At 52.7% G+C, this 72,089-nt stretch overlaps 1 protein-coding gene across 1 annotated transcript; it reads left to right on the forward strand.

Moving 5' to 3' along the window:
* Positions 1 to 35,579: 35,579 nt before the first annotated feature.
* LOC148430435 (arf-GAP with coiled-coil, ANK repeat and PH domain-containing protein 2-like) lies at positions 35,580 to 46,136 on the forward strand (the record flags this gene model as incomplete). Its single annotated transcript, XM_088466599.1, has 4 exons — positions 35,580 to 35,691; positions 39,748 to 39,923; positions 42,774 to 42,843; positions 46,038 to 46,136. Coding segments are annotated over 4 exons (457 nt in total), but the record flags the coding sequence as incomplete, so codon positions are not given.
* Between the last annotated feature and the right edge of the window lie 25,953 nt (positions 46,137 to 72,089).

The following is a 72,089-nucleotide window of genomic DNA, read 5'->3' on the forward strand; positions in this document are numbered from 1 at the left end:
TACCCCCCACACTCCCCTCTCTGCGGCAGTCAGCGTCACACAATCAGCCATAGACCAATCACAGTGCACGCTGCAGTCCATGACCATGGTCTTCCTCCTATATACCCCCCACACTCCCCTCTCTGCGGCAATCAGCGTCACACAATCAGCCATAGACCAATCACAGTGCACGCTGCAGTCCATGACCAGGGTCTTCCTCCTATATACCCCCCACACTCCCCTCTGTGCGGCAGTCAGCGTCACACAATCAGCCATAGACCAATCACAGTGCACGCTGCAGTCCATGACCAGGGTCTTCCTCCTATATACCTCCCCACACTCCCCTCTCTGCGGCAGTCAGTGTCACACAATCAGCCATAGACCAATCACAGTGCACGCTGCAGTCCATGACCAGGGTCTTCCTCCTATATATCCCCCACACTCCCCTCTCTGTGGCAGTCAGCGTCACACAATCAGCCATAGACCAATCACAGTGCACGCTGCAGTCCATGACCAGGGTCTTCCTCCTATATACCCCCCCCTCTGCGGCAGTCAGCGTCTCACAATCAGCCATAGACCAGTCACAGTGCACGCTGCAGTCCATGACCAGGGTCTTCCTCCTATATACCCCCCACACTCCCCTCTGTGCGGCAGTCAGCGTCACACAATCAGCCATAGACCAATCACAGTGCACGCTGCAGTCCATGACCAGGGTCTTCCTCCTATATACCCCCCCCCTCTGCGGCAGTCAGCGTCTCACAATCAGCCATAGACCAGTCACAGTGCACGCTGCAGTCCATGACCAGGGTCTTCCTCCTATATACCCCCCACACTCCCCTCTCTGCGGCAGTCAGCCTCACACAATCAGCCATAGGCCAGTCACAGTGCACGCTGCAGTCCATGACCAGGGTCTTCATCCTATATACCCCCCACACTCCCCTCTCTGCGGCAGTCAGCGTCACACAATCAGCCATAGACCAATCACAGTGCACGCTGCAGTCCATGACCAGGGTCTTCCTCCTATATACCCCCCACACTCCCCTCTGTGCGGCAGTCAGTGTCACACAATCAGCCATAGACCAATCACAGTGCACGCTGCAGTCCATGACCAGGGTCTTCCTCCTATATATACCCCCACACTCCCTACTCTGCGGCAGTCAGCGTCACACAATCAGCCATAGACCAATCACAGTGCACGCTGCAGTCCATGACCAGGGTCTTCCTCCTATATACCCCCCACACTCCCCTCTCTGCGGCAGTCAGCGTCACACAATCAGCCATAGACCAATCACAGTGCACGCTGCAGTCCATGACCAGGGTCTTCCTCCTATATACCCCCCACACTCCCCTCTCTGCGGCAGTCAGCGTCACACAATCAGCCATAGACCAGTCACAGTGCACGCTGCAGTCCATGACCAGGGTCTTCCTCCTATATACCCTCCACACTCCCCTCTCTGCGGCAGTCAGTGTCACACAATCAGCCATGGACCAGTCACAGTGCACGCTGCAGTCCATGACCAGGGTCTTCCTCCTATATACCCCCCACACTCCCCTCTGTGCGGCAGTCAGCGTCACACAATCAGCCATAGACCAATCACAGTGCACGCTGCAGTCCATGACCAGGGTCTTCCTCCTATATATACCCCCACACTCCCTACTCTGCGGCAGTCAGCGTCACACAATCAGCCATAGACCGATCACAGTGCACGCTGCAGTCCATGACCAGGGTCTTCCTCCTATATACCCCCCACACTCCCCTCTCTGCGGCAGTCAGCGTCACACAATCAGCCATAGACCGATCACAGTGTGCACGCTGCAGTCCATGACCAGGGTCTTCCCCCTATATACCCCCCACACCCCTCTCTGCGGCAGTCAGCGTCACACAATCAGCCATAGACCAATCACAGTGCACGCTGCAGTCCATGACCAGGGTCTTCCTCCTATATACCCCCCACACTCCCCTCTCTGCGGCAGTCAGCGTCACACAATCAGCCATAGACCAGTCAGAGTGCACGCTGCAGTCCATGACCAGGGTCTTCCTCCTATATATCCCCCACACTCCCCTCTCTGCGGCAGTCAGCGTCACACAATCAGCCATAGACCAATCACAGTGCACGCTGCAGTCCATGACCAGGGTCTTCCTCCTATATACCCCCCACACTCCCCTCTGTGCGGCAGTCAGCGTCACACAATCAGCCATAGACCAATCACAGTGCACGCTGCAGTCCATGACCAGGCTCTTCCTCCTATATACCCCCCCACACTCCCCTCTCTGCGGCAGTCAGCGTCACACAATCAGCCATAGACCAATCACAGTGCACGCTGCAGTCCATGACCAGGGTCTTCCACCTATATACCCCCCCACTCTGCGGCAGTCAGCGTCACACAATCAGCCATAGACCAGTCACAGTGCACGCTGCAGTCCATGACCAGGGTCTTCCTCCTATATACCCCCCACACTCCCCTCTGTGCGGCAGTCAGCGTCACACAATCAGCCATAGACCAATCACAGTGCACGCTGCAGTCCATGACCAGGGTCTTCCTCCTATATACCCCCCACACTCCCCTCTCTGCGGCAGTCAGCGTCACACAATCAGCCATAGACCAATCACAGTGCACGCTGCAGTCCATGACCAGGGTCTTCCTCCTATATACCCCCCACACTCCCCTCTCTGCGGCAGTCAGTGTCACACAATCAGCCATAGACCAATCACAGTGCACGCTGCAGTCCATGACCAGGGTCTTCCTCTATATAGCCCCCGCACTCCCCTCTCTGCGGCAGTCAGCCTCACACAATCAGCCATAGACCAGTCACAGTGCACGCTGCAGTCCATGACCAGGGTCTTCATCCTATATACCCCCCACACTCCCCTCTCTGCGGCAGTCAGCGTCACACAATCAGCCATAGACCAATCACAGTGCACGCTGCAGTCCATGACCAGGGTCTTCCTCCTATATACCCCCACACTCCCCTCTCTGCGGCAGTCAGCGTCACACAATCAGCCATAGGCCAATCACAGTGCACGCTGCAGTCCATGACCAGGGTCTTCCTCCTATATACCCTCCACACTCCCCTCTCTGCGGCAGTCAGCATCACACAATCAGCCATAGACCAATCACAGTGCACGCTGCAGTCCATGACCAGGGTCTTCCTCCTATATTTCCCCCACACTCCCCTCTCTGCGGCAGTCAGCGTCACACAATCAGCCATAGACCAGTCACAGTGCACGCTGCAGTCCATGACCAGGGTCTTCCTCCTATATACCCCCCACACTCCCCTCTCTGCGGCAGTCAGGGTCACACAATCAGCCATAGACCAGTCAGAGTGCACGCTGCAGTCCATGACCAGGGTCTTGCTCCTATATACCCCCACACTCCCCTCTCTGCGGCAGTCAGCATCACACAATCAGCCATAGACCAGTCACAGTGCACGCTGCAGTCCATGACCAGGGTCTATCTCCTCTATATACCCCCCACACTCCCCTCTCTGCGGCAGTCAGCGTCACACAATCAGCCATAGACCAATCACAGTGCACGCTGCAGTCCATGACCAGGGTCTTCCTCCTATATACCCCCCACACTCCCCTCTCTGCGGCAGTCAGGGTCACACAATCAGCCATAGACCAGTCAGAGTGCACGCTGCAGTCCATGACCAGGGTCTTGCTCCTATATACCCCCCACACTCCCCTCTCTGCGGCAGTCAGCGTCACACAATCAGCCATAGACCAATCACAGTGCACGCTGCAGTCCATGACCATGGTCTTCCTCCTATATACCCCCCACACTCCCCTCTCTGCGGCAATCAGCGTCACACAATCAGCCATAGACCAATCACAGTGCACGCTGCAGTCCATGACCAGGGTCTTCCTCCTATATACCCCCCACACTCCCCTCTGTGCGGCAGTCAGCGTCACACAATCAGCCATAGACCAATCACAGTGCACGCTGCAGTCCATGACCAGGGTCTTCCTCCTATATACCTCCCCACACTCCCCTCTCTGCGGCAGTCAGTGTCACACAATCAGCCATAGACCAATCACAGTGCACGCTGCAGTCCATGACCAGGGTCTTCCTCCTATATATCCCCCACACTCCCCTCTCTGTGGCAGTCAGCGTCACACAATCAGCCATAGACCAATCACAGTGCACGCTGCAGTCCATGACCAGGGTCTTCCTCCTATATACCCCCCCCTCTGCGGCAGTCAGCGTCTCACAATCAGCCATAGACCAGTCACAGTGCACGCTGCAGTCCATGACCAGGGTCTTCCTCCTATATACCCCCCACACTCCCCTCTGTGCGGCAGTCAGCGTCACACAATCAGCCATAGACCAATCACAGTGCACGCTGCAGTCCATGACCAGGGTCTTCCTCCTATATACCCCCCCCCTCTGCGGCAGTCAGCGTCTCACAATCAGCCATAGACCAGTCACAGTGCACGCTGCAGTCCATGACCAGGGTCTTCCTCCTATATACCCCCCACACTCCCCTCTCTGCGGCAGTCAGCCTCACACAATCAGCCATAGGCCAGTCACAGTGCACGCTGCAGTCCATGACCAGGGTCTTCATCCTATATACCCCCCACACTCCCCTCTCTGCGGCAGTCTGTGTCACACAATCAGCCATAGACCAATCACAGTGCACACTGCAGTCCATGACCAGGGTCTTCCTCCTATATAGCCCCCGCACTCCCCTCTCTGCGGCAGTCAGCCTCACACAATCAGCCATAGGCCAGTCACAGTGCACGCTGCAGTCCATGACCAGGGTCTTCATCCTATATACCCCCCACACTCCCCTCTCTGCGGCAGTCAGCGTCACACAATCAGCCATAGACCAATCACAGTGCACGCTGCAGTCCATGACCAGGGTCTTCCTCCTATATACCCCCCACACTCCCCTCTCTGTGGCAGTCAGCGTCACACAATCAGCCATAGACCAATCACAGTGCACGCTGCAGTCCATGACCAGGGTCTTCCTCCTATATACCCCCCACACTCCCCTCTCTGCGGCAGTCAGCGTCACACAATCAGCCATAGGCCAATCACAGTGCACGCTGCAGTCCATGACCAGGGTCTTCCTCCTATATACCCTCCACACTCCCCTCTCTGCGGCAGTCAGCATCACACAATCAGCCATAGACCAATCACAGTGCACGCTGCAGTCCATGACCAGGGTCTTCCTCCTATATACCCCCCACACTCCCCCTCTCTGCGGCAGTCAGCGTCACACAATCAGCCATAGACCAATCACAGTGCACGCTGCAGTCCATGACCAGGGTCTTCCTCCTATATTTCCCCCACACTCCCCTCTCTGCAGCAGTCAGCATCACACAATCAGCCATAGGCCAATCACAGTGCACGCTGCAGTCCATGACCAGGGTCTTCCTCCTATATACCCTCCACACTCCCCTCTCTGCGGCAGTCAGCATCACACAATCAGCCATAGACCAATCACAGTGCACGCTGCAGTCCATGACCAGGGTCTTCCTCCTATATTTCCCCCACACTCCCCTCTCTGCAGCAGTCAGCATCACACAATCAGCCATAGACCAGTCACAGTGCACGCTGCAGTCCATGACCAGGGTCTTCCTCCTCTATATACCCCCCACACTCCCCTCTCTGCGGCAGTCAGCGTCACACAATCAGCCATAGACCAATCACAGTGCACGCTGCAGTCCATGACCAGGGTCTTCCTCCTATATACCCCCACACTCCCCTCTCTGCGGCAGTCAGGGTCACACAATCAGCCATAGACCAGTCAGAGTGCACGCTGCAGTCCATGACCAGGGTCTTGCTCCTATATACCCCCCACACTCCCCTCTCTGCGGCAGTCAGCGTCACACAATCAGCCATAGACCAATCACAGTGCACGCTGCAGTCCATGACCATGGTCTTCCTCCTATATACCCCCCACACTCCCCTCTCTGCGGCAATCAGCGTCACACAATCAGCCATAGACCAATCACAGTGCACGCTGCAGTCCATGACCAGGGTCTTCCTCCTATATACCCCCACACTCCCCTCTGTGCGGCAGTCAGCGTCACACAATCAGCCATAGACCAATCACAGTGCACGCTGCAGTCCATGACCAGGGTCTTCCTCCTATATACCTCCCCACACTCCCCTCTCTGCGGCAGTCAGTGTCACACAATCAGCCATAGACCAATCACAGTGCACGCTGCAGTCCATGACCAGGGTCTTCCTCCTATATATCCCCCACACTCCCCTCTCTGTGGCAGTCAGCGTCACACAATCAGCCATAGACCAATCACAGTGCACGCTGCAGTCCATGACCAGGGTCTTCCTCCTATATACCCCCCCCCCTCTGCGGCAGTCAGCGTCTCACAATCAGCCATAGACCAGTCACAGTGCACGCTGCAGTCCATGACCAGGGTCTTCCTCCTATATACCCCCCACACTCCCCTCTGTGCGGCAGTCAGCGTCACACAATCAGCCATAGACCAATCACAGTGCACGCTGCAGTCCATGACCAGGGTCTTCCTCCTATATACCCCCCACAGTCCCCTCTCTGCGGCAGTCAGTGTCACACAATCAGCCATAGACCAATCACAGTGCACGCTGCAGTCCATGACCAGGGTCTTCCTCCTATATACCCCCCCACACTCCCCTCTCTGCGGCAGTCAGTGTCACACAATCAGCCATAGACCAGTCACAGTGCACGCTGCAGTCCATGACCAGGGTCTTCATCCTATATACCCCCCACACTCCCCTCTCTGCGGCAGTCAGCGTCACACAATCAGCCATAGACCAATCACAGTGCACGCTGCAGTCCATGACCAGGGTCTTCATCCTATATACCCCCCACACTCCCCTCTCTGCGGCAGTCAGCGTCACACAATCAGCCATGGACCAGTCACAGTGCACGCTGCAGTCCATAACCAGGGTCTTCCTCCTATATACCCCCCACAGTCCCCTCTCTGCGGCAGTCAGCGTCACACAATCAGCCATAGACCAATCACAGTGCACGCTGCAGTCCATGACCAGGGTCTTCCTCCTATATTTCCCCCCACACTCCCCTCTCTGCAGCAGTCAGCATCACACAATCAGCCATAGGCCAATCACAGTGCACGCTGCAGTCCATGACCAGGGTCTTCCTCCTATATACCCCCCACACTCCCCTCTGTGCGGCAGTCAGCGTCACACAATCAGCCATAGACCAATCACAGTGCACGCTGCAGTCCATGACCAGGGTCTTCCTCCTATATACCCCCCACACTCCCCTCTCTGCGGCAGTCAGCGTCACACAATCAGCCATAGACCAATCACAGTGCACGCTGCAGTCCATGACCAGGGTCTTCCTCCTATATACCCCCCACACTCCCCTCTCTGCGGCAGTCAGCGTCACTCAATCAGCCATAGACAAATTACAGTGCATGCTGCAGTCCATGACCAGGGTCTTCCTCCTATATACCCCCCCACACTCCCCTCTCTGCGGCAGTCAGCGTCACACAATCAGCCATAGACCAATCACAGTGCATGCTGCAGTCCATGACCAGGGTCTTCCTCCTATATACCCCCCACACTCCCCTCTGTGCGGCAGTCAGTGTCACACAATCAGCCATAGACCAATCACAGTGCACGCTGCAGTCCATGACCAGGGTCTTCCTCCTATATACCCCCCACACTCCCCTCTCTGTGGCAGTCAGCGTCACACAATCAGCCATAGACCAATCACAGTGCACGCTGCAGTCCATGACCAGGGTCTTCCTCCTATATACCCCCCACACTCCCCTCTCTGCGGAAGTCAGCGTCACACAATCAGCCATAGACCAATCACAGTGCACGCTGCAGTCCATGACCAGGGTCTTCCTCTTATATACCCCCCACACTCCCCTCTCTGCGGCAGTCAGCGTCACACAATCAGCCATAGACCAATCACAGTGCACGCTGCAGTCCATGACCAGGGTCTTCATCCTATATACCCCCCACACTCCCCTCTCTGCGGCAGTCAGCGTCACACAATCAGCCATAGACCAGTCACAGTGCACGCTGCAGTCCATGACCAGGGTCTTCCTCCTATATACCCCCCACACTCCCCTCTCTGCGGCAGTCAGCGTCACACAATCAGCCATAGACCAATTACAGTGCACGCTGCAGTCCATGACCAGGGTCTTCCTCTTATATACCCCCCACACTCCCCTCTCTGCGGCAGTCAGCGTCACACAATCAGCCATAGACCAATCACAGTGCACGCTGCAGTCCATGACCAGGGTCTTCCTCCTATATACCCCCCACACTCCCCTCTCTGCGGCAGTCAGCGTCACACAATCAGCCATAGACCAATCACAGTGCACGCTGCAGTCCATGACCAGGGTCTTCCTCCTATATACCCCCCACACTCCCCTCTGTGCAGCAGTCAGTGTCACACAATCAGCCATAGACCAGTCACAGTGCACGCTGCAGTCCATGACCAGGGTCTTCCTCCTATATACCCCCCCCCTCTGCGGCAGTCAGCGTCACACAATCAGCCATAGACCAATCACAGTGCACGCTGCAGTCCATGACCAGGGTCTTCCTCCTATATATCCCCCACACTCCCCTCTCTGTGGCAGTCAGCGTCACACAATCAGCCATAGACCAATCACAGTGCACGCTGCAGTCCATGACCAGGGTCTTCCTCCTATATACCCCCCCCCTCTGCGGCAGTCAGCGTCTCACAATCAGCCATAGACCAGTCACAGTGCACGCTGCAGTCCATGACCAGGGTCTTCCTCCTATATACCCCCCACACTCCCCTCTGTGCGGCAGTCAGCGTCACACAATCAGCCATAGACCAATCACAGTGCACGCTGCAGTCCATGACCAGGGTCTTCCTCCTATATACCCCCCCTCTCTGCGGCAGTCAGCGTCTCACAATCAGCCATAGACCAGTCACAGTGCACGCTGCAGTCCATGACCAGGGTCTTCCTCCTATATACCCCCCACACTCCCCTCTCTGCGGCAGTCTGTGTCACACAATCAGCCATAGACCAATCACAGTGCACGCTGCAGTCCATGACCAGGGTCTTCCTCCTATACACCCCCCACACTCCCCTCTCTGCGGCAGTCAGGGTCACACAATCAGCCATAGACCAGTCAGAGTGCACGCTGCAGTCCATGACCAGGGTCTTCCTCCTCTATATACCCCCCACACTCCCCTCTCTGCGGCAGTCAGCGTCACACAATCAGCCATAGACCAATTACAGTGCACGCTGCAGTCCATGACCAGGGTCTTCCTCTTATATACCCCCCACACTCCCCTCTCTGCGGCAGTCAGCGTCACACAATCAGCCATAGACCAATCACAGTGCACGCTGCAGTCCAGGACCAGGGTCTTCCTCCTATATACCCCCCACACTCCCCTCTCTGCGGCAGTCAGCGTCACACAATCAGCCATAGACCAATCACAGTGCACGCTGCAGTCCATGACCAGGGTCTTCCTCCTATATACCCCCCACACTCCCCTCTCTGCGGCAGTCAGCGTCACACAATCAGCCATAGACCAATTACAGTGCACGCTGCAGTCCATGACCAGGGTCTTCCTCTTATATACCCCCCACACTCCCCTCTCTGCGGCAGTCAGCGTCACACAATCAGCCATAGACCAATCACAGTGCACGCTGCAGTCCATGACCAGGGTCTTCCTCCTATATACCCCCCACACTCCCCTCTCTGCGGCAGTCAGCGTCACACAATCAGCCATAGACCAATCACAGTGCACGCTGCAGTCCATGACCAGGGTCTTCCTCCTATATACCCCCCACACTCCCCTCTGTGCGGCAGTCAGTGTCACACAATCAGCCATAGACCAATCACAGTGCACGCTGCAGTCCATGACCAGGGTCTTCCTCCTATATATACCCCCACACTCCCTACTCTGCGGCAGTCAGCGTCACACAATCAGCCATAGACCAATCACAGTGCACGCTGCAGTCCATGACCAGGGTCTTCCTCCTATATACCCCCCACACTCCCCTCTCTGCGGCAGTCAGCGTCACACAATCAGCCATAGACCAATCACAGTGCACGCTGCAGTCCATGACCAGGGTCTTCCTCCTATATACCCCCCACACTCCCCTCTCTGCGGCAGTCAGCGTCACACAATCAGCCATAGACCAGTCACAGTGCACGCTGCAGTCCATGACCAGGGTCTTCCTCCTATATACCCTCCACACTCCCCTCTCTGCGGCAGTCAGTGTCACACAATCAGCCATGGACCAGTCACAGTGCACGCTGCAGTCCATGACCAGGGTCTTCCTCCTATATACCCCCCACACTCCCCTCTGTGCGGCAGTCAGCGTCACACAATCAGCCATAGACCAATCACAGTGCACGCTGCAGTCCATGACCAGGGTCTTCCTCCTATATATACCCCCACACTCCCTACTCTGCGGCAGTCAGCGTCACACAATCAGCCATAGACCGATCACAGTGCACGCTGCAGTCCATGACCAGGGTCTTCCTCCTATATACCCCCCACACTCCCCTCTCTGCGGCAGTCAGCGTCACACAATCAGCCATAGACCGATCACAGTGCACGCTGCAGTCCATGACCAGGGTCTTCCCCCTATATACCCCCCACACTCCCCTCTCTGCGGCAGTCAGCGTCACACAATCAGCCATAGACCAATCACAGTGCACGCTGCAGTCCATGACCAGGGTCTTCCTCCTATATACCCCCCACACTCCCCTCTCTGCGGCAGTCAGCGTCACACAATCAGCCATAGACCAGTCAGAGTGCACGCTGCAGTCCATGACCAGGGTCTTCCTCCTATATATCCCCCACACTCCTCTCTCTGCGGCAGTCAGCGTCACACAATCAGCCATAGACCAATCACAGTGCACGCTGCAGTCCATGACCAGGGTCTTCCTCCTATATACCCCCCACACTCCCCTCTGTGCGGCAGTCAGCGTCACACAATCAGCCATAGACCAATCACAGTGCACGCTGCAGTCCATGACCAGGCTCTTCCTCCTATATACCCCCCCACACTCCCCTCTCTGCGGCAGTCAGCGTCACACAATCAGCCATAGACCAATCACAGTGCACGCTGCAGTCCATGACCAGGGTCTTCCACCTATATACCCCCCCACTCTGCGGCAGTCAGCGTCACACAATCAGCCATAGACCAGTCACAGTGCACGCTGCAGTCCATGACCAGGGTCTTCCTCCTATATACCCCCCACACTCCCCTCTGTGCGGCAGTCAGCGTCACACAATCAGCCATAGACCAATCACAGTGCACGCTGCAGTCCATGACCAGGGTCTTCCTCCTATATACCCCCCACACTCCCCTCTCTGCGGCAGTCAGCGTCACACAATCAGCCATAGACCAATCACAGTGCACGCTGCAGTCCATGACCAGGGTCTTCCTCCTATATACCCCCCACACTCCCCTCTCTGCGGCAGTCAGTGTCACACAATCAGCCATAGACCAATCACAGTGCACGCTGCAGTCCATGACCAGGGTCTTCCTCCTATATAGCCCCCGCACTCCCCTCTCTGCGGCAGTCAGCCTCACACAATCAGCCATAGACCAGTCACAGTGCACGCTGCAGTCCATGACCAGGGTCTTCATCCTATATACCCCCCACACTCCCCTCTCTGCGGCAGTCAGCGTCACACAATCAGCCATAGACCAATCACAGTGCACGCTGCAGTCCATGACCAGGGTCTTCCTCCTATATACCCCCCACACTCCCCTCTCTGCGGCAGTCAGCGTCACACAATCAGCCATAGGCCAATCACAGTGCACGCTGCAGTCCATGACCAGGGTCTTCCTCCTATATACCCTCCACACTCCCCTCTCTGCGGCAGTCAGCATCACACAATCAGCCATAGACCAATCACAGTGCACGCTGCAGTCCATGACCAGGGTCTTCCTCCTATATTTCCCCCACACTCCCCTCTCTGCGGCAGTCAGCGTCACACAATCAGCCATAGACCAGTCACAGTGCACGCTGCAGTCCATGACCAGGGTCTTCCTCCTATATACCCCCCACACTCCCCTCTCTGCGGCAGTCAGGGTCACACAATCAGCCATAGACCAGTCAGAGTGCACGCTGCAGTCCATGACCAGGGTCTTGCTCCTATATACCCCCCACACTCCCCTCTCTGCGGCAGTCAGCATCACACAATCAGCCATAGACCAGTCACAGTGCACGCTGCAGTCCATGACCAGGGTCTATCTCCTCTATATACCCCCCACACTCCCCTCTCTGCGGCAGTCAGCGTCACACAATCAGCCATAGACCAATCACAGTGCACGCTGCAGTCCATGACCAGGGTCTTCCTCCTATATACCCCCCACACTCCCCTCTCTGCGGCAGTCAGGGTCACACAATCAGCCATAGACCAGTCAGAGTGCACGCTGCAGTCCATGACCAGGGTCTTGCTCCTATATACCCCCCACACTCCCCTCTCTGCGGCAGTCAGCGTCACACAATCAGCCATAGACCAATCACAGTGCACGCTGCAGTCCATGACCATGGTCTTCCTCCTATATACCCCCCACACTCCCCTCTCTGCGGCAATCAGCGTCACACAATCAGCCATAGACCAATCACAGTGCACGCTGCAGTCCATGACCAGGGTCTTCCTCCTATATACCCCCCACACTCCCCTCTGTGCGGCAGTCAGCGTCACACAATCAGCCATAGACCAATCACAGTGCACGCTGCAGTCCATGACCAGGGTCTTCCTCCTATATACCTCCCCACACTCCCCTCTCTGCGGCAGTCAGTGTCACACAATCAGCCATAGACCAATCACAGTGCACGCTGCAGTCCATGACCAGGGTCTTCCTCCTATATATCCCCCACACTCCCCTCTCTGTGGCAGTCAGCGTCACACAATCAGCCATAGACCAATCACAGTGCACGCTGCAGTCCATGACCAGGGTCTTCCTCCTATATACCCCCCCCCTCTGCGGCAGTCAGCGTCTCACAATCAGCCATAGACCAGTCACAGTGCACGCTGCAGTCCATGACCAGGGTCTTCCTCCTATATACCCCCCACACTCCCCTCTGTGCGGCAGTCAGCGTCACACAATCAGCCATAGACCAATCACAGTGCACGCTGCAGTCCATGACCAGGGTCTTCCTCCTATATACCCCCCCCCTCTGCGGCAGTCAGCGTCTCACAATCAGCCATAGACCAGTCACAGTGCACGCTGCAGTCCATGACCAGGGTCTTCCTCCTATATACCCCCCACACTCCCCTCTCTGCGGCAGTCAGCCTCACACAATCAGCCATAGGCCAGTCACAGTGCACGCTGCAGTCCATGACCAGGGTCTTCATCCTATATACCCCCCACACTCCCCTCTCTGCGGCAGTCTGTGTCACACAATCAGCCATAGACCAATCACAGTGCACACTGCAGTCCATGACCAGGGTCTTCCTCCTATATAGCCCCCGCACTCCCCTCTCTGCGGCAGTCAGCCTCACACAATCAGCCATAGGCCAGTCACAGTGCACGCTGCAGTCCATGACCAGGGTCTTCATCCTATATACCCCCCACACTCCCCTCTCTGCGGCAGTCAGCGTCACACAATCAGCCATAGACCAATCACAGTGCACGCTGCAGTCCATGACCAGGGTCTTCCTCCTATATACCCCCCACACTCCCCTCTCTGTGGCAGTCAGCGTCACACAATCAGCCATAGACCAATCACAGTGCACGCTGCAGTCCATGACCAGGGTCTTCCTCCTATATACCCCCCACACTCCCCTCTCTGCGGCAGTCAGCGTCACACAATCAGCCATAGGCCAATCACAGTGCACGCTGCAGTCCATGACCAGGGTCTTCCTCCTATATACCCTCCACACTCCCCTCTCTGCGGCAGTCAGCATCACACAATCAGCCATAGACCAATCACAGTGCACGCTGCAGTCCATGACCAGGGTCTTCCTCCTATATACCCCCCACACTCCCCTCTCTGCGGCAGTCAGCGTCACACAATCAGCCATAGACCAATCACAGTGCACGCTGCAGTCCATGACCAGGGTCTTCCTCCTATATTTCCCCCACACTCCCCTCTCTGCAGCAGTCAGCATCACACAATCAGCCATAGGCCAATCACAGTGCACGCTGCAGTCCATGACCAGGGTCTTCCTCCTATATACCCTCCACACTCCCCTCTCTGCGGCAGTCAGCATCACACAATCAGCCATAGACCAATCACAGTGCACGCTGCAGTCCATGACCAGGGTCTTCCTCCTATATTTCCCCCACACTCCCCTCTCTGCAGCAGTCAGCATCACACAATCAGCCATAGACCAGTCACAGTGCACGCTGCAGTCCATGACCAGGGTCTTCCTCCTCTATATACCCCCCACACTCCCCTCTCTGCGGCAGTCAGCGTCACACAATCAGCCATAGACCAATCACAGTGCACGCTGCAGTCCATGACCAGGGTCTTCCTCCTATATACCCCCCACACTCCCCTCTCTGCGGCAGTCAGGGTCACACAATCAGCCATAGACCAGTCAGAGTGCACGCTGCAGTCCATGACCAGGGTCTTGCTCCTATATACCCCCCACACTCCCCTCTCTGCGGCAGTCAGCGTCACACAATCAGCCATAGACCAATCACAGTGCACGCTGCAGTCCATGACCATGGTCTTCCTCCTATATACCCCCCACACTCCCCTCTCTGCGGCAATCAGCGTCACACAATCAGCCATAGACCAATCACAGTGCACGCTGCAGTCCATGACCAGGGTCTTCCTCCTATATACCCCCCACACTCCCCTCTGTGCGGCAGTCAGCGTCACACAATCAGCCATAGACCAATCACAGTGCACGCTGCAGTCCATGACCAGGGTCTTCCTCCTATATACCTCCCCACACTCCCCTCTCTGCGGCAGTCAGTGTCACACAATCAGCCATAGACCAATCACAGTGCACGCTGCAGTCCATGACCAGGGTCTTCCTCCTATATATCCCCCACACTCCCCTCTCTGTGGCAGTCAGCGTCACACAATCAGCCATAGACCAATCACAGTGCACGCTGCAGTCCATGACCAGGGTCTTCCTCCTATATACCCCCCCCCTCTGCGGCAGTCAGCGTCTCACAATCAGCCATAGACCAGTCACAGTGCACGCTGCAGTCCATGACCAGGGTCTTCCTCCTATATACCCCCCACACTCCCCTCTGTGCGGCAGTCAGCGTCACACAATCAGCCATAGACCAATCACAGTGCACGCTGCAGTCCATGACCAGGGTCTTCCTCCTATATACCCCCCACAGTCCCCTCTCTGCGGCAGTCAGTGTCACACAATCAGCCATAGACCAATCACAGTGCACGCTGCAGTCCATGACCAGGGTCTTCCTCCTATATACCCCCCACACTCCCCTCTCTGCGGCAGTCAGTGTCACACAATCAGCCATAGACCAGTCACAGTGCACGCTGCAGTCCATGACCAGGGTCTTCATCCTATATACCCCCCACACTCCCCTCTCTGCGGCAGTCAGCGTCACACAATCAGCCATAGACCAATCACAGTGCACGCTGCAGTCCATGACCAGGGTCTTCATCCTATATACCCCCCACACTCCCCTCTCTGCGGCAGTCAGCGTCACACAATCAGCCATGGACCAGTCACAGTGCACGCTGCAGTCCATAACCAGGGTCTTCCTCCTATATACCCCCCACAGTCCCCTCTCTGCGGCAGTCAGCGTCACACAATCAGCCATAGACCAATCACAGTGCACGCTGCAGTCCATGACCAGGGTCTTCCTCCTATATTTCCCCCCACACTCCCCTCTCTACAGCAGTCAGCATCACACAATCAGCCATAGGCCAATCACAGTGCACGCTGCAGTCCATGACCAGGGTCTTCCTCCTATATACCCCCCACACTCCCCTCTGTGCGGCAGTCAGCGTCACACAATCAGCCATAGACCAATCACAGTGCACGCTGCAGTCCATGACCAGGGTCTTCCTCCTATATACCCCCCACACTCCCCTCTCTGCGGCAGTCAGCGTCACACAATCAGCCATAGACCAATCACAGTGCACGCTGCAGTCCATGACCAGGGTCTTCCTCCTATATACCCCCCACACTCCCCTCTCTGCGGCAGTCAGCGTCACTCAATCAGCCATAGACAAATTACAGTGCACGCTGCAGTCCATGACCAGGGTCTTCCTCCTATATACCCCCCCACACTCCCCTCTCTGCGGCAGTCAGCGTCACACAATCAGCCATAGACCAATCACAGTGCATGCTGCAGTCCATGACCAGGGTCTTCCTCCTATATACCCCCCACACTCCCCTCTGTGCGGCAGTCAGTGTCACACAATCAGCCATAGACCAATCACAGTGCACGCTGCAGTCCATGACCAGGGTCTTCCTCCTATATACCCCCCACACTCCCCTCTCTGTGGCAGTCAGCGTCACACAATCAGCCATAGACCAATCACAGTGCACGCTGCAGTCCATGACCAGGGTCTTCCTCCTATATACCCCCCACACTCCCCTCTCTGCGGAAGTCAGCGTCACACAATCAGCCATAGACCAATCACAGTGCACGCTGCAGTCCATGACCAGGGTCTTCCTCTTATATACCCCCCACACTCCCCTCTCTGCGGCAGTCAGCGTCACACAATCAGCCATAGACCAATCACAGTGCACGCTGCAGTCCATGACCAGGGTCTTCATCCTATATACCCCCCACACTCCCCTCTCTGCGGCAGTCAGCGTCACACAATCAGCCATAGACCAGTCACAGTGCACGCTGCAGTCCATGACCAGGGTCTTCCTCCTATATACCCCCCACACTCCCCTCTCTGCGGCAGTCAGCGTCACACAATCAGCCATAGACCAATTACAGTGCACGCTGCAGTCCATGACCAGGGTCTTCCTCTTATATACCCCCCACACTCCCCTCTCTGCGGCAGTCAGCGTCACACAATCAGCCATAGACCAATCACAGTGCACGCTGCAGTCCATGACCAGGGTCTTCCTCCTATATACCCCCCACACTCCCCTCTCTGCGGCAGTCAGCGTCACACAATCAGCCATAGACCAATCACAGTGCACGCTGCAGTCCATGACCAGGGTCTTCCTCCTATATACCCCCCACACTCCCCTCTGTGCAGCAGTCAGTGTCACACAATCAGCCATAGACCAATCACAGTGCAAGCTGCAGTCCATGACCAGGGTCTTCCTCCTATATATACCCCCACACTCCCTACTCTGCGGCAGTCAGCGTCACACAATCAGCCATAGACCAATCACAGTGCACGCTGCAGTCCATGACCAGGGTCTTCCTCCTATATACCCCCCACACTCCCCTCTCTGCGGCAGTCAGCGTCACACAATCAGCCATAGACCAATCACAGTGCACGCTGCAGTCCATGACCAGGGTCTTCCTCCTATATACCCTCCACACTCCCCTCTCTGCGGCAGTCAGCGTCACACAATCAGCCATAGACCAGTCACAGTGCACGCTGCAGTCCATGACCAGGGTCTTCCACCTATATACCCCCCCCCTCTGCGGCAGTCAGCGTCACACAATCAGCCATAGACCAATCACAGTGCACGCTGCAGTCCATGACCAGGGTCTTCCTCCTATATACCCCCCACACTCCCCTCTCTGCGGCAATCAGCGTCACACAATCAGCCATAGACCAGTCACAGTGCACGCTGCAGTCCATGACCAGGGTCTTCCTCCTATATACCCCCCACACTCCCCTCTGTGCGGCAGTCAGCGTCACACAATCAGCCATAGACCAATCACAGTGCACGCTGCAGTCCATGACCAGGGTCTTCCTCCTATATACCTCCCCACACTCCCCTCTCTGCGGCAGTCAGTGTCACACAATCAGCCATAGACCAATCACAGTGCACGCTGCAGTCCATGACCAGGGTCTTCCTCCTATATATCCCCCACACTCCCCTCTCTGTGGCAGTCAGCATCACACAATCAGCCATAGACCAATCACAGTGCACGCTGCAGTCCATGACCAGGGTCTTCCACCTATATACCCCCCCCCTCTGCGGCAGTCAGCGTCACACAATCAGCCATAGACCAATCACAGTGCACGCTGCAGTCCATGACCAGGGTCTTCCTCCTATATATCCCCCACACTCCCCTCTCTGTGGCAGTCAGCGTCACACAATCAGCCATAGACCAATCACAGTGCACGCTGCAGTCCATGACCAGGGTCTTCCTCCTATATACCCCCCCCCCTCTGCGGCAGTCAGCGTCTCACAATCAGCCATAGACCAGTCACAGTGCACGCTGCAGTCCATGACCAGGGTCTTCCTCCTATATACCCCCCACACTCCCCTCTGTGCGGCAGTCAGCGTCACACAATCAGCCATAGACCAATCACAGTGCACGCTGCAGTCCATGACCAGGGTCTTCCTCCTATATACCCCCCCCCTCTGCGGCAGTCAGCGTCTCACAATCAGCCATAGACCAGTCACAGTGCAGGCTGCAGTCCATGACCAGGGTCTTCCTCCTATATACCCCCCACACTCCCCTCTCTGCGGCAGTCTGTGTCACACAATCAGCCATAGACCAATCACAGTGCACGCTGCAGTCCATGACCAGGGTCTTCCTCCTATACACCCCCCACACTCCCCTCTCTGCGGCAGTCAGGGTCACACAATCAGCCATAGACCAGTCAGAGTGCACGCTGCAGTCCATGACCAGGGTCTTGCTCCTATATACCCCCCACACTCCCCTCTCTGCGGCAGTCAGCGTCACACAATCAGCCATAGACCAGTCACAGTGCACGCTGCAGTCCATGACCAGGGTCTTCCTCCTATATACCCCCCACACTCCCCTCTCTGCGGCAGTCAGCGTCACACAATCAGCCATAGACCAATTACAGTGCACGCTGCAGTCCATGACCAGGGTCTTCCTCTTATATACCCCCCACACTCCCCTCTCTGCGGCAGTCAGCGTCACACAATCAGCCATAGACCAATCACAGTGCACGCTGCAGTCCATGACCAGGGTCTTCCTCCTCTATATACCCCCCACACTCCCCTCTCTGCGGCAGTCAGCGTCACACAATCAGCCATAGACCAATTACAGTGCACGCTGCAGTCCATGACCAGGGTCTTCCTCTTATATACCCCCCACACTCCCCTCTCTGCGGCAGTCAGCGTCACACAATCAGCCATAGACCAATCACAGTGCACGCTGCAGTCCAGGACCAGGGTCTTCCTCCTATATACCCCCCACACTCCCCTCTCTGCGGCAGTCAGCGTCACACAATCAGCCATAGACCAATCACAGTGCACGCTGCAGTCCATGACCAGGGTCTTCCTCTTATATACCCCCCACACTCCCCTCTCTGCGGCAGTCAGCGTCACACAATCAGCCATAGACCAATCACAGTGCACGCTGCAGTCCATGACCAGGGTCTTCCTCCTATATACCCCCCACACTCCCCTCTCTGCGGCAGTCAGCGTCACACAATCAGCCATAGACCAATCACAGTGCACGCTGCAGTCCATGACCAGGGTCTTCCTCCTATATACCCCCCACACTCCCCTCTGTGTGGCAGTCAGTGTCACACAATCAGCCATAGACCAATCACAGTGCACGCTGCAGTCCATGACCAGGGTCTTCCTCCTATATATACCCCCACACTCCCTACTCTGCGGCAGTCAGCGTCACACAATCAGCCATAGACCAATCACAGTGCACGCTGCAGTCCATGACCAGGGTCTTCCTCCTATATACCCCCCACACTCCCCTCTCTGCGGCAGTCAGCGTCACACAATCAGCCATAGACCAATCACAGTGCACGCTGCAGTCCATGACCAGGGTCTTCCTCCTATATACCCCCCACACTCCCCTCTCTGCGGCAGTCAGCGTCACACAATCAGCCATAGACCAGTCACAGTGCACGCTGCAGTCCATGACCAGGGTCTTCCTCCTATATACCCTCCACACTCCCCTCTCTGCGGCAGTCAGTGTCACACAATCAGCCATGGACCAGTCACAGTGCACGCTGCAGTCCATGACCAGGGTCTTCCTCCTATATACCCCCCACACTCCCCTCTGTGCGGCAGTCAGCGTCACACAATCAGCCATAGACCAATCACAGTGCACGCTGCAGTCCATGACCAGGGTCTTCCTCCTATATATACCCCCACACTCCCTACTCTGCGGCAGTCAGCGTCACACAATCAGCCATAGACCGATCACAGTGCACGCTGCAGTCCATGACCAGGGTCTTCCTCCTATATACCCCCCACACTCCCCTCTCTGTGGCAGTCAGCGTCACACAATCAGCCATAGACCAATCACAGTGCACGCTGCAGTCCATGACCAGGGTCTTCCTCCTATATACCCCCCACACTCCCCTCTCTGCGGCAGTCAGCGTCACACAATCAGCCATAGACCGATCACAGTGCACGCTGCAGTCCATGACCAGGGTCTTCCTCCTATATACCCCCCACACTCCCGTCTCTGCGGCAGTCTGTGTCACACAATCAGCCATAGACCAATCACAGTGCACGCTGCAGTCCATGACCAGGGTCTTCCCCCTATATACCCCCCACACTCCCCTCTCTGCGGCAGTCAGCGTCACACAATCAGCCATAGACCAATCACAGTGCACGCTGCAGTCCATGACCAGGGTCTTCCTCCTATATACCCCCCACACTCCCCTCTCTGCGGCAGTCAGCGTCACACAATCAGCCATAGACCAGTCAGAGTGCACGCTGCAGTCCATGACCAGGGTCTTCCTCCTATATACCCCCCACACTCCCCTCTCTGCGGCAGTCAGCGTCACACAATCAGCCATAGACCAATCACAGTGCACGCTGCAGTCCATGACCAGGGTCTTCCTCCTATATACCCCCCACACTCCCCTCTCTGCGGCAGTCAGCGTCACACAATCAGCCATAGACCAGTCACAGTGCACACTGCAGTCCATGACCAGGGTCTTCCTCCTATATACCCCCCACACTCCCCTCTGTGCGGCAGTCAGCGTCACACAATCAGCCATAGACCAATCACAGTGCACGCTGCAGTCCATGACCAGGCTCTTCCTCCTATATACCCCCCCACACTCCCCTCTCTGCGGCAGTCAGCGTCACACAATCAGCCATAGACCAATCACAGTGCACGCTGCAGTCCATGACCAGGGTCTTCCTCCTATATATCCCCCACACTCCCCTCTCTGTGGCAGTCAGCATCACACAATCAGCCATAGACCAATCACAGTGCACGCTGCAGTCCATGACCAGGGTCTTCCACCTATATACCCCCCCCCCTCTGCGGCAGTCAGCGTCACACAATCAGCCATAGACCAGTCACAGTGCACGCTGCAGTCCATGACCAGGGTCTTCCTCCTATATACCCCCCACACTCCCCTCTGTGCGGCAGTCAGCGTCACACAATCAGCCATAGACCAATCACAGTGCACGCTGCAGTCCATGACCAGGGTCTTCCTCCTATATACCCCCCACACTCCCCTCTCTGCGGCAGTCAGCGTCACACAATCAGCCATAGACCAATCACAGTGCACGCTGCAGTCCATGACCAGGGTCTTCCTCCTATGTACCCCCCACACTCCCCTCTCTGCGGCAGTCAGTGTCACACAATCAGCCATAGACCAATCACAGTGCACGCTGCAGTCCATGACCAGGGTCTTCCTCCTATATAGCCCCCACACTCCCCTCTCTGCGGCAGTCAGCGTCACACAATCAGCCATAGGCCAATCACAGTGCACGCTGCAGTCCATGACCAGGGTCTTCCTCTTATATACCCCCCACACTCCCCTCTCTGCGGCAGTCAGTGTCACACAATCAGCCATGGACCAGTCACAGTGCACGCTGCAGTCCATGACCAGGGTCTTCCTCCTATATACCCCCCACACTCCCCTCTGTGCGGCAGTCAGCGTCACACAATCAGCCATAGACCAATCACAGTGCACGCTGCAGTCCATGACCAGGGTCTTCATCCTATATACCCCCCACACTCCCCTCTCTGCGGCAGTCAGCGTCACACAATCAGCCATAGACCAATCACAGTGCACGCTGCAGTCCATGACCAGGGTCTTCCTCCTATATACCCCCCACACTCCCCTCTCTGTGGCAGTCAGCGTCACACAATCAGCCATAGACCAATCACAGTGCACGCTGCAGTCCATGACCAGGGTCTTCCTCCTATATACCCCCCACACTCCCCTCTCTGCGGCAGTCAGCGTCACACAATCAGCCATAGGCCAATCACAGTGCACGCTGCAGTCCATGACAAGGGTCTTCCTCCTATATACCCTCCACACTCCCCTCTCTGCGGCAGTCAGCATCACACAATCAGCCATAGACCAATCACAGTGCACGCTGCAGTCCATGACCAGGGTCTTCCTCCTATATACCCCCCACACTCCCCTCTCTGCGGCAGTCAGCGTCACACAATCAGCCATAGACCAGTCACAGTGCACGCTGCAGTCCATGACCAGGGTCTTCCTCCTCTATATACCCCCCACACTCCCCTCTCTGCGGCAGTCAGCGTCACACAATCAGCCATAGACCAATCACAGTGCACGCTGCAGTCCATGACCAGGGTCTTCCTCCTATATACCCCCCACACTCCCCTCTCTGCGGCAGTCAGGGTCACACAATCAGCCATAGACCAGTCAGAGTGCACGCTGCAGTCCATGACCAGGGTCTTGCTCCTATATACCCCCCACACTCCCCTCTCTGCGGCAGTCAGCGTCACACAATCAGCCATAGACCAATCACAGTGCACGCTGCAGTCCATGACCATGGTCTTCCTCCTATATACCCCCCACACTCCCCTCTCTGCGGCAATCAGCGTCACACAATCAGCCATAGACCAATCACAGTGCACGCTGCAGTCCATGACCAGGGTCTTCCTCCTATATACCCCCCACACTCCCCTCTGTGCGGCAGTCAGCGTCACACAATCAGCCATAGACCAATCACAGTGCACGCTGCAGTCCATGACCAGGGTCTTCCTCCTATATACCTCCCCACACTCCCCTCTCTGCGGCAGTCAGTGTCACACAATCAGCCATAGACCAATCACAGTGCACGCTGCAGTCCATGACCAGGGTCTTCCTCCTATATATCCCCCACACTCCCCTCTCTGTGGCAGTCAGCGTCACACAATCAGCCATAGACCAATCACAGTGCACGCTGCAGTCCATGACCAGGGTCTTCCTCCTATATACCCCCCCCCTCTGCGGCAGTCAGCGTCTCACAATCAGCCATAGACCAGTCACAGTGCACGCTGCAGTCCATGACCAGGGTCTTCCTCCTATATACCCCCCACACTCCCCTCTGTGCGGCAGTCAGCGTCACACAATCAGCCATAGACCAATCACAGTGCACGCTGCAGTCCATGACCAGGGTCTTCCTCCTATATACCCCCCCCCCCTCTGCGGCAGTCAGCGTCTCACAATCAGCCATAGACCAGTCACAGTGCACGCTGCAGTCCATGACCAGGGTCTTCCTCCTATATACCCCCCACACTCCCCTCTCTGCGGCAGTCTGTGTCACACAATCAGCCATAGACCAATCACAGTGCACACTGCAGTCCATGACCAGGGTCTTCCTCCTATATAGCCCCCGCACTCCCCTCTCTGCGGCAGTCAGCCTCACACAATCAGCCATAGGCCAGTCACAGTGCACGCTGCAGTCCATGACCAGGGTCTTCATCCTATATACCCCCCACACTCCCCTCTCTGCGGCAGTCAGCGTCACACAATCAGCCATAGACCAATCACAGTGCACGCTGCAGTCCATGACCAGGGTCTTCCTCCTATATACCCCCCACACTCCCCTCTCTGTGGCAGTCAGCGTCACACAATCAGCCATAGACCAATCACAGTGCACGCTGCAGTCCATGACCAGGGTCTTCCTCCTATATACCCCCCACACTCCCCTCTCTGCGGCAGTCAGTGTCACACAATCAGCCATAGGCCAATCACAGTGCACGCTGCAGTCCATGACCAGGGTCTTCCTCCTATATACCCTCCACACTCCCCTCTCTGCGGCAGTCAGCATCACACAATCAGCCATAGACCAATCACAGTGCACGCTGCAGTCCATGACCAGGGTCTTCCTCCTATATACCCCCCACACTCCCCTCTCTGCGGCAGTCAGCGTCACACAATCAGCCATAGACCAATCACAGTGCACGCTGCAGTCCATGACCAGGGTCTTCCTCCTATATTTCCCCCACACTCCCCTCTCTGCAGCAGTCAGCATCACACAATCAGCCATAGGCCAATCACAGTGCACGCTGCAGTCCATGACCAGGGTCTTCCTCCTATATACCCCCCACACTCCCCTCTCTGCGGCAGTCAGCATCACACAATCAGCCATAGACCAATCACAGTGCACGCTGCAGTCCATGACCAGGGTCTTCCTCCTATATTTCCCCCACACTCCCCTCTCTGCAGCAGTCAGCATCACACAATCAGCCATAGACCAGTCACAGTGCACGCTGCAGTCCATGACCAGGGTCTTCCTCCTCTATATACCCCCCACACTCCCCTCTCTGCGGCAGTCAGCGTCACACAATCAGCCATAGACCAATCACAGTGCACGCTGCAGTCCATGACCATGGTCTTCCTCCTATATACCCCCCACACTCCCCTCTCTGCGGCAATCAGCGTCACACAATCAGCCATAGACCAATCACAGTGCACGCTGCAGTCCATGACCAGGGTCTTCCTCCTATATACCCCCCACACTCCCCTCTGTGCGGCAGTCAGCGTCACACAATCAGCCATAGACCAATCACAGTGCACGCTGCAGTCCATGACCAGGGTCTTCCTCCTATATACCTCCCCACACTCCCCTCTCTGCGGCAGTCAGTGTCACACAATCAGCCATAGACCAATCACAGTGCACGCTGCAGTCCATGACCAGGGTCTTCCTCCTATATATCCCCCACACTCCCCTCTCTGTGGCAGTCAGCGTCACACAATCAGCCATAGACCAATCACAGTGCACGCTGCAGTCCATGACCAGGGTCTTCCTCCTATATACCCCCCCCCCTCTGCGGCAGTCAGCGTCTCACAATCAGCCATAGACCAGTCACAGTGCACGCTGCAGTCCATGACCAGGGTCTTCCTCCTATATACCCCCCACACTCCCCTCTGTGCGGCAGTCAGCGTCACACAATCAGCCATAGACCAATCACAGTGCACGCTGCAGTCCATGACCAGGGTCTTCCTCCTATATACCCCCACCCTCTGCGGCAGTCAGCGTCTCACAATCAGCCATAGACCAGTCACAGTGCACGCTGCAGTCCATGACCAGGGTCTTCCTCCTATATACCCCCCACACTCCCCTCTCTGCGGCAGTCAGCGTCACACAATCAGCCATAGACCAATCACAGTGCACGCTGCAGTCCATGACCAGGGTCTTCCTCCTATATTTCCCCCACACTCCCCTCTCTGCAGCAGTCAGCATCACACAATCAGCCATAGGCCAATCACAGTGCACGCTGCAGTCCATGACCAGGGTCTTCCTCCTATATACCCTCCACACTCCCCTCTCTGCGGCAGTCAGCATCACACAATCAGCCATAGACCAATCACAGTGCACGCTGCAGTCCATGACCAGGGTCTTCCTCCTATATTTCCCCCACACTCCCCTCTCTGCAGCAGTCAGCATCACACAATCAGCCATAGACCAGTCACAGTGCACGCTGCAGTCCATGACCAGGGTCTTCCTCCTATATACCCCCCACACTCCCCTCTCTGCGGCAGTCAGTGTCACACAATCTGCCATAGACCAGTCACAGTGCACGCTGCAGTCCATGACCAGGGTCTTCATCCTATATACCCCCCACACTCCCCTCTCTGCGGCAGTCAGCGTCACACAATCAGCCATAGACCAATCACAGTGCACGCTGCAGTCCATGACCAGGGTCTTCCTCCTATATACCCCCCACACTCCCCTCTCTGCGGCAGTCAGTGTCACACAATCAGCCATAGACCAATCACAGTGCACGCTGCAGTCCATGACCAGGGTCTTCCTCCTATATACCCCCCACACTCCCCTCTCTGCGGCAGTCAGTGTCACACAATCTGCCATAGACCAGTCACAGTGCACGCTGCAGTCCATGACCAGGGTCTTCATCCTATATACCCCCCACACTCCCCTCTCTGCGGCAGTCAGCGTCACACAATCAGCCATAGACCAATCACAGTGCACGCTGCAGTCCATGACCAGGGTCTTCCTCCTATATACCCCCCACACTCCCCTCTCTGCGGCAGTCAGCGTCACACAATCAGCCATGGACCAGTCACAGTGCACGCTGCAGTCCATAACCAGGGTCTTCCTCCTATATACCCCCCACAGTCCCCTCTCTGCGGCAGTCAGCGTCACACAATCAGCCATAGACCAATCACAGTGCACGCTGCAGTCCATGACCAGGGTCTTCCTCCTATATTTCCCCCAACACTCCCCTCTCTGCAGCAGTCAGCATCACACAATCAGCCATAGGCCAATCACAGTGCACGCTGCAGTCCATGACCAGGGTCTTCCTCCTATATACCCCCCACACTCCCCTCTGTGCGGCAGTCAGCGTCACACAATCAGCCATAGACCAATCTCAGTGCACGCTGCAGTCCATGACCAGGGTCTTCCTCCTATATACCCCCACACTCCCCTTTCTGCAGCAGTCAGCGTCACACAATCAGCCATAGACCAGTCACAGTGCACGCTGCAGTCCATGACCAGGGTCTTCCTCCTATATACCCCCCACACTCCCCTCTCTGCAGCAGTCAGCATCACACAATCAGCCATAGGCCAATCACAGTGCACGCTGCAGTCCATGACCAGGGTCTTCCTCCTATATACCCCCCACACTCCCCTCTCTGCGGCAGTCAGCGTCACACAATCAGCCATAGACCAATCACAGTGCACGCTGCAGTCCATGACCAGGGTCTTCCTCCTATATACCCCCCACACTCCCCTCTCTGCGGCAGTCAGCGTCACTCAATCAGCCATAGACAAATTACAGTGCACGCTGCAGTCCATGACCAGGGTCTTCCTCCTATATACCCCCCCACACTCCCCTCTCTGCGGCAGTCAGCGTCACACAATCAGCCATAGACCAATCACAGTGCACGCTGCAGTCCATGACCAGGGTCTTCCTCCTATATACCCCCCACACTCCCCTCTGTGCGGCAGTCAGTGTCACACAATCAGCCATAGACCAATCACAGTGCACGCTGCAGTCTATGACCAGGGTCTTCCTCCTATATATACCCCCACACTCCCTACTCTGCGGCAGTCAGCGTCACACAATCAGCCATAGACCAATCACAGTGCACGCTGCAGTCCATGACCAGGGTCTTCCTCCTATATACCCCCCACACTCCCCTCTCTGCGGCAGTCAGCGTCACACAATCAGCCATAGACCAATCACAGTGCACGCTGCAGTCCATGACCAGGGTCTTCCTCCTATATACCCCCCACACTCCCCTCTCTGCGGCAGTCAGCGTCACACAATCAGCCATAGACCAGTCACAGTGCACGCTGCAGTCCATGACCAGGGTCTTCCTCCTATATACCCCCCACACTCCCCTCTCTGCGGCAGTCAGCGTCACACAATCAGCCATAGACCAATCACAGTGCACGCTGCAGTCCATGACCAGGGTCTTCCTCTTATATACCCCCCACACTCCCCTCTCTGCGGCAGTCAGCGTCACACAATCAGCCATAGACCAATCACAGTGCACGCTGCAGTCCATGACCAGGGTCTTCATCCTATATACCCCCCACACTCCCCTCTCTGCGGCAGTCAGCGTCACACAATCAGCCATAGACCAATCACAGTGCACGCTGCAGTCCATGACCAGGGTCTTCCTCTTATATACCCCCCACACTCCCCTCTCTGCGGCAGTCAGCGTCACACAATCAGCCATAGACCAGTCACAGTGCACGCTGCAGTCCATGACCAGGGTCTTCCTCCTATATACCCCCCACACTCCCCTCTATGCGGAAGTCAGCGTCACACAATCAGCCATAGACCAATCACAGTGCACGCTGCAGTCCATGACCAGGGTCTTCCTCCTATATACCCCCCACACTCCCCTCTCTGCGGCAGTCAGCGTCACACAATCAGCTATAGACCAATCACAGTGCACGCTGCAGTCCATGACCAGGGTCTTCCTCCTATATACCCCCCACACTCCCCTCTCTGCGGCAGTCAGCATCACACAATCAGCCATAGACCAATCACAGTGCACGCTGCAGTCCATGACCAGGGTCTTCCTCATATATACCCCCCACACTCCCCTCTCTGCGGCAGTCAGCGTCACACAATCAGCCATAGACCAATCACAGTGCACGCTGCAGTCCATGACCAGGGTCTTCCTCCTACATACCCCCCACACTCCCCTCTCTGCGGCAGTCAGTGTCACACAATCAGCCATAGACCAGTCACAGTGCACGCTGCAGTCCATGACCAGGGTCTTCCTCCTATATATACCCCCACAGTCCCCTCTCTGCGGCAGTCAGCGTCACACAATCAGCCATAGACCAATCTCAGTGCACGCTGCAGTCCATGACCAGGGTCTTCCTCCTATATACCCCCCACACTCCCCTCTCTGCGGCTGTCAGCGTCACACAATCAGCAATAGACCAATCACAGTGCACGCTGCAGTCCATGACCAGGGTCTTCCTCCTATATACTCCCCACACTCCCCTCTCTGCGGCAGTCAGCGTCACACAATCAGCCATAGACCAATCTCAGTGCACGCTGCAGTCCATGACCAGGGTCTTCCTCCTATATACCCCCCACACTCCCCTCTCTGCGGCAGTCAGCGTCACACAATCAGCCATAGACCAATATCAGTGCACGCTGCAGTCCATGACCAGGGTCTTCCGCCTATATACCCCCCACACTCCCCTCTCTGCGGCAGTCAGCGTCACACAATCAGCCATAGACCAATCACAGTGCACGCTGCAGTCCATGACCAGGGTCTTCCTCCTATATACCCCGCACACTCCCCTCTCTGCGGCAGTCAGCGTCACACAATCAGCCATAGACCAATCACAGTGCACGCTGCAGTCCATGACCAGGGTCTTCCTCCTATATATACCCCACACTCCCCTCTCTGCGGCAGTCAGTGTCACACAATCAGCCATAGACCAATCACAGTGCACGCTGCAGTCCATGACCAGGGTCTTCCTCCTATATACCCCCCCCTCTGCGGCAGTCAGCGTCACACAATCAGCCATAGACCAGTCACAGTGCACGCTGCAGTCCATGACCAGGGTCTTCCTCCTATATACCCCCCACACTCCCCTCTGTGCGGCAGTCAGCGTCACACAATCAGCCATAGACCAATCACAGTGCACGCTGCAGTCCATGACCAGGGTCTTCCTCCTATATACCCCCCACACTCCCCTCTCTGCGGCAGTCAGCGTCACACAGTCAGCCATAGACCAATCACAGTGCACGCTGCAGTCCATGACCAGGGTCTTCCTCCTATATACCCCCCACACTCCCCTCTCTGCGGCAGTCAGTGTCACACAATCAGCCATAGACCAATCACAGTGCACGCTGCAGTCCATGACCAGGGTCTTCCTCCTATATACCCCCCCCCTCTGCGGCAGTCAGCGTCTCACAATCAGCCATAGACCAGTCACAGTGCACGCTGCAGTCCATGACCAGGGTCTTCCTCCTATATAAACCCCCACACTCCCGTCTCTGCGGCAGTCTGTGTCACACAATCAGCCATAGACCAGTCACAGTGCACGCTGCAGTCCATGACCAGGGTCTTCATCCTATATACCCCCCACACTCCCCTCTCTGCGGCAGTCAGCGTCACACAATCAGCCATAGACCAATCACAGTGCACGCTGCAGTCCATGACCAGGGTCTTCCTCCTATATTTCCCCCACACTCCCCTCTCTGCAGCAGTCAGCATCACACAATCAGCCATAGGCCAATCACAGTGCACGCTGCAGTCCATGACCAGGGTCTTCCTCCTATATACCCCCCACACTCCCCTCTCTGCGGCAGTCAGCGTCACACAATCAGCCATAGACCAATCACAGTGCACGCTGCAGTCCATGACCAGGGTCTTCCTCCTATATACCCCCCACTCTCCCCTCTCTGCGGCAGTCAGCGTCACTCAATCAGCCATAGACAAATTACAGTGCACGCTGCAGTCCATGACCAGGGTCTTCCTCTTATATACCCCCCACACTCCCCTCTCTGCGGCAGTCAGCGTCACACAATCAGCCATAGACCAATCACAGTGCACACTGCAGTCCATGACCAGGGTCTTCCTCCTATATACCCCCCACACTCCCCTCTGTGCGGCAGTCAGTGTCACACAATCAGCCATAGACCAATCACAGTGCACGCTGCAGTCTATGACCAGGGTCTTCCTCCTATATATACCCCCACACTCCCTACTCTGCGGCAGTCAGCGTCACACAATCAGCCATAGACCAATCACAGTGCACACTGCAGTCCATGACCAGGGTCTTCCTCCTATATACCCCCCACACTCCCCTCTCTGCTGCAGTCAGCGTCACACAATCAGCCATAGACCAATCACAGTGCACGCTGCAGTCCATGACCAGGGTCTTCCTCCTATATACCCCCCACACTCCCCTCTCTGCGGCAGTCAGCGTCACACAATCAGCTATAGACCAATCACAGTGCACGCTGCAGTCCATGACCAGGGTCTTCCTCCTATATACCCCCCACACTCCCCTCTCTGCGGCAGTCAGCGTCACACAATCAGCCATAGACCGATCACAGTGCACGCTGCAGTCCATGACCAGGGTCTTCCTCCTATATACCCCCCACACTCCCCTCTCTGCGGCAGTCAGCGTCACACAATCAGCCATAGACCAATCACAGTGCACGCTGCAGTCCATGACCAGGGTCTTCCTCATATATACCCCCCACACTCCCCTCTCTGCGGCAGTCAGCGTCACACAATCAGCCATAGACCAATCACAGTGCACGCAGCAGTCCATGACCAGGGTCTTCCACCTATATACCCCCCACAGTCCCCTCTCTGCGGCAGTCAGCGTCACACAATCAGCCATAGACCAGTCACAGTGCACGCTGCAGTCCATGACCAGGGTCTTCCTCCTATATACCCCCCACACTCCCCTCTCTGCGGCAGTCAGTGTCACACAATCAGCCATAGACCAATCACAGTGCACGCTGCAGTCCATGACCAGGGTCTTCCTCCTATATATACCCCCACAGTCCCCTCTCTGCGGCAGTCAGCGTCACACAATCAGCCATAGACCAATCTCAGTGCACGCTGCAGTCCATGACCAGGGTCTTCCTCCTATATACCCCCCACACTCCCCTCTCTGCGGCTGTCAGCGTCACACAATCAGCAATAGACCAATCACAGTGCACGCTGCAGTCCATGACCAGGGTCTTCCTCCTATATACTCCCCACACTCCCCTCTCTGCGGCAGTCAGCGTCACACAATCAGCCATAGACCAATCTCAGTGCACGCTGCAGTCCATGACCAGGGTCTTCTTCCTATATACTCCCCACACTCCCCTCTCTGCGGCAGTCAGCGTCACACAATCAGCCATAGACCAATATCAGTGCACGCTGCAGTCCATGACCAGGGTCTTCCGCCTATATACCCCCCACTCTCCCCTCTCTGCGGCAGCCAGCGTCACACAATCAGCCATAGACCAATCACAGTGCACGCTGCAGTCCATGACCAGGGTCTTCCTCCTATATACCCCGCACACTCCCCTCTCTGCGGCAGTCAGCGTCACACAATCAGCCATAGACCAATCACAGTGCACGCTGCAGTCCATGACCAGGGTCTTCCTCCTATATACCCCCCCCTCTGCGGCAGTCAGCGTCACACAATCAGCCATAGACCAGTCACAGTGCACGCTGCAGTCCATGACCAGGGTCTTCCTCCTATATACCCCCCACACTCCCCTCTGTGCGGCAGTCAGCGTCACACAATCAGCCATAGACCAATCACAGTGCACGCTGCAGTCCATGACCAGGGTCTTCCTCCTATATACCCCCCACACTCCCCTCTCTGCGGCAGTCAGTGTCACACAATCAGCCATAGACCAATCACAGTGCACGCTGCAGTCCATGACCAGGGTCTTCCTCCTATATAGCCCCCACACTCCCCTCTCTGCGGCAGTCAGTGTCACACAATCAGCCATAGACCAGTCACAGTGCACGCTGCAGTCCATGACCAGGGTCTTCCTCCTATATACCCCCCACACTCCCCTCTCTGCGGCAGTCAGCGTCACACAATCAGCCATAGACCGATCACAGTGCACGCTGCAGTCCATGACCAGGGTCTTCCTCCTATATACCCTCCACACTCCCCTCTCTGCGGCAGTCAGCGTCACACAATCAGCCATGGACCAGTCACAGTGCACGCTGCAGTCCATGACCAGGGTCTTCCTCCTATATACCCCCCACACTCCCCTCTCTGCGGCAGTCAGCGTCACACAATCAGCCATAGACCAGTCACAGTGCACGCTGCAGTGCATGACCAGGGTCTTCCTCCTATATACCCCCCACACTCCCCTCTCTGCGGCAGTCAGCGTCACACAATCAGCCATAGACCAATCACAGTGCACGCTGCAGTCCATGACCAGGGTCTTCCTCCTATATACCCCCCACACTCCCCTCTCTGCGGCAGTCAGCGTCACACAATCAGCCATAGACCAATCACAGTGCACGCTGCAGTCCATGACCAGGGTCTTCCTCCTATATATACCCCCACAGTCCCCTCTCTGCGGCAGTCAGCGTCACACAATCAGCCATAGACCAATCTCAGTGCACGCTGCAGTCCATGACCAGGGTCTTCCTCCTATATACCCCCCACACTCCCCTCTCTGCGGCTGTCAGCGTCACACAATCAGCAATAGACCAATCACAGTGCACGCTGCAGTCCATGACCAGGGTCTTCCTCCTATATACTCCCCACACTCCCCTCTCTGCGGCAGTCAGCGTCACACAATCAGCCATAGACCAATCTCAGTGCACGCTGCAGTCCATGACCAGGGTCTTCTTCCTATATACTCCCCACACTCCCCTCTCTGCGGCAGTCAGCGTCACTCAATCAGCCATAGACCAATATCAGTGCACGCTGCAGTCCATGACCAGGGTCTTCCGCCTATATACCCCCCACTCTCCCCTCTCTGCGGCAGCCAGCGTCACACAATCAGCCATAGACCAATCACAGTGCACGCTGCAGTCCATGACCAGGGTCTTCCTCCTATATACCCCGCACACTCCCCTCTCTGCGGCAGTCAGTGTCACACAATCAGCCATAGACCAATCACAGTGCACGCTGCAGTCCATGACCAGGGTCTTCCTCCTATATACCCCCCACACTCCCCTCTCTGCGGCAGTCAGTGTCACACAATCAGCCATAGACCAATCACAGTGCACGCTGCAGTCCATGACCAGGGTCTTCCTCCTATATACCCCCCCCTCTGCGGCAGTCAGCGTCACACAATCAGCCATAGACCAGTCACAGTGCACGCTGCAGTCCATGACCAGGGTCTTCCTCCTATATACCCCCCACACTCCCCTCTGTGCGGCAGTCAGCGTCACACAATCAGCCATAGACCAATCACAGTGCACGCTGCAGTCCATGACCAGGGTCTTCCTCCTATATACCCCCCACACTCCCCTCTCTGCGGCAGTCAGCGTCACACAGTCAGCCATAGACCAATCACAGTGCACGCTGCAGTCCATGACCAGGGTCTTCCTCCTATATACCCCCCACACTCCCCTCTCTGCGGCAGTCAGTGTCACACAATCAGCCATAGACCAATCACAGTGCACGCTGCAGTCCATGACCAGGGTCTTCCTCCTATATAGCCCCCACACTCCCCTCTCTGCGGCAGTCAGTGTCACACAATCAGCCATAGACCAGTCACAGTGCACGCTGCAGTCCATGACCAGGGTCTTCCTCCTATATACCCCCCACAGTCCCCTCTCTGTGGCAGTCAGTGTCACACAATCAGCCATAGACCAATCACAGTGCACGCTGCAGTCCATGACCAGGGTCTTCCTCCTATATACCCCCCACACTCCCCTCTCTGCGGCAGTCAGTGTCACACAATCAGCCATAGACCGATCACAGTGCACGCTGCAGTCCATGACCAGGGTCTTCCTCCTATATACCCCCCACACTCCCCTCTCTGCGGCAGTCAGCGTCACACAATCAGCCATAGACCAGTCACAGTGCACGCTGCAGTCCATGACCAGGGTCTTCCTCCTATATACCCCCCACACTCCCCTCTCTGCGGCAGTCAGCGTCACACAATCAGCCATGGACCAGTCACAGTGCACGCTGCAGTGCATGACCAGGGTCTTCCTCCTATATACCCCCCACACTCCCCTCTCTGCGGCAGTCAGCGTCACACAATCAGCCATAGACCAATCACAGTGCACGCTGCAGTCCATGACCAGGGTCTTCCTCCTATATACCCCCCACACTCCCCTCTCTGCGGCAGTCAGCGTCACACAATCAGCCATAGACCAATCACAGTAGGATCAATCCTATTAGGTGCGAGTTGCTTCATGAAACTCGCAGACATGGCAGGAATGCGCACACTCAAGAAATGTGAGATCCAATCGTGGCCAGGGTGTGTGACCCTTCTACAAAATAAGACCTAGGAGAAGAGCATGAAAAAATGGGGAAACCATCCTGGACCCCAAAAATGTGACAACTGAGGAAGCCGCACAATATAGATGGCTGTTAGTGGCTATAACGAAAGTACTGGAGGTTGTTAAAAGGTGTCAAATGCACTTTTAAGGGTTGAAAAGTGATCGCCAACAAGTATTTCCCTGCAAATGAAAATCTTTCCAGCATTGTAGGGTACAGAAAAATGTCTGTATAGTAGTTTTAAAAAAGTTGGAATAAACACTTTTACCTGTCCCCCATCATTTACACCTCCACATACCTGTCCCCCATCATTTACACCTCCCCATACCTGTCCCACATCATTTACACCACTACATACCTGTCCCCCATAATTTACACCACTACATACCTGTCCCCCATCATTTACACCTCCCCATACCTGTCCCCCATCATTTACACCTCCCCATACCTGTCCCCCATCATTTACACCTCCCCATACCTGTCCCCCATCATTTACACCACTACATACCTGTCCCCCATCATTTACACCACTACATACCTGTCCCACATCATTTACACCTCCCCATACCTGTCCTATATAATTTACACCTCCACATACCTGTCCTAAATCATTTACACCACTACATACCTGTCCCCCATCATTTACACCACTACATACCTGTCCCACATCATTTACACCTCCCCATACCTGTCCTATATAATTTACACCTCCACACACCTGTCCCCCATCATTTGCACCTCCACACACCTGTCCTACATCATTTACACCTCCACATATCTGTCCCCCATCATTTACACCCCCACACACCTGTCCCCCATCATTTACACCTCCACATATCTGTCCTACATCATTTACACCTCCACACACCTGTCCCCCATCATTTACATCTCCACATGGACATGTCATATGTACGTTACAGGTCATGCATGCTCCATTAAGAGTTTTAACACGTCTTAGATACTGTATGTGATTTGTATGTTACAGGTCATGTATGCTCCAGGCAGAGTCGGACCGTGTCTTAGAGCTATGGGTCAGTGCCGTGCAGAGAAGCATTACTACAGCGTACAATGAGAATAAAAGAGACAGTGGCAGTCTAGTAAGTGACACACAGAGAAGACCGATAACAGCTAATACTGCAGTGTAACATCGTATTGTCTCCTCTCCCCAGCGATTGCCCTGATCTGAGGCACCGGCACAGCGGCTAATACTGCAGTGTAACATCGTATCGTCTCCTCTCCCCAGCGATTGCCCTGATCTGAGGCACCGGCACAGCGGCTAATACTGCAGTGTAACATCGTATTGTCTCCTCTCCCCAGCGATTGCCCTGATCTGAGGCACCGGCACAGCGCCTAATACTGCAGTGTAACATCGTATTGTCTCCTCTCCCCAGCGATTGCTCTGAGCTGAGGCACCGGCACAGCGGCTAATACTGCAGTGTAACATCGTATTGTCTCCTCTCCCCATTTGCCCTGATCTGAGGCACCGGCACAGCGGCTAATATTGCAGTATAACATCGTATTGTCTCCTCTCCCCAGCGATTGCTCTGATCTGAGGCACCAGCACAGCGCCTAATACTGCAGTGTAACATCGCATTGTCTCCTCTCCCCAGCGATTGCCCTGATCTGAGGCACCGGCGCAGCGGCTAATACTGCAGTGTAACATCGTATTGTCTCCTCTCCCCAGCGATTGCTCTGATCTGAGGCACCGGCACAACGGCTAATACTGCAGTGTAACATCGTATTGTCTCCTCTCCCCAGCGATTGCGCCGATCTGAGGCACCGGCACAGCGGCTAATACTGCAGTATAACATCGTATTGTCTCTCCCCAGCAATTGCCCTGATCTGAGGCACCGGCACAGCGGCTAATACTGCAGTGTAACATCGTATTGTCTCCTCTCCCCAGCGATTGCTCTGATCTGAGGCACCGGCACAGCGTCTAATACTGCAGTGTAACATCGTATTGTCTCCTCTCCCCAGCGATTGCCCTGATCTGAGGCACCGGCATAGCGGCTAATACTGCAGTGTACCATCGTATTGTCTCCTCTCCCCAGCGATTGCTCTGACCTGAGGCACCGGCTCAGCGGCTAATACTGCAGTGTACCATCGTATTGTCTCCTCTCCCCTGCGATTGCCCTGATCTGAGGCACTGGCACAGCGTCTAATACTGCAGTGTACCATCGTATTGTCTCCTCTCCCCTGCGATTGCCCTGATCTGAGGCACCGGCTCAGCGGCTAATACTGCAGTGTACCATCGTATTGTCTCCTCTCCCCTGCGATTGCCCTGATCTGAGGCACTGGCACAGCGTCTAATACTGCAGTGTAACATCGTATTGTCTCCTCTCCCCAGCGATTGCCCTGATTTGAGGCACCGGCACAGCGGCTAATACTGCACTACAACATCGTATTGTCTCCTCTCCCCAGCGATTGCCCTGATCTGAGGCACCGGCACAGCGGCTAATACTGCAGTGTAACATCATATTGTCTCCTCTCCCCAGCGATTGCCCTGATCTGAGGCACCGGCTCAGCGGCTAATACTGCAGTGTAACATCGTATTGTCTCCTCTCCCCAGCGATTGCTCTGATCTGAGGCATCGGCACAGCGGCTAATACTGCAGTATAACATCGTATTGTCTCTCCCCAGCGATTGCCCTGATCTGAGGCACTGGCACAGCGGCTAATACTGCAGTGTAACATCGTATTGTCTCCTCTCCCCAGCGATTGCCCTGATCTGAGGCACCGGCATAGCGGCTAATACTGCAGTGTAACATCGTATTGTCTCCTCTCCCCAGCGATTGCTCTGATCTGAGGCACCGGCATAGCGGCTAATACTGCAGTGTAACATCGTATTGTCTCCTCTCCCCAGCGATTGCCCTGATCTGAGGCACCGGCATAGCGGCTAATACTGCAGTGTACCATCGTATTGTCTCCTCTCCCCAGCGATTGCTCTGACCTGAGGCACCGGCTCAGCGGCTAATACTGCAGTGTAACATCGTATTGTCTCCTCTCCCCAGCGATTGCCCCGATCTGAGGCACCGGCACAGCATCTAATACTGCAGTGTACCATCGTATTGTCTCCTCTCCCCAGCGATTGCTCTGATCTGAGGCACCGGCTCAGCGTCTAATACTGCAGTGTAACATCGTATTGTCTCCTCTCCCCAGCGATTGCTCTGATCTGAGGCACCGGCACAGCGGCTAATACTGCAGTGTAACATCGTATTGTCTCCTCTCCCCAGCCATTGCCCTGATCTGAGGCACCGGCACAGCGGCTAATACTGCAGTGTAACATCGTATTGTCTCCTCTCCCCAGCGATTGCCCTGATCTGAGGCACCGGCATAGCGGCTAATACTGCAGTGTACCATCGTATTGTCTCCTCTCCCCAGCGATTGCTCTGACCTGAGGCACCGGCTCAGCGGCTAATACTGCAGTGTACCATCGTATTGTCTCCTCTCCCCTGCGATTGCCCTGATCTGAGGCACTGGCACAGCGTCTAATACTGCAGTGTAACATCGTATTGTCTCCTCTCCCCAGTGATTGCTCTGATCTGAGGCACTGGCACAGCATCTAATACTGCAGTGTAACATCGTATTGTCTCCTCTCCCCAGCGATTGCCCTGATCTGAGGCACTGGCACAGCGACTAATACTGCAGTGTAACATCGTATTGTCTCCTCTCCCCAGCGATTGCCCTGATTTGAGGCACCGGCACAGCGGCTAATACTGCACTACAACATCGTATTGTCTCCTCTCCCCAGCGATTGCCCTGATCTGAGGCATCGGCACAGCGGCTAATACTGCAGTGTAACATCGTATTGTCTCCTCTCCCCAGCGATTGCCCTGATCTGAGGCACCGGCTCAGCGGCTAATACTGCAGTGTAACATCGTATTGTCTCCTCTCCCCAGCGATTGCTCTGATCTGAGGCATCGGCACAGCGGCTAATACTGCAGTATAACATCGTATTGTCTCTCCCCAGCGATTGCCCTGATCTGAGGCACTGGCACAGCGGCTAATACTGCAGTGTAACATCGTATTGTCTCCTCTCCCCAGCGATTGCCCTGATCTGAGGCACCGGCATAGCGGCTAATACTGCAGTGTAACATCGTATTGTCTCCTCTCCCCAGCGATTGCTCTGATCTGAGGCACCGGCATAGCGGCTAATACTGCAGTGTAACATCGTATTGTCTCCTCTCCCCAGCGATTGCCCTGATCTGAGGCACCGGCACAGCATCTAATACTGCAGTGTAACATCGTATTGTCTCCTCTCCCCAGCGATTGCTCTGATCTGAGGCACCGGCTCAGCGGCTAATACTGCAGTGTACCATCGTATTGTCTCCTCTCCCCTGCGATTGCCCTGATCTGAGGCACCGGCACAGCGTCTAATACTGCAGTGTAACATCGTATTGTCTCCTCTCCCCAGCGATTGCTCTGATCTGAGGCACCGGCACAGCGGCTAATACTGCAGTGTAACATCGTATTGTCTCCTCTCCCCAGCGATTGCTCTGATCTGAGGCACCGGCACAGCGTCTAATACTGCAGTGTAACATCGTATTGTCTCCTCTCCCCAGCGATTGCCCTGATCTTAGGCACTGGCACAGCGTCTAATACTGCAGTGTAACATCGTATTGTCTCCTCTCCCCAGCGATTGTCCCGATTTGAGGCACCGGCACAGCGGCTAATACTGCAGTGTAACATCGTATTGTCTCCTCTCCCCAGCGATTGCTCTGATCTGAGGCACCGGCACAGCGGCTAATACTGCAGTGTAACATCGTATTGTCTCCTCTCCCCAGCGATTGCCCCGATCTGAGGCACCAGCACAGTGGCTAATACTGCAGTGTAAAATCGTATTGTTTCCTCTCCCTAGCGATTGCCCTGATCTGAGGCACCGGCACAGCGGCTAATACTGCAGTATAACATCGTATTGTCTCCTCTCCCCAGCGATTGCTCTGATCTGAGGCACCAGCACAGCGGCTAATACTGCAGTGTAAAATCGTATTGTTTCCTCTCCCCAGCGATTGCTCTGATCTGAGGCACCGGCACAGCGGCTAATACTGCAGTGTAACATCGTATTGTGTCCTCTTCCCAGCGATTGCCCCGATCTGAGGCACCGGCACAGCAGCTAATACTGCAGTGTAACATCGTATTGTCTCCTCTCCCCAGCGATTGCCCCGATCTGAGGCACCGGCACAGCAGAAGCGAGCAGACGTCTGTGCTCAGGATACTGTATTGCGGGTGCCAGGGAATGCCGCGTGCTGTGACTGCCGGGCAGCAGAACCAGACTGGGCCAGTATAAACCTGGGGGTGACTCTCTGCATTCAGTGCAGTGGAATTCACAGGTGAGCAAACTTACTGACTCAGGGCAAGGTTTATAACAGATAAGAGCCATCACTGATAGGCGCCTGGTTCTCAGCCAAAACCATAGTGCCAGTCAGTATGAGGCTGTATCGGGTATGCCCAAAACATTAGTCCCCCCACCTCTCTAGGGCTCATCCCAGTACACCTATAGGACCTTATTCAGAGCCGCACGCAAGCAGTCTGATGTTTAGGCTTTACGCATGCACTGCGGCCGGCGTGCGCGAGTCCCACCGAGCGACTGAAGTTCAGTCGCTATGGGGCTCGCAACAAGAACAGGCAGTTGTCGATGGTGAGTGACATCTTGCCCCGATTTGTAGGGGGGTGGCTGGACAAACACAGGCGTTCCCCTAGGAACGCCTGGCATTTGTAGGAGGTCTTACTGACATCACTAGTATTAGAGCAGGAAGCCCACTCAGCCTTGCGGCAGCCTAGACCCTACCCTAGGGTCTTGTCGCAAGGTTGATGGTCGTGATTATCGCGATGGTCTCCTTGCCACTCACACAAGCTGTGGGTGGTCTCCCACAACTTTGCGAGCGGCTGGAGAACATAAAAATAAAAAAAAACGCCCACAATCCCAGCGTGCGGGCAGTGGCAGCGAGCGGCTCTGAATCAGGCCCTAGTCTTGGTGTCTTGTGGTAATTGTAAAAGTTTAAGAACTGAATTAATATTTTTATATTTTTCTAAAATGTGTTAACAGGCTGCGGATTCCCGGGCATGCTGTCCCTTCTGGTTCTCAAAGTACCAGCATGTTTCAGCAGCCATTTAAATTGGGCATCACAGGACTAGTGGGGACTTGTTGCGCACCAGTAATTTAAATGATTAATTCTATTATTAACCGATTATTTTTACTCCAGTACCCACTGCCCGGGGGTGTGGGACTAATAGCCCGGGGGTGTGGGACTAATAGCCCGTGGGGGTGGGTCTAATAGCCCGGGGGGGGTGGGTCTAATAGCCCAGGGGTGTGGGACTAATAGCCCGGGGGGGTGGGTCTAATAGCCCGCAGTAGAGAATCTCCATGTTTACTGATCTTTCATGACTTTGTGTAATAACTGCAATGTTAGGGAGTATGACATTATGCCCATGTAATAACTGCAATGTTAGGGAGCATGACATTAGGCCCATGTAATAACTGCAATGTTAGGGAGCATGACATTATGCCCATGTAATAACTGCAATGTTAGGGAGCATGACATTAGGCCCATGTAATAACTGCAATGTTAGGGAGCATGACATTATGCCCATGTAATAACTGCAATGTTAGGGAGCATGACATTAGGCCCATGTAATAACTGCAATGTTAGGGAGCATGACATTAGGCCCATGTAATAACTGCAATGTTGGGGAGCATGACATTAGGCCCAAGTAATAACTGCAATGTTAGGGAGTATGACATTATGCCCATGTAATAACTGCAATGTTAGGGAGCATGACATTAGGCCCATGTAATAACTGCAATGTTAGGGAGCATGACATTAGGCCCATGTAATAACTGCAATGTTGGGGAGCATGACATTAGGCCCATGTAATAACTGCAATGTTGGGGAGCATGACATTAGGCCCAAGTAATAACTGCAATGTTAGGGAGCATGACATTAGGCCCATGTAATAACTGCAATGTTGGGGAGCATGAAATTAGGCCCATGTAATAACTGCAATGTTGGGGAGCATGACATTAGGCCCATGTAATAACTGCAATGTTAGGGAGCATGACATTAGGCCCATGTAATAACTGCAATGTTAGGGAGCATGACATTAGGCCCATGTAATAACTGCAATGTTAGGGAGTATGACATTATGCCCATGTAATAACTGCAATGTTAGGGAGCATGACATTAGGCCCATGTAATAACTGCAATGTTAGGGAGCATGACATTAGGCCCATGTAATAACTGCAATGTTGGGGAGCATGACATTAGGCCCAAGTAATAACTGCAATGTTAGGGAGTATGACATTAGGCCCATGTAATAACTGCAATGTTAGGGAGCATGACATTAGGCCCATGTAATAACTGCAATGTTAGGGAGCATGACATTAGGCCCATGTAATAACTGCAATGTTGGGGAGCATGACATTAGGCCCATGTAATAACTGCAATGTTGGGGAGCATGACATTAGGCCCAAGTAATAACTGCAATGTTAGGGAGCATGACATTAGGCCCATGTAATAACTGCAATGTTGGGGAGCATGACATTAGGCCCATGTAATAACTGCAATGTTGGGGAGCATGACATTAGGCCCAAGTAATAACTGCAATGTTAGGGAGCATGACATTAGGCCCATGTAATAACTGCAATGTTGGGGAGCATGACATTAGGCCCATGTAATAACTGCAATGTTAGGGAGCATGACATTAGGCCCATGTAATAACTGCAATGTTAGGGAGCATGACATTAGGCCCATGTAATAACTGCAATGTTGGGGAGCATGACATTAGGCCCATGTAATAACTGCAATGTTAGGGAGCATGACATTAGGCCCATGTAATAACTGCAATGTTAGGTAGCATGACATTAGGCCCATGTAATAACTGCAATGTTAGGGAGTATGACATTATGCCCATGTAATAACTGCAATGTTAGGGAGCATGACATTAGGCCCATGTAATAAATGCAATGTTAGGGAGCATGACATTAGGCCCATGTAATAAATGCAATGTTAGGGAGCATGACATTAGGCCCATGTAATAACTGCAATGTTGGGGAGCATGACATTAGGCCCATGTAATAACTGCAATGTTAGGGAACATGACTGTACACAGTGCTCCCTCACTACTTAGGCGATGTCAGGTTCTCCTCCCTGTAACCTCCTTATCTCATCTTTCCTATGTAGAAGCCTGGGTGTCCATTTCTCCAAGGTCCGCTCGCTCACCCTGGATTCCTGGGAACCGGAGCTTGTGAAGGTGATGTCTGCTTTGGGGGTGCTGATTTTAGAGGAGCTGTGTATGGTTATAGGATGGAATCAGTGTCAGTGGGACCGTTGGTGCGTCCAGGTGCTGATTGTAGAGGAGCTGTGTATGATTATAGGATGGAATCAGTGTCAGTGGGACCGTCGGTGCGTCCAGGTGCTGATTGTAGAGGAGCTGTGTATGGTTATAGGATGGAATCAGTGTCAGTGAGACCGTCTGTGCCTCCAGGTGCTGATTGTAGAGGAGCTGTGTATGGTTATAGGATGGAATCAGTGTCAGTGGGACCGTCTGTGCCTCCAGGTGCTGATTGTAGAGGAGCTGTGTATGGTTATAGGATGGAATCAGTGTCAGTGGGACCGTCGGTGCCTCCAGGTGCTGATTGTAGAGGAGCTGTGTATGGTTATAGGATAGAATCCATGTCAGTGAGACCGTCTGTGCCTCCAGGTGCTGATTGTAGAGGAGCTGTGTATGGTTATAGGATGGAATCAGTGTCTGTGGGACCGTCGGTGCCTCCAGGTGCTGATTGTAGAGGAGCTGTGTATGGTTATAGGATGGAATCAGTGTCAGTGGGACCGTCTGTGCCTCCAGGTGCTGATTGTAGAGGAGCTGTGAATGATTATAGGATGGAATCAGTGTCAGTGGGACCGTCGGTGCGTCCAGGTGCTGATTGTAGAGGAGCTGTGTATGGTTATAGGATGGAATCAGTGTCAGTGAGACCGTCTGTGCCTCCAGGTGCTGATTGTAGAGGAGCTGTGTATGGTTATAGGATGGAATCAGTGTCAGTGGGACCGTCTGTGCCTCCAGGTGCTGATTGTAGAGGAGCTGTGTATGGTTATAGGATGGAATCCGTGTCAGTGGGACCGTCGGTGCCTCCAGGTGCTGATTGTAGAGGAGCTGTGTATGGTTATAGGATGGAATCAGTGTCAGTGGGCCCGTCTGTGCCTCCAGTTGCTGATTGTAGAGGAGCTGTGTATGATTATAGGATGGAATCAGTGTCAGTGGGACCGTCTGTGCGTCCAGGTGCTGATTGTAGAGGAGCTGTGTATGGTTATAGGATGGAATCAGTGTCAGTGGGACCGTCTGTGCCTCCAGGTGCTGATTGTAGAGGAGCTGTGTATGGTTATAGGATGGAATCAGTGTCAGTGGGACCATCTGTGCCTCCAGGTGCTGATTGTAGAGGAGCTGTGTATGGTTATAGGATGGAATCAGTGTCAGTGGGCCCGTCTGTGCGTCCAGGTGCTGATTGTAGAGGAGCTGTGTATGGTTATTGGATGGAATCAGTGTCAGTGGGACCATCTGTGCGTTCTGGTGCTGATTGTAGAGGAGCTGTGTATGGTTATAGGATGGAATCAGTGTCAGTGGGACCATCTGTGCCTCCAGGTGCTGATTGTAGAGGAGCTGTGTATGGTTATAGGATGGAATCAGTATCAGTGGAACCGTCTGTGCCTCCAGGTGCTGATTGTAGAGGATCTGTGTATGGTTATAGGATGGAATCAGTGTCAGTGGGACCGTTGGTGCATCCAGGTGCTGATTGTAGAGGAGCTGTGTATGGTTATAGGATGGAATCTGTGTCAGTGGGACCGTCTGTGCCTCCAGGTGCTGATTGTAGCGGAGCTGTGTATGGTTATAGGATGGAATCGGTGTCAGTGGGACCGTCTGTGCCTCCAGGTGCTGATTGTAGCGGAGCTGTGTATGGTTATAGGATGGAATCGGTGTCAGTGGGACCGTCGGTGCCTCCAGGTGCTGATTGTAGAGGAGCTGTGTATGGTTATAGGATGGAATCAGTGTCAGTGGGACCGTCGGTACCTCCAGGTGCTGATTGTAGAGGAGCTGTGTTTGGTTATAGGATGGAATCAGTGTCAGTGGGACCGTCTGTGCCTCCAGGTGCTGATTGTAGAGGAGCTGTGTATGGTTATAGGATGGAATCGGTGTCAGTGGGACCGTCTGTGCCTCCAGGTGCTGATTGTAGAGGAGCTGTGTATGGTTATAGGATGGAATCCGTGTCTGTGGGACCGTCTGTGCCTCCAGGTGCTGATTGTTATGTAACTATGGAAGTGGGGTATAGTTATTATTGTATTACTGTTGGTTTGCATGTACATCACACAAGGTCAGATATTAGCGTAGTCAGACTAGGGGTACTGTGATGAGCCATAGACAGGTGGGCGGTAACATTAATTACTAACTTTCACCTGTTAACACTGCACCGACAGCCACCAGTGGTGCAGGGAATAGCCCCAGGCTTCACCAATGCCCAGGGGTATCCTCGGGAGGGATGACCCCTTTTTTGGGGGGTCCCCACTTTCTGAGGATTCCCAGAGCTGGGGTGACCAGTTTGGGGCTGGAGAATGCTTTGGCAGGGTGGACCCCTTTGATGTGTGTCCCCCTGCTATGGTATGATGCCCCTGTCTGGTTGAGCCCGGTGCTAGTTTATGGAAATATGGGGGAACCCATGCCGTTTTCTCCCCATTTTTACAGTTCCAGAATGGGCACCGAGGTTCGAGGCTGGTTATGCTTTTGTGGAGGATCCCACACTGATTTTTCTCTATTTTTTAACCCTTCATTTTCAATGTACACACACAGAAGCACGGCACAGATCCGACTGAGCACACGGATCTGTGCAGGCTTCAGCAGAACATGCACCTCACAGGCACTTCTATTCATTTCTTTTATTCTGCTCCATGTCCCATCACGTTTTATAGACAGTTCTTAGTAAATACATGAGTTGCAATCTCGGGCAGACAAGATTCGTATTAAATTTACACCCCGTACAGGGAAGGACTATTACAGTACAGTGTTACTTCTGGATGGAGCTCATCATCTTCATCTACAGCTGAGTCTAAAGGCCTCTTAGTCATATACTTGGGAGGAAATCCATGTATGGGGCTATATTAGGTGGATACATGTATGTGGTATATTATTTGGAGATACATGTGTGGCGGTATATTTTTAGTTGGATGTATGTATGGGGCTATATTAGGTGGGGTCTATTAATTAGGCAGAGGTGTATATGGGGTATGTTAATTAGGTGGAGATGTGTTTGGGGTCTGCTTATTGGGTGGAGGTGTATATGGGGTCTGCTAATTAGATGGAGGCGTTTATGAGATCTGCTTGTTACATGGATAAATGTATGGGGGTCTACTAATTGGGTTGAGGTATCTACATTTAACATTGTTGTCACTTGTTTACAGCTAATGTGTGAACTTGGAAACAACACCATTAATGGGATCTATGAAGCTCGGATTGAAGAAATGAACATAAAAAAAACAACGTCCTCCAGCACACGGTGATGTCATTAAACCTTGTTAATGTAATGTAACAGTCATTGTACGTCATGACATGTAACAGCATAGACCTATGACATCACAGCAACAGTTCCATATTATTAGGTTATGTAGGATGAGCTGCTATCTAGCTTGGGGTCCTACTATGCTTATTGGCTCGGAAACGCCTGGAAGTGCGCACAGGCAGAGACGTAATGTGAAACCATATCTCCCGGAGCAGGTGCACGCTATGGCGCCATCTGGAATACTATGGTGTGGCCATCATGTGGACACAAGTTCAAATGGTAAAAACAAAACCATCAGGGGCAGTGTGGAACTGGGGCCTGAGAGGACCACTGGAGAAATGCAATGGGAGGGGTCCATGGACAGCACAGACCACCACACAGCACATGAGCAGTGCCCATCTATAAGGTGGTGTTAGTTACTATGAATAAGATGAAGGGTACAGTGTAACCTATAGCTCTCCAGCTATTTCGGGGCTACAAATTCCAGCTTGCCCAATGACCGGACATACTGTGCTTTGTAGTCGTTCCACAACACTAAAGAGCCAGAGACACTGATATTATTATTATTATTACTATTATTACATGTTATTTATAGGGCGCCACAGGTGGTCCGCACACCGTACATACAGTAAAGGGTACCCAGAACATTACATTACAATACAGTAACAAATTATAAACAGAGCACCAGTAACAATTAGCAACACAATTCTCCATACACTATACAGCTGGGAAGGTGAAGGCTGTCATAGAAGTGCTAGAGAAGAGAGCTGTGTGACAGTGGGGAGGAGGACCCTGCTCCTAGGAGCTTACAATCTAGGGGAGAGGGGAGACAGACAGATAACATGAGGCATGAGTGTGTAGAGGGGGACCTGAGTGCAGGAAGTAGGCGAGGTAGAGATGGCTGAGGCAGGAGGGACAGAGACTTTATGACAATTATGTGGTGGAAGGGTATGCTTTGATGAACAGGTGGGTTTTCAGTGCACGTTTGAAGCTCTACAAGGTCGGGGAGAGCCTAATCGAGTGAGGGAGCTCATTCCAGTGAAGGGGGCTGCACGAGCAAAATCTTGGATACGAGCATGAAATGAAATAACCAGGGTGGAGGAGATGTAACTGTCATTGGCAGACTGGAGTGAGCGGGAGGGAGTATGTAAGGAGATGAGGTTGGAGATGTAGGGAGCAGTAGCATTAGAGAGGGCCTTGTATGTGAAGGTGAGGAGTTTGAAGAGGATTCTGTAGGGGAATAGGAGCCAGTGCAGGTTTTGGCAGAGGGGAGCAGCAGAAGTGGAACGGCGGGAGAGGAAGATAAGTCTAGCTGCTGTATTGAGAACAGACTGGAGGGGAGCAAGATGGCAACGTGGGAGGCAGTAGTCAAGCCGAGAAATGATTAGTGAATGAATAATCAGTTTGATAGCACTCTGGGAGAGGAAAGGCCTAATATGAGCGATGTTGCGTAGCTGGAACCGACAGGATTGAGCGTGGGGTGTGAAGGAGAGGGTGGAGTCAAGGGTGATGCCCAAGCAGCAAAGTTGGGGGACAGGAGAGATGATTGTGTTGTCAACAGTGATAGCGAGATTGGTTGGAGTGGAGACTCTATTAGGGGGAAAGATGATGAGTTCGGGTTTTGTCCATGTTTAGATTCAGAGAGCACTCAGACATCCAGAAAGAGATGGTGGAGAGGCAACTGGTTACCTGAAAGAGGACAGAAGGGGAGAGTTCAGGAGAGGAGAGGTATAGTTGCGTGTCATCGGCATAGAGGTGGTATTGGAGGCCAAAGGAGCTAATGAGTTCTCCTAATTTAGAAGTTTACAGGGAGAAGAGCAGTGGGCCCAGGAGAGAACCCTGTGGGACACCAATGGGAAGGGTGGAAGGGGGAGAGGTGGGGCCAGAAGCAGACACAGAAATGGAGTGGTTGGTGAGGTAAGAAGTGAACCAGGCATGGACGGTGTTAGAGATGCCAAAGGTCTGAAGGGTGCGAAGGAGGAGAGCATGATCCATGGTGTGAAAGGCTGCAGAGAGGTCCAGGAGGATGAGCAGAGAGAAGTGGCCCCTGGATTTGGCTGCAAGCACGTCATTGGTGACTTTGGCCAGGGCAGTTTCAGTGGAGTGACATTGGCGAAAGCCAGATTGGAGAGGGTCAAGGATGAAGTTGTCAGAGAGATAGCTGGTGATGCGGCTGTAGACAAGTCGCTCAAGTAGTTTGGGGGCAAAAGGGAGAAGAGAAATCGGGCGGTAATTGGCAGGTGAGGACAGGTTGAGGTTGGTTTTTTTAAGAATAGGTGTGACAAGAGCATGTTTGAACTATGAGGGAAAGATGCCAGTAGAGAGAGAGAAGTTGAAAAGGTGAGCAAGGTGGGAGCAGGCAGTGGAGGAGAGAGAGCGTAGAAGGCGAGAAGGGAGGAGGTCAAGGAGGCAGGTGGAAGGTAGAGAGGACAAGATGAGGGAGTGACCTCATCGCCCGTGGTGGGGCTGAAGGAGCACAAGATGTGGGTGGCTGGGAGGTGCGGATGGTGGGGGAGGTGGGGTTGCAGCAGGGAGATTGGAGGATATACTGTGACAAATTGCCTCAATTTTGGGAGAGAAGAAGGAGGCAAAGTCAAATGCAGTGAGGGAGGATGGAAGGGGTGGAGGTGGGGGCAGAGGAGAGTGTTGAAAGTACCAAAGAGGCGGTGGGGATTGGAGGACTGAGAGGAGATGAGCGACTGATAAAACGAAAGAGTCATTGGCTGAGAGCCACCTACCTGCCAGCCGTAGTCTGGATGGCTAACACGTCTGGCTGAGAGGTACCTACCTGCCAGCCGTAGTCTGGATGGCTACCGCCTCTGGCTGAGAGCCACCTACTTGCCAGCCGTAGTCTGGATGGCTATCGCCTCTGCAGCTGGCAGGTAGGTGGCTCTCAGCCAGAGGCGATAGCCATCCAGACTACGGCTGGCAGGTAGGTGGCTCACAGTCAGACGCGATAGCCATCCAGACTACGGCTGGCAGGTAGGTGGCTCCCAGTCAGACGCGATAGCCATCCAGACTATGGCTGGCAGGTAGGTGGCTCTCAGTCAGAAGCGATAGCCATCCAGACTATGGCTGGCAGGTAGGTGGCTCTCAGCCAGACTCGATAGCCATCCAGGTTACGGCTGGCAGGTAGGTGGCTCTCAGCCAGAGGCGATAGCCATCCAGACTGCGGCTGGCAGGTAGGTGGCTCTCAGCCAGAGGCGATAGCCATCCAGACTGCAGCTGGCAGGTAGGTGGCTCTCAGCCAGTCTGGATGACTATCGCCTCTGGCTAAGAGCCACCTACCTGCCAGCCGCAGTCTGGATGGCTATCGCCTCTGGCTGAGAGCCACCTACCTGCCAGCCATAGTCTGGATGGCTATCGCCTCTGGCTGAGAGCCACCTACCTGCCAGCCGTAGCCTGGATGGCTATCGAGTCTGGCTGAGAGCCACCTACCTGCCAGCCATAGTCTGGATGGCTATCGAGTCTGGCTGAGAGCCACCAACCTGCCAGACGTAGTCTGGATGGCTATCGCCTCTGGCTGAGAGCCACCTACCTACCTGCCAGCCATAGCCTGGATGGCTATCACGTCTGGCTGAGAGCTACCTACCTGCCAGCCGTAGTCTGGATGGCTATCGCGTCTGACTGAGAGCCACCTACCTATTATATTATAGATTGTACTTGATAAATGTTACTTCAAAAGTTCAAAGCTGATTGGTTGCTATGGGCAACTTCTCCCCTGGTCTCTTCTCCCCTGGTCTCTTCTCCCCTGGTCGCTTCTCCCCTGGTCGCTTCTCCCCTGGTCGCTTCTCCCCTGGTCATTTCCCCCCTGGTCTCAGGTTTAGAGCTTGCATTTAGTTCTACCTAATTACCGGGGGAATTCATCATTCCTCCTCCCTATAACTATCTATTGCGAAAAGGTCTAATTTTTGCGATGACCTCTTTTAAGGAAATACTTTTCCCTCTCTGCTCTAACTTACCACAGCTGGAATCAGTGCTGCGTATGCGCTGTTACATTCAGAAAACCAGCACATGCGCAGCACTGCTTACAGCTGTGGTAATTTTGTGTGTTCCCCCTCCCTCCTCTGCATACCTCCCCCTCCGAAAACCTCCCCCCCATCCCGCACTTACCTGACCGCTGCAGTGCCTCCAGCTGCGGTGGATGCCCTGACACTGTGTTCTCCCAGCAGACCACACAAAAATATATATTTTTTCTCTAAACTTTATTGTATTCTGCTGGTAGAACACAGTGTCAGGGCATCCACCGCAGCCAGAGGTCTGACCAGAGCACCGGAGTTAGACTCCGGAAGACCTGCCCAGCTGGAAGCAGATAAGTGTTACCTGCTATTCACCACCTCACAGTGACGGATAGTAAAATAGTAGAAAGTACATAATTTTCGGAATTTCATGAATACCATAATTTCCATATCCCCATACTAATGTACCCACACTAATGTACCCATACTAATGTACCTATACTAATGTACCCATAATAATGTACTAATGTATCAATGTACTAATGTACCCATACTATTGTACTAATGTACCCATACTAATGTACTAATGTACCCATACTAATGTACCCATACTAATGTACCCATACTAATGTACCCATACTAATGTACTAATGTACCCATACTAATGTACCCATACTAATGTACTAATGTACCCATACTAATGTACCCATACTAATGTACTAATGTACCCATACTAATGTACTAATGTCCCCATACTATTGTACTAATGTACCCATACTAATGTCCCCATACTATTGTACTAATGTCCCCATACTAATGTACTAATGTATCCATACTAATGTACTAATGTACCCATACTAATGTACTAATGTACCCATACTAATGTACCCATACTAATGTACTAATGTCCCCATACTAATGTACTAATGTACCCATACTAATGTACTAATGTCCCCATACTAATGTCCCCATACTATTGTACTAATGTACCCATACTAATGTCCCCATACTAATGTACTAATGTACCTATACTAATGTACTAATGTCCCCATACTAATGTACTAATGCCCCCATACTAATGTACTAATGTACCTGTACTAATGTCCCCATACTAATGTACTAATGTCCCCATACTAATGTACTAATGTCCCCACACTAATGTACTAATGTCCCCATACTAATGTACTAATGTCTCGATACTAATGTACCCATACTAATGTACTAATGTACCCATACTAATGTACTAATGTCCCCATATTAATGTACTAATGTCTCCATACTAATGTGCCCATACTAATGTACTAATGTCCCCATACTAATGTACTAATGTCTCCATACTAATGTCTCCATACTAATGTACCCATACTAATGTACTAATGTCCCCATACTAATGTACTAATGTCTCCATACTAATGTACTAATGTCTCCATACTAATGTACCCATACTAATGTCCCCATACTAATGTACTAATGTCTCCATACTAATGTACCCATACTAATGTACTAATGTACCCATACTAATGTACCCATACTAATGTACCCATACTAATGTACCCATACTAATGTACTAATGTCCCCATACTAATGTACTAATGTCTCCATACTAATGTACCCATACTAATGTACTAATGTACCCATACTAATGTACCCATACTAATGTACCCATACTAATGTACCCATACTAATGTACTAATGTACCCATACTAATGTACCCATACTAATGTACTAATGTATGGGGAGTGTGGAAATTAACGCAAGGGGACTTAACCAGGAGATATCAGTGATATGTCCTGTGATAAGTCTCTTCATGAATACTAAAATAAAGTTAATTAAGGAAAATTTCCTTAAAAACGTTATTTTAGTGTTGATGAATAGGCCCTGGAGACCCTTCAGGGCAGTATGTAATTGTATTTGCAGCTAATCACGGCCAAAAAAAAGAATCACTTTTCATCACAATTTATTAAAAAAAAAACCCCATCACTAATACTGGCACAAAGTGTTTAGGGTTTGTCAGGCGTGCCAGATTAGCGCTGCCATTTATAGAAAGGTGGAGAACATCATTTTTTTTTTACAGTTTAAAAATAGATAAAATGTTTGTGTGTGTGTGTAGGGAACAGAGATAAGTGAGATGAGAGAGAGGAAAGAGAGATGAGAGAGAGGGAAGAGAGATGAGAGAGAGGGAAGAGAGATGAGAGAGAGGAAAGAGAGATGAGAGAGAGGGAAGAGAGATGAGAGAGGTGGAAAGGGAAGAGAGATGAGAGAGGTGGAAGGGGAAGAGAGATGAGAGAGGTGGAAGGGGAAGAGAGATGAGAGAGGGGAAAGGGAAGAGAGATGAGAGGGGAAAGGGAAGAGAGATGAGAGAGGTGGAAGGGGAACAGAGATGAGAGAGGTGGAAGGAGAACAGAGATGAGAGAGGTGGAAGGGGAACAGAGATGAGAGAGGTGGAAGGTGGAGGGAAAAGAGATGAGAGAGAGGGAAGAGAGATGAGCGATAGGGAACAGAGATGAGAGAGGTGGAAGGAAAAGAGATGAGAGAGAGGGAAGAGAGATGAGAGAGAGGTAAGAGAGATGAGAGAGGGGAAAGGGAACAGAGATGAGAGTGGTGGAATGGCAACAGAGATGAGAGAGGTGGAAGGGGAACAGAGATGAGAGAGGTGGAAGGGGAACAGAGATTAGAGAGGTGGAAGGGGAACAGAGATTAGAGAGGTGGAAGGGGAAGAGAGATGAGAGAGGGGAAAGGGAAGAGAGATGAGAGGGGAAAGGGAAAAGAGATGAGAGAGGGGAAAGGGGAATAGATGAGAGAGGGGAAAGGGAAGAGAGATGAGAGAGGGCAAAGGGAAGAGAGATGAGAGAGGTGGAAGGGGAACGGATGAGTGAGGGGAAAGGGAACAGAGATGAGAGAGGTGGAAGTGGAACAGAGATGAGAGAGGTGTAAGGGGAACAGAGATGAGAGAGGTGTAAGGGGAACAGAGATGAGAGAGGGGAAAGGGAAGAGAGATGAGAGAAGGGAAAAGGGAAGAGAGATGAGAGAGGTGGAAGGGGAACAGAGATGAGAGAGGGGAAAGGGAAGAGAGATGAGAGATAGGGAACAGAGATGAGAGAGGTGGAAGGAAGAGAGATGAGACAGAGGGAAGGGAGATGAGACAGAGGGAAGAGAGATGAGAAAGAGGGAAGAGAGATGAGACAGAGGGAAGAGAGATGAGAGAGGTGGAAGGGGAAGAGAGATGAGAGAGAGGGAAGAGAGATGAGAGAGAGGGAAGAGAGATGAGACAGAGGGAAGAGAGATGAGACAGAGGGAAGAGAGATGAGACAGAGGGAAGAGAGATGAGACAGAGGGAACAGAGATGAGAGAGGTGGAAGGGGAAGAGAGATGAGAGAGAGGGAAGAGAGATGAGAGAGAGAGAGAGAGAGAGAGAGGGAAGAGAGATGAGAGAGGTGGAAGGGGAACAGAAATGAGAGAGGTGGAAGTGGAAAAGAGATGAGACAGAGGGAAGAGAGATGAGACAGAGGGAACAGAGATGAGAGAGGTGGAAGGGGAAGAGAGATGAGAGAGAGGGAAGAGAGATGAGAGAGAGGGAAGAGAGATGAGAGGGAAGAGAGATGAGAGAGGTGACAGGGGAACAGAGATGAGAGAGAGAGAGGGAACAGAGATGAGAGAGAGAGGGAAGAGAGATGAGAGGGAAGAGAGATGAGAGAGAGAGAGGGAAGAGAGAGAGAGGGAAGAGAGATGAGAGAGAGAGGGAAGAGAGATGAGAGAGGGAACAGAGATGAGAGAGAGAGGGAACAGAGATGAGAGAGAGGGAACAGAGATGAGAGAGGTGGAAGGGGAACAGAGATGAAAGAGGGGAAAGGGAAGAGAGATGAGAAAGAGGAAAGGGAAGAGAGATGAGAGAGGGGAAATGGAAGAGAGAAGACAGAGAGGGAACAGAGATGAGAGAGGGGAAAGGGAAGAGGGATGAGAGATAGGGAGCAGAGATGAGAGAGGTGGAAGGGGAACAGATGAGAGCGGGGAAAGGGAACAGAGATGAGAGAGGTGGAAGGTGGAAGGAAAAGAGATGAGAGAGAGGGAACAGAGATGAGAGAGAGGGAAAGGGAACAGAGATGAAAGAGGTGGAAGGGGAACAGAGATGAGACAGGGGAAAGGGAAGAGAGATGAGAGAGGGGAAAAGGAAGAGAGATGAGAGAGGGGAAAGGGATGAGAGATAGGGAGAGAGATGAGAGAGGTGGAAGGGGAACAGATGAGAGAAGGGAAAGAGAACAGAGATGAGAGATAGGGAACAGAGATGAGAGGTGGAAGGGGAACAGAGATGAGAGATAGGGAACAGAGATGAGAGAGGTGGAAGGGGAACAGAAATGAGAGAGGTGGAAGGGGAAGAGAGATGAGAGATAGGGAAGAGAGATGAGACAGAGGGAACAGAGATGAGAGAGGTGGAAGGGGAAGAGAGATGAGAGAGAGGGAAGAGAGATGAGACAGAGGGAAAAGAGATGAGAGAGGTGGAAGGGGAAGAGAGATGAGAGAGGTGGAAGGGAGATGAGAGAGAGGGAAGAGAGATGAGAGAGTTGGAAGGGGAAGAGAGATGAGAGAGAGGGAAGAGAGATGAGAGAGAGGGAAGAGAGATGAGAGAGGGATGAGAGATGAGAGAGGGAAGAGAGATGAGAGAGGTGGAAGGGGAACAGAGATGAGAGAGAGATTGAGAGAGGGAAGAGTGATGAGAGAGAGAGAGGGAAGAGAGATGAGAGAGTGAGAGGGAAGAGAGATGAGAGAGGGATGAGAGATGAGAGAGGGAAGAGAGATTAGAGAGGGAAGAGAGATGAGAGAGGTGGAAGGGGAACAGAGATGAGAGATTGAAAGGGAACAGAGATATGAGAGAGGGAAAGGGAACAGAGATATGAGAGAGGGAAAGGGAACAGATGAGAGAGAGGGAAAGGGAACAGATGAGAGAGAGGGAAAGGGAACAGATGAGAGAGAGGGAAAGGGAACAGATGAGAGAGAGAGGGAAAGGGAACAGAGATGAGAGAGAGGGAAAGGGAACAGAGATGAGAGAGATTGAAAGGGAACAGAGATGAGAGAGAGGGAAAGGGAAGAGAGATGAGAGAGAGGGAACAGAGATGAGAGAGGGGAAGAGAGATGAGATATAGGGAATAGAGATGAGAGAGGTGGAAGGGGAAGAGATGAGAGCGGGGAAAGGGAACAGAGATGAGAGAGGTGGAAGGGGAACAGAGATGGGAAAGGGAAGAGAGATGAGAGAGGGGAAAGGGAAGAGAGAGAGGGAACAGAGATGAGAGAGAGGGAAAGGGAACAGAGATGAAAGAGGTGGAAGGGGAACAAAGGGGAAAGTGAAGAGAGAGGAGAGAGGGGAAAGGGATGAGAGATAGGGAGAGCGATGAGAGAGGTGGAAGGCGAACAGATGAGAGAGGGGATAGGGAACAGAGATAAGAGATAGGGAACTGAGATGAGAGAGTGGTAAAGGGATCAGAGATGAGAGAGACAGAAGGGGAACTTATGTGAAAGAGGGAAAGGGAACAGAGATGAGAGAGGGGAAAGGGAAGAGAGATGAGAAAGAGGAAAGGGAAAAGAGATGAGAGAGGGGAAAGGGAAGAGAGATGACAGAGAGGGAACAGAGATGAGAGAGGGGAAAGGGAAGAGGGATGAGAGATAGGGAGCAGAGATGAGAGAGGTGGAAGGGGAACAGATGAGAGCGGGGAATGGGAACAGAGATGAGAGAGGTGGAAGGAAAAGAGATGAGAGAGAAGGAAAAGAGATGAGAGAGAGGGAACAGAGATGAGAGAGAGGGAAAGGGAACAGAGATGAAAGAGGTGGAAGGGGAACAGAGATGAGAGAGGGGAAAGGGAAGAGAGATGAGAGAGGGGAAAGGGAAGAGAGATGAGAGAGGGGAAAGGGATGAGAGATGAGAGATAGGGAGAGAGATGAGAGAGGTGGAAGGGGAACAGATGAGAGAGGGGAAAGAGAACAGAGATGAGAGATAGGGAACAGAGATGAGAGGTGGAAGGGGAATAGAGATGAGAGATAGGGAACAGAGATGAGAGAGGTGGAAGGGGAAGAGAGATGAGAGATAGGGAAGAGAGATGAGACAGAGGTAACAGAGATGAGAGATGTGGAAGGGGAAGAGAAATGAGAGAGAGGGAAGAGAGATGAGAGAGAGGGAAGAGAGATGAGAGAGAGGGAAGAGAGATGAGACAGAGGGAAAAGAGATGAGAGAGGTGGAAGGGGAAGAGAGATGAGAGAGGGAAGAGAGATGAGAGAGAGAGAGGGATGAGAGAGGGAAGAGAGATGAGAGGGAAGAGAGATGAGAGAGATGAGAGAGAGGAAAGAGAGATGAGAGAGGGATGAGAGATGAGAGATGGAAGAGAGATGAGAGAGGGAAGAGATGAGAGAGGTGGAAGGGGAACAGAGATGAGAGAGTGAGAGGGAAGAGAGATGAGAGAGAGAGAGAGGGAAGAGAGATGAGAGAGAGAGAGGGTAGAGAGATGAGAGAGAGAGGGAACAGAGATGAGAGAGAGAGGGAACAGAGATGAGAGAGAGGGAACAGAGATGAGAGAGAAGGAACAGAGATGAGAGAGAAGGAACAGAGATGAGAGAGATGGAACAGAGATGAGAGAGGTGGAAGGGGAACAGAGATGAGAGAGGTGAAAGGGAAGAGAGATGAGAAAGAGTAAAAGGGAAGAGAGATGAGAGAGGGGAAAGGGAAGAGAGATGAGAGAGAGGGAACAGAGATGAGAGAGGGGAAAGGGAAGAGGGATGAGAGATAGGGAACAGAGATGAGAGAGGTGGAAGGGGAACAGATGAGAGCGGGGAAAGGGAACAGAGATGAGAGAGGTGGAAGGTGGAAGGAAAAGAGATGAGAGAGAAGGAAAAGAGATGAGAGAGAGGGAACAGAGATGAGAGAGAGGGAAAGGGAACAGAGATGAAAGAGGTGGAAGGGGAACAGAAATGAGAGAGGGGAAAGGGAAGAGAGATGAGAGAGGGGAAAGGGAAGAGAGATGAGAGAGGGCAAAGGGATGAGAGATGAGAGGTAGGGAACAGAGATGAGAGGTGGAAGGGGAACAGATGAGAGAGAGGAAAGGGAACAGAGATGAGAGATAGGGAACAGAGATGAGAGGTGGAAGGGGAACAGAGATGAGAGAGAGGGAAAGGGAACAGAGATGAGAGAGAGTGAAAGGGAACAGAGATGAGAGAGAGGGAAAGGGAACAGAGATGAGAGAGAAGGAATGGGAACAGAGATGAGAGAGAGGTAAAGGGATCAGAGATGAGAGAGACAGAAGAGGAACATATGTGAAAGAGGGAAAGGGAACAGAGATGAGAGGGAAATGGAACAGAGATGAGAGAGAGGGAAAGGGAACAGAGATGAGAGAGAGGGAAAGGGAACAGAGATGAGAGAGAGGGAAAGGGAACAGAGACGAGAGAGAGGGAAAGGGAACAGAGATGAGAGAGAGGGAATGGGAACAGAGATGAGAGAGAGGTAAAGGGATCAGAGATGAGAGAGACAGAAGGGGATCATATGTGAAAGAGGGAAAGGGAACAGAGATGAGAGGGAAATGGAACAGAGATGAGATGAGAGGGAAATGGAACAGAGATGAGAGAGAGGGAAAGGGAACAGAGATGAGAGAGAGGGAAAGGGAACAGAGATGAGAGAGATTGAAAGGGAACAGAGATATGAGAGAGGGAAAGGGAACAGAGATATGAGAGAGGGAAAGGGAACAGATGTGAGAGGGAAAGGGAACAGATGTGAGAGGGATTGACAGGGAACAGAGATATGAGAGAGGGAAAGGGAACAGAGATATGAGAGAGGGAAAGGGAACAGATGAGAGAGAGGGAAAGGGAACAGAGATGAGAGAGAGGGAATGGGAACAGAGATGAGAGAGAGGTAAAGGGATCAGAGATGAGAGAGACAGAAGGGGAACATATGTGAAAGAGGGAAAGGGAACAGAGATGAGAGGGAAATGGAGCAGAGATGAGAGAGAGGGAAAGGGAACAGAGATGTGAGAGAGGGAAAGGGAACAGAGATGAGAGAGAGGGTAAAGGATCAGAGACGAGAGAGAGGGAAAGGGAACAGAGATGAGAGATAGGGAAAGGGAACAGAGATGAGAGAGAGGGAATGGGAACAGAGATGAGAGAGAGGTAAAGGGATCAGAGATGAAAGAGACAGAATGGGAACATATGTGAAAGAGGGAAAGGGAACAGAGATGAGAGGGAAATGGAACAGAGATGAGAGAGAGGGAAATGGAACAGAGATGAGAGAGAGGGAAATGGAACAGAGATGAGAGAGAGGGAAATGGAACAGAGATGAGAGAGAGGGAAAGGGAACAGAGATGAGAGAGAGGGAAAGGGAACAGAGATGAGAGAGAGGGAAAGGGAACAGAGATGAGAGAGATTGAAAGGGAACAGAGATATGAGAGAGGGAAAGGGAACAGAGATATGAGAGAGGGAAAGGGAACAGATGTGAGAGGGAAAGGGAACAGAGATATGAGAGAGGGAAAGGGAACAGATGAGAGAGAGGGAAAGGGAACAGATGAGAGAGGGGGAAAGGGAACAGAGATGAGAGAGAGGGAAAGGGAACAGAGATGAGAGAGATTGAAAGGGAACAGAGATATGAGAGAGGGAAAGGGAACAGAGATATGAGAGAGGGAAAGGGAACAGAGATATGAGAGAGGGAAAGGGAACAGAGATATGGGAGAGGGAAAGGGAACAGATGTGAGAGAGGGAAAGGGAACAGATGTGAGAGGGAAAGGGAACAGATGTGAGAGGGAAAGGGAACAGAGATGAGAGAGAGGGAAAGGGAACAGATGAGAGAGGGAAAGGGAACAGATGTGAGAGGGAAAGGGAACAGATGTGAGAGGGAAAGGGAACAGAGATGAGAGAGATTGAAAGGGAACAGAGATATGAGAGAGGGAAAGGGAACAGATGTGAGAGGGAAAGGGAACAGATGTGAGAGGGAAAGGGAACAGAGATGTGAGAGAGGGAAAGGGAACAGAGATGAGAGAGAGGGAAAGGGAACAGAGATGAGAGAGAAGGGAAGGGGAACAGAGATGAGAGAGATGGAAGGGGAACAGAGATGAGAGAGAGGGAAAGGGAATAGAGATGTGAGGGAGGGAAATGGAGCAGAGATGAGAGAGACGGAAGGGGAACAGAGATGTGAGGGAGGGAAGGGGAACAGAGATGTGAGGGAGGGAAGGGGAACAGATGTGAGGGAGGGAAGGGGAACAGAGATGTGAGAGGGAAAGGGAACAGAGATGTGAGAGAGGGAAATGGAACAGAGATGTGAGAGAGGCAAATGGCACAGAGATGTGAGGGAGGGAAGGGGGTCAGAGATGTGAGGGAGGGAAGGGGAACAGAGATGTGAGAGAGGGAAAGGGAACAGAGATGAGAGAGATGGAAGGGGAACAGATGTGAGAGAGGGAAGGGGAACAGAGATGTGAGTGAGGGAAATGGAACAGAGATGTGAGAGAGGGAAATGGAACAGAGATGTGAGAGAGGGAAAGGGAACAGAGATGAGAGAGAGGGAAAGGGAACAGAGATGAGAGAGAGGGAAAGGGAACAAAGATGAGAGAGAGGGAAAGGGAACAGAGATGAGAGAGGGGGAAAGGGAACAGAGATGAGAGAGAGGGAATGGGAACAGAGATGAGAGAGACAGAAGGGGAACAGATGTGAGAGAGGGAAAGGGAACAGAGATGAGAGGTGGAAGGGGAAGAGATATGAGAGAGAGGGAAGAGAGATGAGAGAGAGGGAAGAGAAATGAGAGAGAGGGAAGAGAGATGAGAGAGAGGAAAGAGAGATGAGAGAGAGGGAAGAAAGATGAGAGAGAGGGAAGATAGATGAGACAGAGGGAAGAGAGTTGAAACAGAGGGAAGAGAGATGAGAGAGGTGGAAGGGGAAGAGAGATGAGAGAGAGGGAAGAGAGGAGAGAGAGAGAGAGGGAAGAGAGATGAGAGAGGTGGAAGGGGTACAGAAATGAGAGAGGTGGAAGGGGAAGAGAGATGAGAGATAGGGAAGAGAGATGAGACAGATCGAAGAGAGATGAGACAGAGTGAACAGAGATGAGAGAGGTGGAAGGGGAAGAGAGATGGAAGAGAGATGAGAGAGATGGAAGAGAGATGAGAGAGATGGAAGAGAGATGAGAGAGATGGAAGAGAGATGAGAGAGAGGGAAGAGAGATGAGAGAGAGGGAAGAGAGATGAGAGAGAGGGAAGAGAGATGAGAGAGGTGGAAGGGGAAGAGAGATGAGAGAGAGGGATGAGAGATGAGAGAGAGGGATGAGAGATGAGAGAGGGATGAGAGATGAGCGAGGGATGAGAGATGAGAGAGGGAAGAGAGATAAGAGAGGTGGAAGGGGAACAGAGATGAGAGAGAGATATTGAGAGAGGGAAGAGAGATGAGAGAGAGAGAGGGAAGAGAGATGAGAGAGAGGGAAGAGAGATGAGAGAGAGAGGGAAGAGAGATGAGAGAGTGAGAGGGAAGAGAGATGAGAGAGAGAGAGGGAAGAGATGAGAAAGAGAGGGAAGAGAGATGAGAGAGAGAGAGAGAGAGAGAGGTGGAAGAGAAACAGATGAGAGAGAGAGAGGGAACAGAGATGAGAGAGAGGGATGGGGAACAGAGATGAGAGAGATGGAAGGGGAAGAGAGATGAGACAGAGGGAACAGAGATGAGAGAGGTGGAAGGGGAAGAGAGATGAGAGAGAGGGAAGAGAGATGAGAGAGAGGGAAGAGAGATGAGAGAGGTGGAAGGGGAAGAGAGATGAGAGAGAGGGAAGAGAGATGAGAGAGAGGGAAGAGAGATGAGAGAGTTGGAAGGGGAAGAGAGATGAAAGAGGTGGAAGAGAAACAGATGAGAGAGAGAGAGGGAAGAGAGATGAGAGAGAGAGAGAGGGAAGAGAGATGAGAGAGAGAGGGAAGAGAGATGAGAGAGAGAGAGAGGGAAGAGAGGAGAATAAGAGAGGGAACAGAGATGAGAGATAGAGAGGGAACAGATGAGAGAGAGAGGGAACAGAGATGAGAGAGAGGGAACAGAGATGAGAGAGAGGGAACAGAGATGAGAGAGGTGGAAGGGGAACAGAGATGAGAGAGGGGAAAGGGAAGAGAGATGAGAAAGAGGAAATGGAAGAGAGATGAGATAGGGGAAAGGGAAGAGAGATGAGAGAGAGGGAACAGAGATGAGAGAGGGGATGAGAGATAGGGAACAGAGATGAGAGAGGTGGAAGGGGAAGAGATGAGAGCGGGGAAAGGGAACAGAGATGAGAAAGGTGGAAGGGGAACAGAGATGGGAAAGGGAAGAGAGATGAGAGAGGGGAAAGGGAAGAGAGAGAGGGAACAGAGATGAGAGAGAGGGAAAGTGAGCAGAGATGAAAGAGGTGGAAGGGGAACAAATGGGAAAGTGAAGAGAGAGGAGAGAGGGGAAAGGGATGAGAGATGAGAGATAGGGAGAGCGATGAGAGAGGTGGAAGGGGAACAGATGAGAAAGGGGAAAGGGAACAGAGATGAGAGATAGGGAACAGAGATGAGAGATAGGGAACAGAGATGAGATGAGAGAGGGGAAAGGGAAGAGAGATGAGAGATAGGGAACAGAGATGAGAGAGAGGGAAAGGGAACGGAGATGAGAGAGAGGGAGAGGGAAAGGGAACAGAGATGAGATAGAGTGAAAGGGAACAAAGATGTGAGAGAGGGAAATAGAACAGATGAGAGAGATGGAAGGGGAACAGAGATGAGAGAGAAGGGAAGGGGAACAGAGAAGAGAGAGATGTAAGGGGATTAGAGATGAGAGAGAGGGAAAGGGAACAGAGATGAGAGAGAGGGAAAGGGAAAAGAGATGTGAGGGAGGGAAATGAAACAGAGATGAGAGAGATGGAAGGGGAACAGAGATGTGAGAGAGGGAAGGGTAACAGAGATCTGAGGGAGGGAAGGGGAACAGAGATGTGAGAGAGGGAAAGGGAACAGAGATGTGAGAGGGAAAGGGAACAGAGATGAGAGAGAGGCAAATGGAACAGAGATGTGAGGGAGGGAAGGGTAACAGAGATATGAGGGAGGGAAGGGGAACAGGGATGTGAGGGAGGGAAAGGGAACAGAGATGTGAGAGGGAACGGGAACAGAGATGAGAGAGAGGCAAATGGAACAGAGATGTGAGAGGGAAATGGAACAGAGATGAGAGAGATGGAAGGGGAATGAGATGTGAGAGAGGCAAATGGAACAGAGATGTGAGAAAGGCAAATGAAACAGAGATGTGAGAGAGGGAAATAGAACAGAGATATGAGAGAGGGAGAGAACAGAGATGAGAGAGAGGGAAAGGGAACAGAGATGTGAGAAAGGCAAATGAAACAGAGATGTGAGAGAGGGAAATGGAACAGAGATATGAGAGAGGGAGAGAACAGAGATGAGAGAGAGGGAAAGGGAACAGAGATGAGAGAGAGGGAAAGGGAACAGAGATGAGTGATAGGGAACAGAGATGAGAGAGGTGGAAGGGGAACAGACGAGAGAGGTGGAAGGGGAACAGAGATGAGAGCGAGGGAAAGGGAACAGATGAGAGAGAGGTGGAAGGGGAACAGAGATGAGAGAGAGGTGGTAGGGGAACAGAGATGAGAGAGAGGGAAAGGGACAAGAGATGAGAGAGAGGGAAAGGGAACAGAGATGAGAGAGAGGGAAAGGGAACAGAGATGAGAGAGAGGGAAAGAGAACAGAGATGAGAGAGAGGGAAAGAGAACAGAGATGAGAGAGAGGGAAAGGGAACAGAGATGAGAGAGAGGGAATGCGAACAGAGATGAGAGAGAGGTAAAGGGATCAGAGATGAGAGAGACAGAAGGGGAACAGATGTGAAAGAGGGAAAGGGAACAGAGATGAGAGGGAAATGAAACAGAGATGAGAGAGAGGGAAAGGGAACAGAGATGAGAGAGAGGGAAAGGGAACAGAGATGAGAGAGATTGAAAAGGAACAGAGATATGAGAGGGAAAGGGAACAGAGATATGAGAGAGGGAAAGGGAACAGATGTGAGAGAGGGAAAGGGAACAGATGTGAGAGAGGGAAAGGGAACAGATGTGAGAGGGAAAGGGAACAGAGATGAGAGAGAGGGAAAGGGAACAGAGATGAAAGAGGTGGAAGGGGAAAAAAGGGGAAAGTGAAGAGAGAGGAGAGAGGGGAAAGGGATGAGAGATGATAGATAGGGTGAGCGATGAGAGAGGTGGAAGGGGAACAGATGAGAGAGGGGAAAGGGAACAGAGATGACAGATAGGGAACAGAGATGAGAGATAGGGAACAGAGATGAGTGATAGGGAACAGAGATGAGAGAGGGGAAAGGGAAGAGAGATGAGAGATAAGGAAAGGGAACGGAGATGAGAGAGAGGGAGAGGGAAAGGGAACAGAGATGAAATAGAGTGAAAGGGAAAGGAAATGAGAGAGAGGGAGAGGGAAAGGGAACAGAGATGAGATAGAGTGAAAGGGAACAAAGATGTGAGAGAGGGAAAGGGAACAGATGAGAGAGATGGATGGGGAACAGAGATGTGAGAGAGGGAAAGGGAACAGAGATGAGAGAGAAGGGAAGGGGAACAGAGATGAGAGAGATGGAAGGGGATTAGAGATGAGAGAGAGGGAAGGGGAACAGAGATGAGAGAGAGGGAAAGGGAATAGAGATGTGAGGGAGGGAAATGGAACAGAGATGAGAGAGATGGAAGGGGAACAGAGATGTGAGAGAGGGAAGGGTAACAGAGATGTGAGGGAGGGAAGGGGAACTGAGACGTGAGAGACGGAAAGGGAACAGAGATGTGAGAGGGAAATGGAACAGAGATGAGAGAGATGGAAGGGGAATGGAGATGTGAGAGAGGGAAGGGTAACAGATGAGAGAGATAGGGAAAGGGAACAGAGATGTGAGAGAGGGAAATGGAACAGAGATGAGAGAGAGGTGGAAGGAACAGAGATGAGAGAGAGGGAAAGGGAACAGAGATGAGAGAGAGGGAAAGGAAACAGAGATGAGAGAGAGGGAAAGGGAACAGAGATGAGAGAGAGGGAAAGGGAACAGAGATGAGAGAGAGGGAATGGGAACAGAGATATAAGAGGGAAAGGGAACAGAGATATGAGAGAGGGAAAGGGAACAGAGATGAGAGAGAGGGAAAGGGAACAGAGATGATAGAGAGGGAAACTGAACAGAGATGAGAGAGATTGAAAGGGAACAGAGATATGAGAGGGAAAGGGAGCAGAGATATGAGAGAGGGAAAGGGAACAGATGTGAGAGAGGGAAAGGGAACAGATGTGAGAGAGGGAAAGGGAACAGATGTGAGAGAGGGAAAGGGAACAGATGTGAGAGGGAAAGGGAACAGATGTGAGAGGGAAGGGGAACAGAGATGAGAGAGAGGGAAGGGGAACAGAGATGAGAGAGAGCGAAAGGGAATAGAGATGTGAGGGAGGGAAATGGAACAGAGATGAGAGAGACGGAAGGGGAACAGAGATGAGAGAGACGGAAGGGGAACAGAGATGTGAGGGAGGGAAGGAGAACAGAGATGTGAGGGAGGGAAGGGGAACAGAGATGTGAGAGAGGGAAAGGGAACAGAGATATGAGAGGGAAGGGGAACAGAGATGAGAGAGAGGGAAATGGAACAGAGATGTGAGAGAGGCAAACGGAACAGAGATGTGAGGGAGGGAAGTGGAACAGAGATGTGAGGGAGGGAAGGGGAACAGAGATGTGAGGGAGGGAAGGGGAACAGAGATGTGAGGGATGGAAGGGGAACAGAGATGTGAGGGGGGGAAGGGGAACAGAGATGTGAGAGAGGGATAGCGAACAGAGATGTGAGAGGGAAAGGGAACAGAGATGAGAGAGATGGAAGGGGAATGGAGATGTGAGAGAGGGAAGGGTAACAGAGATGAGAGAGAGAGGGAAAGGGAACAGAGATGTGAGAGAGGGAAATGGAACAGAGATGAGAGAGACGGAAGGGGAACAGATGTGAGAGAGGGAAAGGGAACAGAGATGTGAGTGAGGGCAATGGAACAGAGATGTGAGGGAGGGAAGGGGAACAGAGATGTGAGGGAGGGAAATGGAACAGAGATGTGAGGGAGGGAAGGGGAACTGAGACGTGAGAGACGGAAAGGGAACAGAGATGTGAGAGGGAAATGGAACAGAGATGAGAGAGATGGAAGGGGAATGGAGATGTGAGAGAGGGAAGGGTAACAGATGAGAGAGATAGGGAAAGGGAACAGAGATGTGAGAGAGGGAAATGGAACAGAGATGAGAGAGAGGTGGAAGGAACAGAGATGAGAGAGAGGGAAAGGGAACAGAGATGAGAGAGAGGGAAAGGGAACAGAGATGAGAGAGAGGGAAAGGGAACAGAGATGAGAGAGAGGGAAAGGGAACAGAGATGAGAGAGAGGGAATGGGAACAGAGATATGAGAGGGAAAGGGAACAGAGATATGAGAGAGGGAAAGGGAACAGAGATGAGAGAGAGGGAAAGGGAACAGAGATGAGAGAGAGGGAAACTGAACAGAGATGAGAGAGATTGAAAGGGAACAGAGATATGAGAGGGAAAGGGAGCAGAGATATGAGAGAGGGAAAGGGAACAGATGTGAGAGAGGGAAAGGGAACAGATGTGAGAGAGGGAAAGGGAACAGATGTGAGAGGGAAAGGGAACAGATGTGAGAGGGAAGGGGAACAGAGATGAGAGAAAAGGGAAGGGGAACAGAGATGAGAGAGAGGGAAGGGGAACAGAGATGAGAGAGAGCGAAAGGGAATAGAGATGTGAGGGAGGGAAATGGAACAGAGATGAGAGAGACGGAAGGGGAACAGAGATGAGAGAGACGGAAGGGGAACAGAGATGAGAGAGACGGAAGGGGAACAGAGATGTGAGGGAGGGAAGGGGAACAGAGATGTGAGGGAGGGAAGGGGAACAGAGATGTGAGAGAGGGAAAGGGAACAGAGATATGAGAGGGAAGGGGAACAGAGATGAGAGAGAGGGAAATGGAACAGAGATGTGAGAGAGGCAAACGGAACAGAGATGTGAGGGAGGGAAGTGGAACAGAGATGTGAGGGAGGGAAGGGGAACAGAGATGTGAGGGAGGGAAGGGGAACAGAGATGTGAGGGATGGAAGGGGAACAGAGATGTGAGGGGGGGAAGGGGATCAGAGATGTGAGAGAGGGATAGCGAACAGAGATGTGAGAGGGAAAGGGAACAGAGATGAGAGAGATGGAAGGGGAATGGAGATGTGAGAGAGGGAAGGGTAACAGAGATGAGAGAGAGAGGGAAAGGGAACAGAGATGTGAGAGAGGGAAATGGAACAGAGATGAGAGAGACGGAAGGGGAACAGATGTGAGAGAGGGAAAGGGAACAGAGATGTGAGTGAGGGAAATGGAACAGAGATGTGAGGGAGGGAAGGGGAACAGAGATGTGAGGGAGGGAAATGGAACAGAGATGTGAGGGAGGGAAGGGGAACAGAGATGTGAGAGAGGGAAATGGAACAGAGATGTGAGAGAGGGAAATGGAACAGAGATGTGAGAGAGGGAAAGGGAACAGAGATGAGAGAGAGGAAAACGGAACAGAGATGTGAGAGACAGAAGGGGAACAGATGTGAGAGAGGGAAAGGGAACAGAGATGAGAGAGAGGGAAAAGGAACAGAGATGAGAGAGAGGGAAAGGGAACGGAGATGAGAGAGAGGGAAATGGAACAGAGATGTGAGAGACAGAAGGGGAAGAGATGTGAGAGAGGGAAAGGGAACAGAGATGAGAGAGAGGGAAAAGGAACAGAGATGAGAGAGAGGGAAAGGGAACAGAGATGAGAGAGACAGAAGAGGAACAGATGTGAGAGAGGGAAAGGGAACAGAGATGAGAGAGAGGGAAACGGAACAGAGATGTGAGGGAGGGAAGTGGAACAGAGATGTGAGGGAGGGAAGGGGAACAGAGATGTGAGGGAGGGAAGGGGAACAGAGATGTGAGGGATGGAAGGGGAACAGAGATGTGAGGGGGGGAAGGGGAACAGAGATGTGAGAGAGGGAAAGCGAGCAGAGATGTGAGAGGGAAAGGGAACAGAGATGAGAGAGATGGAAGGGGAATGGAGATGAGAGAGAGGGAAATGGAACAGAGATGAGAGAGATGGAAGGGGAACAGATGTGAGAGAGGGAAAGGGAACAGAGATGTGAGTGAGGGAAATGGAACAGAGATGTGAGGGAGGGAAGGGGAACAGAGATGTGAGGGAGGGAAATGGAACAGAGATGTGAGGGAGGGAAGGGGAACAGAGATGTGAGAGAGGGAAATGGAACAGAGATGTGAGAGAGGGAAAGGGAACAGAGATGAGAGAGAGGGAAATGGAACAGAGATGAGAGAGAGGGAAAGGGAACAGAGATGAGAGAGAGGGAAATGGAACAGAGATGTGAGAGACAGAAGGGGAACGGAGATGTGAGAGAGGGAATGGGGATCAGAGATGTGAGAGAGGGAAATGGAAAAGAGATGAGAGAGACGGAAGGGGAACAGAGATGTGAGAGAGGGAAGGGGAACAGAGATGTGAGGGAAATGGAACAGAGATGAGAGGGAAATGGAACAGAGATGTGAGAGGGAAATGGAACAGAGATGAGAGAGACGGAAGGGGAACAGAGATGTGAGAGAGGGAAATGGAACAGAGATGAGAGAGACGGAAGGGGAACAGAGATGTGAGAGAGGGAAGGGGAACAGAGATGTGAGTGAGGGAAATGGAACAGAGATGAGAGGGAAATGGAACAGAGATGTGAGAGGGAAAGGGAACAGAGATGTGAGGGAGGGAAGGGGAACAGAGATGTGAGAGAGGGAAATGGAACAGAGATGTGAGTGAGGGAAATGGAACAGAGATGTGAGGGAGGGAAGGGGAACAGAGATGTGAGGGAGGGAAGGGGAACAGAGATGTGAGGGATGGAAGGGGAACAGAGATGTGAGGGGGGGAAGGGGAACAGAGATGTGAGAGAGGGATAGCGAACAGAGATGTGAGAGGGAAAGGGAACAGAGATGAGAGAGATGGAAGGGGAATGGAGATGTGAGAGAGGGAAGGGTAACAGAGATGAGAGAGAGAGGGAAAGGGAACAGAGATGTGAGAGAGGGAAATGGAACAGAGATGAGAGAGACGGAAGGGGAACAGATGTGAGAGAGGGAAAGGGAACAGAGATGTGAGTGAGGGAAATGGAACAGAGATGTGAGGGAGGGAAGGGGAACAGAGATGTGAGGGAGGGAAATGGAACAGAGATGTGAGGGAGGGAAGGGGAACTGAGACGTGAGAGACGGAAAGGGAACAGAGATGTGAGAGGGAAATGGAACAGAGATGAGAGAGATGGAAGGGGAATGGAGATGTGAGAGAGAGGGAAGGGTAACAGATGAGAGAGATAGGGAAAGGGAACAGAGATGTGAGAGAGGGAAATGGAACAGAGATGAGAGAGAGGTGGAAGGAACAGAGATGAGAGAGAGGGAAAGGGAACAGAGATGAGAGAGAGGGAAAGGGAACAGAGATGAGAGAGAGGGAAAGGGAACAGAGATGAGAGAGAGGGAAAGGGAACAGAGATGAGAGAGAGGGAATGGGAACAGAGATATGAGAGGGAAAGGGAACAGAGATATGAGAGAGGGAAAGGGAACAGAGATGAGAGAGAGGGAAAGGGAACAGAGATGAGAGAGAGGGAAACTGAACAGAGATGAGAGAGATTGAAAGGGAACAGAGATATGAGAGGGAAAGGGAGCAGAGATATGAGAGAGGGAAAGGGAACAGATGTGAGAGAGGGAAAGGGAACAGATGTGAGAGAGGGAAAGGGAACAGATGTGAGAGGGAAAGGGAACAGATGTGAGAGGGAAGGGGAACAGAGATGAGAGAAAAGGGAAGGGGAACAGAGATGAGAGAGAGGGAAGGGGAACAGAGATGAGAGAGAGCGAAAGGGAATAGAGATGTGAGGGAGTGAAATGGAACAGAGATGAGAGAGACGGAAGGGGAACAGAGATGAGAGAGACGGAAGGGGAACAGAGATGTGAGGGAGGGAAGGGGAACAGAGATGTGAGGGAGGGAAGGGGAACAGAGATGTGAGAGAGGGAAAGGGAACAGAGATATGAGAGGGAAGGGGAACAGAGATGAGAGAGAGGGAAATGGAACAGAGATGTGAGAGAGGCAAACGGAACAGAGATGTGAGGGAGGGAAGTGGAACAGAGATGTGAGGGAGGGAAGGGGAACAGAGATGTGAGGGAGGGAAGGGGAACAGAGATGTGAGGGAGGGAAGGGGAACAGAGATGTGAGGGATGGAAGGGGAACAGAGATGTGAGGGGGGGAAGGGGAACAGAGATGTGAGAGAGGGATAGCGAACAGAGATGTGAGAGGGAAAGGGAACAGAGATGAGAGAGATGGAAGGGGAATGGAGATGTGAGAGAGGGAAGGGTAACAGAGATGAGAGAGAGAGGGAAAGGGAACAGAGATGTGAGAGAGGGAAATGGAACAGAGATGAGAGAGACGGAAGGGGAACAGATGTGAGAGAGGGAAAGGGAACAGAGATGTGAGTGAGGGAAATGGAACAGAGATGTGAGGGAGGGAAGGGGAACAGAGATGTGAGGGAGGGAAATGGAACAGAGATGTGAGGGAGGGAAGGGGAACAGAGATGTGAGAGAGGGAAATGGAACAGAGATGTGAGAGAGGGAAATGGAACAGAGATGTGAGAGAGGGAAAGGGAACAGAGATGAGAGAGAGGAAAACGGAACAGAGATGTGAGAGACAGAAGGGGAACAGATGTGAGAGAGGGAAAGGGAACAGAGATGAGAGAGAGGGAAAAGGAACAGAGATGAGAGAGAGGGAAAGGGAACGGAGATGAGAGAGAGGGAAATGGAACAGAGATGTGAGAGACAGAAGGGGAAGAGATGTGAGAGAGGGAAAGGGAACAGAGATGAGAGAGAGGGAAAAGGAACAGAGATGAGAGAGAGGGAAAGGGAACAGAGATGAGAGAGACAGAAGAGGAACAGATGTGAGAGAGGGAAAGGGAACAGAGATGAGAGAGAGGGAAACGGAACAGAGATGTGAGGGAGGGAAGTGGAACAGAGATGTGAGGGAGGGAAGGGGAACAGAGATGTGAGGGAGGGAAGGGGAACAGAGATGTGAGGGATGGAAGGGGAACAGAGATGTGAGGGGGGGAAGGGGAACAGAGATGTGAGAGAGGGAAAGCGAGCAGAGATGTGAGAGGGAAGTGAACAGAGATGAGAGAGATGGAAGGGGAATGGAGATGAGAGAGAGGGAAATGGAACAGAGATGAGAGAGATGGAAGGGGAACAGATGTGAGAGAGGGAAAGGGAACAGAGATGTGAGTGAGGGAAATGGAACAGAGATGTGAGGGAGGGAAGGGGAACAGAGATGTGAGGGAGGGAAATGGAACAGAGATGTGAGGGAGGGAAGGGGAACAGAGATGTGAGAGAGGGAAATGGAACAGAGATGTGAGAGAGGGAAAGGGAACAGAGATGAGAGAGAGGGAAATGGAACAGAGATGAGAGAGAGGGAAAGGGAACAGAGATGAGAGAGAGGGAAATGGAACAGAGATGTGAGAGACAGAAGGGGAACGGAGATGTGAGAGAGGGAATGGGGATCAGAGATGTGAGAGAGGGAAATGGAAAAGAGATGAGAGAGACGGAAGGGGAACAGAGATGTGAGAGAGGGAAGGGGAACAGAGATGTGAGGGAAATGGAACAGAGATGAGAGGGAAATGGAACAGAGATGTGAGAGGGAAATGGAACAGAGATGAGAGAGACGGAAGGGGAACAGAGATGTGAGAGAGGGAAATGGAACAGAGATGAGAGAGACGGAAGGGGAACAGAGATGTGAGAGAGGGAAGGGGAACAGAGATGTGAGTGAGGGAAATGGAACAGAGATGAGAGGGAAATGGAACAGAGATGTGAGAGGGAAAGGGAACAGAGATGTGAGGGAGGGAAGGGGAACAGAGATGTGAGAGAGGGAAATGGAACAGAGATGTGAGAGAGGGAAATGGAACAGAGATGTGAGGGAGGGAAATGGAACAGAGATGTGAGAGAGGCAAATGGAACAGAGATGTGAGAGTGGCAAATGGAACAGAGATGTGAGAGGCAAATGGAACAGAGATGTGAGAGAGGCAAATGGAACAGAGATGTGAGAGAGGGAAAGGGAACAGAGATATGAGAGAGGGAAAGGGAACAGAGATATGAGAGAGGGAAAGGGAACAGAGATATGGGAGAGGGAAAGGGAACAGATGTGAGAGAGGGAAAGGGAACAGATGTGAGAGGGAAAGGGAACAGATGTGAGAGGGAAAGGGAACAGAGATGAGAGAGAGGGAAAGGGAACAGATGAGAGAGGGAAAGGGAACAGATGTGAGAGGGAAAGGGAACAGATGTGAGAGGGAAAGGGAACAGAGATGAGAGAGATTGAAAGGGAACAGAGATATGAGAGAGGGAAAGGGAACAGATGTGAGAGGGAAAGGGAACAGATGTGAGAGGGAAAGGGAACAGAGATGTGAGAGAGGGAAAGGGAACAGAGATGAGAGAGAGGGAAAGGGAACAGAGATGAGAGAGAAGGGAAGGGGAACAGAGATGAGAGAGATGGAAGGGGAACAGAGATGAGAGAGAGGGAAAGGGAATAGAGATGTGAGGGAGGGAAATGGAGCAGAGATGAGAGAGACGGAAGGGGAACAGAGATGTGAGGGAGGGAAGGGGAACAGAGATGTGAGGGAGGGAAGGGGAACAGATGTGAGGGAGGGAAGGGGAACAGAGATGTGAGAGGGAAAGGGAACAGAGATGTGAGAGAGGGAAATGGAACAGAGATGTGAGAGAGGCAAATGGCACAGAGATGTGAGGGAGGGAAGGGGGTCAGAGATGTGAGGGAGGGAAGGGGAACAGAGATGTGAGAGAGGGAAAGGGAACAGAGATGAGAGAGATGGAAGGGGAACAGATGTGAGAGAGGGAAGGGGAACAGAGATGTGAGTGAGGGAAATGGAACAGAGATGTGAGAGAGGGAAATGGAACAGAGATGTGAGAGAGGGAAAGGGAACAGAGATGAGAGAGAGGGAAAG

Source organism: Taudactylus pleione, unplaced genomic scaffold, assembly GCF_031769625.1.
Source record: "Taudactylus pleione unplaced genomic scaffold, aTauple2 ptg003751l, whole genome shotgun sequence".
Classification (NCBI taxonomy): Eukaryota; Metazoa; Chordata; class Amphibia; order Anura; family Myobatrachidae; genus Taudactylus; species Taudactylus pleione.